Consider the following 72,089-nt stretch of genomic DNA (forward strand, 5'->3'; position numbering starts at 1 on the left):
GCTGACCCAATGTGTAAACATGCTGCAATGTCATTCATTGTCACTCGGCGGTTTTCCTTCACTGTGGCTTCAACTGCTGCAATGTTCTGTGGAGTCACAACTCGTTGTGCCTGACCTGGACGAGGAGCATCTTCCACTGAAGTCACACCATTTGCGACCTTCCTACTCCATTCGTAGACTTGCTGCTGTGACAAACATTCATCACTGTACTGAACCTTGAAACACGTATGTTGTGTAGCGGCGATGGTGAGGCATAGGAGGGTCTCTGACCAGAGAGCGTGCAGTCGCGAGTTAGCTTTTAGAGAGAGTACTGTTGCGAGGTAGTAGCGCGAGAGTTCAGTTGCGAGCTAGTAGTTGCGAGTAGCGCGTCGGAGATGACGCAGTCGCGGTCTAGATGCGAGAGAGTTTAGTTGTGTGTGAGCGGTCGGCGGGCGTCGACATGGCACTCTGGTCAAGATTCAGGATGAGGTATATTATTTTTAAATAAGCAGCATTGCGCTCACCTAGTAATGTAAATTGACTGTAACTAATTTATGCAAGAATCGCCCTAATAATAATTTTATTTTCAATGCATTCTGATAAAGAACCATTTAATTGAACAAACAAATTCCTTACATTTCCTTTAAAGAAAAGTTTCAGTTAGATTTCAAAAAAAAAAAGTACTTGCAATGCATTTCCTCCAAGCCGCGGCCAACAATAAGAGCAGAACTTTGACATGCAGTTATACTGAGGTAAGAAATTAATTCTGATTTCGCACAGGGCCTAAGATCGACATTTCGGTCTATTTGTTTCCATTGTCACTGAGATTTTATTATCATTGAATTGACTTTCATTTTGTGAGAAACTTATACTTGGGTCAGATAGCTAATTTTTATTTAATTGTCATTGTGTTTCAAAATTTCTCTGGGGAGCTTACACTTAGCTGAATGTCCATTCGCATTAGAGTATTATCTTTCATTTTCTGCAGGAAGGTTACACTTGGCGACCCTGAGAGGATCGTATTTCGTTGAGAATCTTTTGAAAAACAGGCAGATATCTGCTCTTATTTGCTTAGATATAATTAGAATTTGGCGCAACGCTTTTACTAATTTTGTGACTTTCTTTCCTCAGATCATCGGCAATTCGTTGCTCTGTTGTATTTGTGTGTTGTTTTTGCATTGTGCTTATTTCTTTTTGAATAATTGTGACTATTGTGAAAATGCCGCGAAAGACTGTGAATAGTGTATCGCGAGGTATTATGAATGAATTTACCGACTTAAACACTGTGACTGATAGTAATTGTGACAATCCTGCGTTCACTGACAATCAGTGCGTTCCAACCACTAGTGATAATTATTATCTTAATGATGAACAAACGAACTCGGTTATGTCCTCTGTTGATTTGACGACAATTGATGACGCGGGGCGCTCTATTGTAATGAGCGCTGCCCAGCTTAACACAACAGGTTTACTAAATTCACGTGACGAACACACAAATTTGGCTAATGAAAATGAACAGGATACACAAAGTACGACGGATTTATTTAATTCCGAAATAGTGTCTGACAATGTACATCCGACAGATAAACGTTTTTGTAAGTTACAGAATGACCAAATGGTCACACAAAACGAGACAATTCCAGATCCAGCATTAATTAGCACAGAGAATAGAAATGCTAATTTTGTATCGGATCCAATTATGGCATTTTTGCTACAGAATTTCAAACAACTTAGTGAACAGAACGAACAGTTAAATAAAAAACTAGACAACACTTACAAACAACAGAATGAAAAACAAGACAAACTTAGTGAACAGGTCAGACAACAGAGTGAAGATTTCAGACAACTTAGTGAGCAGAACAAACAGTTTAATGAAAAATTAGACGACAATTCCAGACAGTTAAATGAAAAATTAGACAACAATTCCAGGGAACTTAGTGAACAAATTAGAGCCGTTGCCGCGCAGTGTCATGACACTAAGGAACAGTTACGCGAGGAGATTGAGGCTTGTTCAAAGAAGAGTAGCGAAGAAATTAGATCTATTGCGCAAGAATTAAGGGAAATGCAAACAGCTACAACAGAAACACTTAGAAACGAAATTAGCGGAGTCGCTAAACAATGCTCCGAAAAGGCTACACAATTACGCGACGAGTTTAAAGCAATGACAGCAGAACTTTCGCGCACAATGGATGAAAAGATTGACGCGAAATTCGAACAACAGAACACTCAAATTAACGAACGTCTTATTCTTCACATACAAAACAGTGATACGCGTTTCCGCAAATTTATTGATGATCAAAATAAAGTAAAACGTCAAGTAATGGAAACAATCACCGCTCAGAGACAGGAAGACAAACGTAAAATGTTTGCGAAGGCAAAAACGTATGTAGACAACAATATTGCTACAGTGTCCGACGAAATTAATTCCATCAAACAGTCGAATACAGAATTACGTGACGAAATTTCCGATCTTAAATTGAAAACAGACACATACACAGTAGATATTCAAACAGTGACCGACAGAATCGAACAATTAGAACTAACACAGGATTCAGATGTCGTCAAAGCTGACGTTAAAAAACTGAACGAAACTACACGTAAATTGCAAAACCAGATTAATGCGTCAGACACTAAAAACGATGATCAGGTAAAAATACTGACTGAAAAATGTGATGAATTGGCCAGTCGTATTGACGTTATTGAAAGTACTAATGACAATAAATCAGACGATACTTCACCGGTTTCATTTAATCAAACACCTGAATTTCAAAATTTGCAGCAGACTATTAATGAAATCGATTCGTCTAATAACATGTTGCGTAGAAAGTTGTCAAGTTTACAACAGGAAGTAACAGAGATAAAAAATATTTCAGTTAATAACACTTCACAACAGACGCCACTCTGTGAACATTTGTCAGACTCACGCAGCGCGTGTAATTTGAGTAATCTACAGAGAGTACGGGACTTAGATTCCGAACAACCACAGTTCAACAGATTCTCTTACAATCCTGAACCTGTTCCATCACACAGAGACGATAATTTCGATTACAAACATTTTCTGTCAGTAAGAAAATTTAAAGTGTTTAAGAATGACAGAACACAGATTCACCCACTGGATTGGATTCAACAATTTAGCTTTGCTTTTCCACCGACATTGCCTGTAACACAAAAACTAAAATTTATTTGCAGTGCGTAAAAGACCTCAGGGGATTCATTACGCTTTAATGAATATGTGCCGTAGGGAGCATAGGGCCCCGAGCTGTAGTAGTGCTGTTTCATCTTTAGTTTTCTGCACTGCTGCCTTCTCTTCTACTATCCTTTATATCTATCAAAACAGCTCTTTAACTTTTGCTCTACTTAGAATTAAGAAATAGGTAAAGAAAACCCGATAAGACAAATTTTTTACCGAATGTGACAATTTTCAGTAGGCACTCCCGTAATGACAATTACCGCCGTAATTTTAATAACAGAAAAAATCGTAATCATCAGTATGTGTAAAATTAGCAGCAACAGCAACCACATTTTTGGTAACAATAGACGTTTTTCACCGTAACAGCATGAAAGTCAGCCGCTTAGCATACGTAACCAACAATGGAATGCACAAGGTCAACCAGGCTTTAATGTTTCGCCGCGTGCACGTATAGTCCCTGATACAACAAATAGTAACGCACGGCAGCAAAGAAATAACTACCTATAGAAACACACTATTTCGACTCGTATCGTAATGCGCCGTATAGAAGTGACTATTATGACAGACGTAAAATTAACGAGCACAATTTTCAGCGTACATTTCATTACAGTCGATCTTTTCAGCAGCTAGAATGTCAGCAACAACGTATAATCATGAATGAAACAGACAATAGGTGTCATCTATAGCGTAACACGTCAGTAAGAAATAACAGAACAGTTCAAATAGTCAAAATACCACAGCATCATCCCGTAAATAACAACACGTACGACAGAATTTAACCGGATACAGCACAGATTGCATATTCCAGTAACGTAAGCAATACTTTTGACACGCAGAATTTTGTTCATGAGAATGTTATTTGAAATATGCTTTGTTGAATGCACCACTTTTATCGCACCCAGATCTTACTCGAAATTTTTCCATTGCCACCGACAGTTCCAACACAGCTTTAGGCGTACACATTTTTCAGGAAATTGAAGAAGATGGTTCAACAGTAATTAAAAAAATCGCATTTGCAAGTCGCATATTGTCACCTGCTGAACGAAATTATTCCGTCACAGAATTGGAAACGTTATGTGTTGTATGGGCTTTCACAAGATTTCGACACTTTCTTTATGGCAGACACACGACCGTTTACACAGATCACAGAGCTATACAATTTTTACTTTCGGCTAAATTCACTCACGACAGATTAAGCAGATGGAAACTTTATTTACAGGAATTTAATTTTACGATTGTTCACATTCCCGGCACACAAAATGTTATAGCAGACGCACTATCGCGTTCTCTCAGCAACAATCAGCAAGACGTAGCAAACAACTTCTGCAAAGCAATTTCGGCATTATGTACATTCAGCAAGTTGCATTTGAAAATTTTATTTCATCGTCATTACAGGACATAGCACGAGAGCAAAGCGAAGACAATGTATGGAAAGAAATTAAACACCTTTGGGAAGATAAGAATAATGTTACGATTAGGAACCACTACACTGTACGCAATGACATTCTGTTTCGCCGCTCTCATCCTGACAGCAACAATTGGTTATTATGCATTCCTGACGAACTGGTTAATAAATTAATTTGGTACACGCATTTAAGCTACGCACATTACGGAGCCAGAAAATGTTTTCTTATACTGAGACAGAACTGTTATTTTACAAACATGGAAAAACGTATACGACGAGTTTTAGCGTCATGTAAAATTTGCCAGAAAGCTAAGTCTGACACCACTTCACATATTCCTCCATTATACCCCATTGTACCTGTTAAATTACGACATATGGCCGCAGTAGACATTTTTGGTCCAATTCCGAGAACTAATAGAGGTTTTTGCTACATCTTTGTCGCTGTTGAACTCACTTCAAAATTTGTTACTTTTACTCCGTTACGCAAAGCTACTGCTAAAACTGTTTCGAAAGCATTTGTAAAACATTTTCTATTTCATGTAGGGCATGTGATGAAAGTAATTTCTGACAATGGACCACAATTTCGTTCTGCTATATGGACACACATGTTACGAGCTAGAAACATTTCTCCGATCTATATATCCAAGTACCACGCTTCTTCGAACCCTTGTGAACGATTAATGAAAGAAATTGGTAAACTGTGTAGAATATACTGCCACAAAAGACATGTTAATTGGGACACACACATACACTCATTCCAAGATGTAATTAATTCCATTCCAAATGAATCCACTATGCTATCTCCGTCTGTAATACTGAAAAACGTTGAACCACCAAACAAAATTAAAGAATTAGTAACATTTCCTACATCTCGTCGATTACGACACCACGAAATAATTGACATTGCGCTGAACAACATCAAACGTGCCGCAGAGCGCCGGAGAAGACAGCAAAAACAGGTTTGTAGACGCCGAGACTTTCACGTTGGACAGAAGATATTAGTACGTACACACTATTTATCGAGCAAATCAAAAGGTAAGTGCAGTAAATTTGAACTTCTATACGCAGGTCCATATCGGATTCGCAGCATTCCTCACCCCAATGTTGTACACGTCGAAACTCTGAGAACCAGGAAATCGAAAGGCAACCACCATTGGTCAAACATAAAACCCTTTATTGAGTGAACATACTTTATGATTTATCACGCCGTAATGCTATTTACTAATTTTTATGAACATTTCTGCAATTATATTCACATGACTACCATGACTACTTATTGATGATTATCGTATTTTTTCTTGGCAAGTGCCCGGCAAGGTAAGGTTAGCAGGTCGCTCTTCTTGTCGTTACACACTAGACCGTGCATATTTTCCAGATGAACTTACGCATTTTATGGATAATTATGCAATTCTCTGTAGTGACGCATTAATTTTATCAAATTCTCTCTCCATTAAAGTCTTTAATTATCGCCTCTATTAACTACACTACATACAAGCTGAACACAACGAATGTCACATTTTGTCTTTTCTTATATATGTACGATTGTTTTCATGTTTTGTTTGTATGCACTGTGAACTAGTTAAGGTATAACACACACCAGTTGACTTTGACATTTTTTGCCCTATGATATCTCAACATCGTGACTGTTTTACATTTTCCTTTTTTTTTTTTTTTGCTGCTGCATTATGATATTCTCTGTACACTTTTTGCCTTTGAACACTGTCTATGCTTTTGACATATTACGTTTTCTGTAATGTTATGCTGTATTCTTAATTGTGTCACCATTAATCAGTCATTATCTAATGGGTATATGATTTAAATACAAGACATTAATCTTTGTTCATCAGTTTCAGAAAGAAATGATGCGTAAAGGAAATAAATTAAACAGAATGGGAATTTCACCTACGGAATAGATGAAAGAAAATACAAAACCTTATGAGGACGAGTAAATGGATCAGAATTAACAAGCATTAACAAGAATATACTATACACATCGCAGAATAGCAGTCTTAACTAATCTTTTCTTTCAGAATACAAGGCGATTGATGCAAGCTGTCAGACAGAACTACACATCTTAGTTTTAAGTGATGAAATATGCTAGAGATAAGGAATAGTTGTGTAATGAATAATGAAGTGATTTTTTGCAGATGATTATGAATGCCGATGAAGAGTAATGATGAAGAATATACTAATATGGATAATGAGGTTTTTCTTTACAGGTGATGATAATAATGAAGTTATGATAATATGGATAATGAAGTGATGGATAATGAAGTTTTTTCTTTACAAAAAAAATGGTTCAAATGGTTCTGAGCACTATGGGACTTAACTGCTGCGGTCATTAGTCCCCTAGAACTTAGAACTAGTCAAACCTAACTAACCTAAGGACATCACAAACATCCATGCCCGAGGCAGGATTCGAACCTGCGACCGTAGCGGTCTCGCGGTTCCAGACTGCAGCGCCTTTAACCGCACGGCCACTTCGGCCGGCTTTTCTTTACAGATGAGGATAATGTTGAAGTTATGTATTTATGCTATGTAGTTATTTAAGTATTTGTTGCAGTTTGCTTTGACAGCAGGTGTTATATTGCATAGTAGGATGACTGAAAGTTTTGGAAAGGACAGCTATGGAACACATTTTTTATACACATTTCACTTCCTGTTAATTCGAAGTTCACTACTTTTCAGCATAGTCTGCGTTTCTTCTTTCAGCTCAATAATCCATTTTGTATTTTTTCCAGGAGAAGCTTTTCATGATACTTACTAAACTTGTTACTTATTATACCTGTTCTAGTACTTGCATTTTATTTTTTTTTACCCATTTGTGTCTATCATTTATAAATGTGATCACATATACTGCCTTGTTGCATAACCTTGCTACAGCTGACTCATGACGAATGACGTTACACATTTTTCATTTATAGGAACAACCTTTTTTCTTCTTGCTTTCCCTTATAATGACCCAAAGCAATGTATTGCTAGCACAAAAACAAAATGTATTACCAGTCTCATATAATGTCACTAGTTTATGATAATTCTGAATAATACTGATCAGCTCTGAATAGTATGTCACTTGAATAATGACTTCTTAATGATACAAATATATATATATATATATATATATATATATATAAATATTTTGTAACTGGCTAATAACTGCCACTGTTTATTGTAATAAGACTACTTATAATGCCCATGATTATTAATGCTATGATTGTAATTTTGTAACTGGCTAATAACTGCCACTGTTTATTGTAATGAGACTACTTATAATGCCCATGATTATTAATGCTATGATTGTAATTAACTGAATTTTTTATAATGACTTCTTAATGATCTGAATAATACTGAATGATGAACAATGTTTTATACTATTCAATACTTTCTGGCCACTGAGTGCCAATAATTAATGTAACTATATAAATTATGTTATTAATTATGCCATTAATTAGCTCTTGTTTTCAATAATGATTTTAGTAAATGGCTACTGAGTGCCAATAATTAATGTAATTAAGACTTCTGATGAACATTATTCTGTCATACTAAACATGGTTTGTAACTGGACAAAGATTGCCGCTGTTTATTGTAATACGACTACCCATGATGGCAATAATTTAATTTTATGAACATTATTCTGTAATATGGTTTGTAACTGGCCCAAAGATTGCCGCTGTTTATTGTAATACGACTATCCATGATGGCAATAATTTAATTTTATGAACATTATTCTGTAATACTAAAATACATGGTACAGAAATGTTCAATAACTAGACTATGGATGCCGCAAACTACTTATGTAATCACTAATCAAGACTTGTGTGTTAGTTAATGTCCTTCACCTTCTGACCTAACTACCTGAAATTATTGTAACATCCATTGTCTTGTCCATCCTCATTATCATGGAGCACTATATTTGGTTTTTGCACTAATTCTACGTTGGTGTGCCTCTTAAGAGCGTGGTGTTGACACGACATGCTGTCCACCACCGTAAGCGATGAAGACGTTATTATGGTCCAACTGTTTGGTGTACCTGGTGTACTGCCAAATGATAGCATGGAATATTACTACGACGTTTCGGTGTCTTGATACGTTGATAAATGCTTCTGAACTGCAGATTGTATCACTTGGTGTTGTGATTCTGTGGAAAGATATGGACTTTCAGAGCAAGCTATGTGCAATCTAAAGTGCTACAACCATGATGCAATCCTTCCCATTCCTATCCTAACAGTGAAAATTATTTTTTGCTAAAATCATTTATGTTCATAGCCTATGCATTTTTTTTCGATTTGCTGAATTCTAGTGCAAGAACACTTATGTCTCTTGTCGACATGATTTTTTGCCATTATGTTTATTTGTTGTGTAAATGCTAAAGACATTTTTTTCAATTTGTTCTGAAGTGCAGTATATGTGCACTCTTGTCATTTATATTGTATATACCTTTTATGATTTGATGATTTTTTGTAAAAACTTGAAGCATTCTTCAGTGCATGTGCACTTATATGTTAATATGTTTTCTACTGAACTTCAGTGCCTGTGCACTTTTCTCATTTTTCAATATGATTTGTGCTTATTCTGTATACCTTTTATGATTTCGTGATATGTTTAATACTTCAGTGCGTATGCACTTATGTCATCTGTTACTCATTGTATATACATTTCGTCATATGCTGATATGTTCTGAACTGCAGTGCATGTGCACTCATGTCACTTGTCAACATGATTTTTTTTTTGCCATTCTATTTATTTGTTCTGAAAATGCTACAGAATCTTACAGTGCGTGTGCACTTTGTTATCTATCAAATAATTTGTATATACATTTTTCTGATTTACTACTATTTTTGTACTTATATTTTGTCTTTGTCTGAAATGTTTTGTACTCGGTGCATGTGCACCACATTTAACTCATGTACTACATATGAATATTTTGTAATTTGTAAAAGTTAATTAATTAAAGAAAAAATTTTGCCGCGCTTGGCAAGTCCAAATGACTCACCATCGCTGCCAAATTTTTGCCCCCCCAGTGGAGGGTTATGAAACACGTATGTTGTGTAGCGGCGATGGTGAGGCATAGGAGGGTCTCTGACCAGAGAGCGTGCAGTCGCGAGTTAGCTTTTAGAGAGAGTACTGTTGCGAGGTAGTAGCGCGAGAGTTCAGTTGCGAGCTAGTAGTTGCGAGTAGCGCGTCGGAGATGACGCAGTCGCGGTCTAGATGCGAGAGAGTTTAGTTGTGTGTGAGCGGTCGGCGGGCGTCGACATGGCACTCTGGTCAAGATTCAGGATGAGGTATATTATTTTTAAATAAGCAGCATTGCGCTCACCTAGTAATGTAAATTGACTGTAACTAATTTATGCAAGAATCGCCCTAATAATAATTTTATTTTCAATGCATTCTGATAAAGAACCATTTAATTGAACAAACAAATTCCTTACATTTCCTTTAAAGAAAAGTTTCAGTTAGATTTCAAAAAAAAAAAAAGTACTTGCAATGCATTTCCTCCAAGCCGCGGCCAACAATAAGAGCAGAACTTTGACATGCAGTTATACTGAGGTAAGAAATTAATTCTGATTTCGCACAGGGCCTAAGATCGACATTTCGGTCTATTTGTTTCCATTGTCACTGAGATTTTATTATCATTGAATTGACTTTCATTTTGTGAGAAACTTATACTTGGGTCAGATAGCTAATTTTTATTTAATTGTCATTGTGTTTCAAAATTTCTCTGGGGAGCTTACACTTAGCTGAATGTCCATTCGCATTAGAGTATTATCTTTCATTTTCTGCGGGAAGGTTACAACCTTCATTCGTCGATGAGTTTCAATAGGTTTCACACCTTCACTACGCAAAAACCGAACAACTATGGAGGTGCACGTCGCAAGTGGGGCAGCCATCTTTATACCGATACTGCGACAGTATGTGTGCATTTGCACTGTGCTGCCACCTACAGGCCATTCTGCACGCTTTTTGTAGCACACTTATCAACTTACAGGATAGCGGCGCGAAATTTCGATTTGTTATTACAAATTTAAGGTTTTCATTTGACTCACCCTCGTATTGCGAGTGGTATTTGAAGGCGTTGCAGGTTGCATAAAACGCAGCGGCAGGGGCAGCTGATTGCTTGGTTGATTTGGGGAAGGGGACCAAAGAGCGAGGGCATGGGTCGATCGGATTAGGGAAGGGTGGGGAAGGAAGTCGGCCGTACCCTTTCGAAGGAACCATCCGGCATTTGCCTCAACTGATTTAGGGAAATCACGGAAAACCTGAATCAGGATGGCCGGACGCGGGTTTGAACCGTCGTCCTCCCGAATGCGAGTCCAGCGATATAACTAGTGCGCCAACGCGCTCGTTGGGGCAGCTGGATCAGCCTGTATTTCTCCTGCTGACCGGTTTCGGTCACCAAGGATATACCAGCCATTTATTTTAGGATATTTTACTTCTATGATAGTATTCATGTCTCCGTAACTTGTTAACAGAGTAAGAAACTGATCTGATGATGGTCTTACAACATAACGAAACCGGACACCAAGTGAAATACAGGCAACTTGTTTACGATCTAGACTGTTTTCTTGAAATAATTTTTAATACGAATTACATCACTGCCCATTAAAATCGCTACACCAAGAAGAAATGCAGATGATAAATGGGTATTCATTGGACAAATATATTATACTAGAACTGACATATGATTACATTTTCACGCAATTTGCGTGCATAGATCCTGAGAAATCAGTACCCAGAACAACCACCTCTTGCCGTAATAACGGCCTTGATACGCCTGGGCATTGAGTCAAACAGAGCTTGGATGGCGTGTACAGGTACAGCTGCCCATGCAGCTTCAACACGATACCACAGTTTATCAAGAGTAGTGACTGGCGTAATCTGACGAGCCAGTTGCTCGGCCACCGTTGACCAGACGTTTTCAACTGGTGAGAGACCTGGAGAATGTGCTCGCCAGGGCAGCAATCGAACATTTTCTGTATCCAGCATGGCTGTATCGGTTACAGACGTGCGGATAAGATGCCTGTCATGTCGACTGCTAGTGATACGAGGCCGTTGGGATCCAGCACAGTGTTCCGTATTACCCTCCTGAACCCACCGATTCCATATTCTGCTAACAGTCATTGGATCTCGACCAACGCGAGCAGCTATGTCGCGATACGATAAACCGCAATCGCGATAGGCTACAACCTGACCTTTATCAAAGTCGGAAACGTGATGGTACGCATTTCTCCTCCTTACACGAGGCATCACAACAACGTTTCACCAGGCAACGCCGGTCAACTGCTGTTTTTGTATGAGAAATCGGTTGGAAACTTTCCTCATGTCAGCTCGTTGTAGGTGTCGCCACTGGCGCCAACCTCGTGCGAATGCTCTGAAAAGGTAATCATTTGCATATAACGGCATCTTCTTCCTATCCGTTAAATTTCAGGTCTGTAGCACGTCATCTTCGTGGTGTAGCAATTTTAATGGCCAGTAGTGTTGAGGCGTAGCGCCATAAAACGATCCTGCCTTGGAGGTGGTTAAGTGGGAGATGTGTCTCAGAGCTTGATAGTGACAGATGGTGACGGCGAGACTGGACGCGCACATAGTTTATGTATCAGCCGATAGAGGACAGTATTGGATAGGGAATTGATTTAGTTTCGATTGTGCCCAGTAGAGTGCACTAAAGTAATAGAATGTTTTTCATAAACTGTTCTAGTATTTTCATAAAGTGTTATTATGTCTTTTTGTGTATGTAAAATGTTATAAATGTGTTTTAGCAGCATGAATGATGCGTGAGTGTGGATTAAGGTTAATATGGAGATAATTGTTTAACGAGTTATGTAGTAGGATATAGTGTGGGAACATTTCGAAGAAGTATGGATATGGATAAAGGGGATTTTTGTAGAATAGATTTGTGAAGTAAGTTTATGGTAAAGAGAAAGTTAATTCAGGTATAAATAACAATAGTACATAACTTTACGCGTAAGCAAAACTTCAGCATATTAGATAATTACGTCGGTAAAAAGTGCAGTCGTGAGGTTTACTATTTTGCGATTGGTTATGGATGAAAAGCGCGGATTGACGCGGGAGATTGTTGTTTTGCTATTGGCTGTTGAGTAAACTTACCAATGGTAAAGCAATATTCTTAGCGCGCCTTTCTCTGCTAGCAGAGAAGACTTAAGAGTATTCTAGAGAGGAGTCGAAGCCTATCCATGAAAGAGATCGGACGTGTGCAGTAGTAGTTCCGATTGAAAAGAGAAGTTGCTGGATCTAGCAGTGTTTCATACATCAAAAGTGTTAGAAAGTGACGGCATAATTATTCCGATGTGTATGTAGAAATTTCGGAATTTTTAAGTGAATTTTGTGACAAGATAAGACATATATTCCGCGTGGCGTATTGAGCAGGTCGGTGGCTAAAAACTGTGACTGCATTAGGTACCGACAGACTTAATATTTGGCGAGCATTCTAGATAAAAAACAATCAGTATTTTTGTAGCTATTACGTTTTCGGGAAATGCAACACCATAAACTTGCTAACGTGAGTGAAAGAGATTGTGAGTGACTGTGTTAAGACTAGCACGGGCTTGGCAGTGATACTTGTTCACCTAAGTTTCAGAATATAGTAATTGTGGACAAAATTTCCAACCTTTTCATTTCATATTTCTCCCGAAACGTAGATTAGTGACTTTAATTCCAGCCTGGTTCACGTCGAAGTACAGTAGATTTCACTCGGCTTTCCTACTGATGATCTGCTGAGACAATGTTCACAGGTAGGTGCAGGTCCGTCGTAAAGGGACGGAAAGAACCGCTCCGCCGCAGTGTATGAAGCTATTTGGGTTAATTTACTTCGGTGTCTTTCTTCCGTGAATGTCTGACAACAATCTTTAACCACGATAACCAGTGTCCTTCGCCACGTATCGATTGTTCAGGACTTTAATCGAACTTTATCCGCGGTTTTGTCCCTCTTCCTCACTGTCCCCTGACCTGAATCAAGAGCAAAGTCACTAAAAAAAGCTCCGCGGGAACTGCAAATAGAGAGTATGCTTACCAGCCAGAAAGATGCTGCGTCGCTCGGTCGGCGCTGCGTGCATTACGTAAACGCCTGTTACCTTTGTAAGAAATGGAAAGCCTCGCTCTCTCAGGCTGCAGCTGCAGGAACGCTACCCTGCAATTTTGCTAGCCTCCATTTCATTTTTCCGAGACGTCTGACGCTGCGTATCGCTTTGCGCGCTGCCGCCTGCTACGTGATCGGTACGCGCGGCTGCGGCGGAGTGCCAGGAAAATGTTGCCTGCAGCGGGGGACCTAATGAGGTGCAACAGAGTAGCTAGCCGTGCGCCGTGACTGGGAGGCGGTGCCACAGCTGAGCTAGCCGGCTGCTCGCCTGCTGGGCTGCCTTCTGTTCCCACTATCCGTCACAGTCGGTTAACAGCAGGTTTCTGGCGTCCATGTTGGACTGTCGTAAGGAACGGCGACTGCCTTATGACAATAAAAGTTCAAATAAGACAATTATCTGCAACAGTCACTCTTTTTTGTTTCATCCCACGACACGTTTCGAGAGTTACCGTCACATCTTCAAGCGGAACAATGATACTGTGTTACATTTTTGCTAGCTGAATGCAGAGAGTTGTTTGTTGTAGTTTGCTACAGAAACATATACCAGGCTATTATTAGCGTAATATAGCACTAAGATCATAAATTTTAATCGGTGGCAGAGGTACTTGCAATATGTTCCAGTGTACAGAACGTCACGGATCGTCATAAATGGAGGGGAAGGCGGGGCAAGACGGGGAGTTGGGGTAAGACGGGGAAGGGCTATAAGCTACAAATGGTTCAAATGGCTCTGAGCACTATGGGACTCAACTGCTGTGGTCATCAGTCCCCTAGAACTTAGAACTACTTAAACTTAACTAACCTAAGGACATCACACACATCCATGCCCGAGGCAGGATTCGAACTTGCGACCGTAGCAGTCGCACGGTTCCGGACTGCGCGCCTAGAACCGCGAGACCACCGCGGCCGGCACTATAAGCTACAGTTAGAGTGCTTCCATCTGTGGATAGCTACGTCAACATCATCAATACATAGGTCCCAGTGTGTTGACATTGCTGAACCTTAGTTTCGCGGTGGTTTCTGTGAGCTTTGCAAGGTACGTACAATTGTTATACTGATTTGCGATGTTTTACACCTTTCGAGGTCCTAAAACATGTGTTTCGTGAACATTTGTCCAGACTGTATATATAGCACTGAATAGTACGTCTTATTAACAGTAAACTGCTGTGTCAGTAGTCAATGTTCACTAAATAGTGTTCATGTAGGAGTAACGTAACCTGACAGCATGGTAGGGGGTAAGACGGGGTGGGGCCCCTATTATTTGTCCAACCATTACGTTCTTATCGTCTCATGTGTTTACCTCGCTGCGGGTATTGAACACGTACATTATACGTTGAATACAATTGTAAATAGAATGGTATTCGTTATTCCAACGTTTCCTAATTAATTACAAAGTATGCCTTAGGCTATATGGTGAATAAAAATACACAAAACGTGCAAAGTCAGTATTCTTGCTATGCTTTAACAACTGACTATTGGAAATATGGTATTTACTATATAATATAGATTACCAGAAATGATCTGACTCAATAGTACGTTCCACGTGTTTTATTTCAGATGGTTCGCAAGTATCGGCGACAAACGTCTAGGCAAGATTGGTCATTGGAGTCAATTGTAAATGCTGTTATAGAAGGTCATATGGGTTCTTTCAGGGCTGCTCGACAGTTCAACGATTGAACGACATGTGCCAAAGAAACGTGATAATCCTGGCTATACAGTTGTGAAAAGGTTAGGACCAATCACTAGTGTGTTTACCCCAGAACAAGAGGCAGAACTTAAAGACTACTTAACACAGATGGAAGGACAGTATTTTGGTCTAACACTTAAAGAACTTTGTGAAATTGCTTTTCAGCTTGCTGAACGAAACAACATCAAACACCCATTTAATACTGCAGCCAAATCTGCTGGAAGAGATTGATTAAACGGGTTTCTTGCACGAAATCATACCTTAACAATACGAAAACCAGAGGCCACATCAATCTCCCGAGCAATGGGGTTTCATCGAGTTGCTGTAGATCGGTTTTTCGATCTGTTAGAAAGTCAATTAGACACATTAAAGTTTACGGGAGACAGAATTTTCAATTACGATGAGACTGGTTTAACAAATGGTTCAAATGGCTCTGAGCACTATGGGACTTAACATCTATGGTCATCAGTCCCCTAGAACTTAGAACTACTTAAACCTAACTAACCTAAGGGCATCGCACAACACCCAGTCATCACGACTGGTTTAACAGTCATTCCAAATGGTCACACAAAGGTGGTTGCTTTGAAAGGGCGCAGACAGGTGGGAGCAGTTACTTCAGCAGAAAGAGGCCAGACTGTGACTGCAGAAATCTGTGTTTCAGCGTCGGGGTGATACGTACCGCCTATGTTAATTTATCCTCGAAAACGAATGCAACAAGCGTTTGAGACTGGCCTGCCCCCTGGTGCCTGGGCAGAAGTCCAAGAAACTGGTTGGATGGCTAAAGAACTATTTTTGACTTGGTTTAAGAAGTTTATTGCATTTACTGGAGCATCAAAGGAAAGACCGATACTTCTCATATTGGACGGCCACAAAACGCACACCAAGAATTTAGAACTGATAGATGTCGGCCGCGAAAATGGGGTTGTCTTGCTGTGTTTGACACCACACTGCTCACACCGTCTTCAACCATTGGACGTGGCATTTATGAAACCTCTCAGTAAATTTTACGAAGATGAAAAATTGTTACGCTGCATAAGATCGCAAGTTTATTCGGCAAAGCTTTCATTCATTCAGCTACAATGTCCACAGCAGTGAACGGGTTTCGGAAAACAGGCATTTGGCCTGTAAACAGAAATGTGTTTCAAGAAAGCGATTACCTTCCCTGTTCAACTACAGACATTCAAATGGTTCAAATGGCTCTGAGCACTATGGGACAACTTCTGAGGTCATCAGTCCCCTAGAACTTAGAACCACTTAAACCTAACTAACCTAAGGACATCACACACATCCATGCCCGAGGCAGGATTCGAACCTGCGCCCGTAGTGGTCGCTCGGTTCCAGACTGTAGCGCCTAGAACCGCTCGGCCACTCCGTCCGGCTACAGACATTCATCAAGCTCACACATCTGAAGCTATAGAAACGGAAGACCAAATACCAGAGATGTTGTCAAGACGTAAAGCACCTGAACAATTAACAACTGACGATCAAGCCTCTGTTTCGTCTAACTTTCAGGTTACCAGCCCTGAAATGGTGTTAGCTATTCCAAAGGTGGATAAAAAAACCAAAAGGAAACCATCTAACAGGCGTGGAAAACCCTTTGCTTTAACCGAATCTCCTTATAGGAGTGAACTATCTGAAGAAATTAAACGAAAAGGAGTCCCCAAACGTGCTGCATGTAAACGAAAACTCTTCTCAAAGACATTTAATAAACCTGGGATACCACCAAAAGGACATAACGACAACGAAAAAGTGACGAACGTTACTGACGTCTTAACCACCCCTTAATGCTCAAGGGATAATAAACTGAGGTCGAATGACAACGAGGAAGAGAGTGAAGAATGTTTATACTGCTATGACTTCTCTGAAGGAGGCTGGATACGGTGTATTAGCTGCGGACGCTGCGCCCACGACACTTGTGCAGGGATAGAAAGTGATGATGACGAGGCTGTCCACAGTTGTGTACTATGTGAAAGTAAGAGGCCTAAATAAAACGTAATACCTGATTCTACAATTCGCAGAACCATGTTTCGAAACCTTATCGTCACATGATTTCGTAATTCCAGTCCTTATTTAAGCTTTAGAGATGAATTCATGCTAGTTCCCCATCTTAACCCGCATATGGGGCAAGACGGGAAATTGGTAGTTTATGTTTCAAATCGAGATATTTCTAACTAAATGTAACAAGTTTGCAGGTTTCCTTGTATGCTATTGTAATTCAATGGATAAGTAAACGAATGATAATCAAACCTACTTGAATTTGTTTATTTTTGTCGCTTTTGTAAGAGTTTAAAGTCAGCTTCCCCATCTTGCCCCGCCTTCCCCTACATTTTTAACTTACTTTGCCCCACAGAACATGAACTAACAACATACACAAACCAGAGATTATAGCTATGTAAAAATATCAGTGATCTCTATACTACCCCCGGACGTTGAACTTCAGCTATCTGACCGTGCCAGCCGTAGATATTTAGTTTCTTCCCAAACTACAACATGGGTGTTAGGAAATGTCACTAGAAGACGATAAGAAAATACTTTTCGATTCCGCTACCACATAAGCCTATTACATCAAGTGTTGACATAAAGTTCGAAACAAGAAATCAGTCTGCATTTCTTTGTCACGTACAGACCGATGGAAAACTGTTAGCCAAAGTAAAACATGTCGGACGATGCAAAGCACATGAAACTGCAGACACGCTGCAGTTCTATACTCGGAGTCTACGCTTCTACATCCAGGTTGTATAGATATCACTGAAGTTTTAATCTGCCAGGAAGTTTCATATCAAATGGTTCAAATGGCTCTGAGCACTATGGGACTTAACATCTATGGTCATCAGTACCCTAGAACTTAGAACTACTTAAACCTAACTAACCTATGGACATCACACAACACCCAGTCATCACGAGGCAGAGAAAATCCCTGACCCCGCCGGGAATCGTACCCGGGAACCCGGGCGTGGGAAGCGAGAACGCTACCGCACGACCACGAGCTGCGGACTGAAGTTTCATATCAGCGCACACTCCGCTGCAGAGTGAAAATCTCATTCTGGAAACATCCCCTAGGCTGTGGCTAAGCCATGTCTCCGCAATATCCTTTCTTTCAGGAGTGCTAGTTCTGCATGGTTTGCAGGAGAGCTTCTGTAAAGTTTGGAAGCTAGGAGACGAGGTACTGGCAGAAGTAAAGCTGTGAGGACGGGGCGTGAGTCGTGCTTGGATAGCTCAGTTGGTAGAGCACTTGCCCGCGATAGGCAAAGGTCCCAAGTTCGAGTCTCGGTCCGGCACACACTTTTAATCTGCCAGGATGTTTCATATCAGCGCACACTCCGCTGCAGAGTAAAAATCTCATTCTGGAGTTATAAAATAGTTTTAATCTTGACAACAACTCGTTAAAAATCTTAATGTTGAAAAGATATGACAATATGACACAAATAAAAATAGAGTGAAATACATAAACTTTGCAGGCTTAATATCAAAATAATCTAATTCCTACTGTTTCTGTACAGTGCTTTGGCAATTATCTTTTATGACGGTCACTTAGGAGGTAGAAACTGAGAAGAGTTATATACATCACTTGTCACAGTATTCAAATTTAATCCCTTACCATTGTATCTTTAACTTTCGGGTGGTTTCCCTGTTTCTCAGATGGAAAACACACTTTTGTGTCTTTGATGCGTTAGGTTGCAGCTGGTTTATTCTGTAGGACTCTGACAGATCTTCAAGCGCACTTTTTACGGTGATTTATATTTAATCGAAATTTGTGCTTTGGGTTGCCAGTGCGAGATCGTCGGCATACAGATACTCCTGCAGTTGGGGACTACGGATTGGTCGTTGCACAGAATTGGAGCCAACACACTTCCCTGGGGAAGGTCATTTTTCTGTAGCCTCCATCGGCTACGCTGTCATTGGAGATCAACGAAGAATCTTCAGTTCTGCAGAAGATTGACGATGAGCCTGGTGTCTGATAAGGTCAGAAATGAAAAAAATTCCTACCTTCGGAAAAAAACTGACAAGAAGAAGAGACAGAATGATATCAGTTTTGTTAAGACATCAGGAAATATCTTCCAATGTACAAGGGACGGCTGTAGAGGCTAAAAGTGTAGAGAAAGACAGATATCGAAATATAGCCAGAAAATGAAGACTTTCTGCAAGTGGCAGGGGGCATTAAAAAGGTGGTGTGTATGGAATCCTCTGTTCACAGTTCAGTCTCACACAGAACTAATCGGAATATTTAATGACCGTGTTCTCAGACCGAATACACATGTTTCCCTCTGAGCTTATCGTCTCTTTTCTGCAAAGTAGAATGTAATCCTCTAATTACCGTATTTAATTAGCAGCACATTCGGGTGGTAGGGGAGAGAAGCGTGCATATAATGAGGAACACAAGTATCTGGTAGAGATCCCACGTATGTTCTACCAGCAAAACACATTAATGTGAGCTACATTGTTCACAGACTTTTGGTCCCACATTAGCCACAGGTCGTAATTAGTACTTCAGTCAGAGTGGTCTATTTGCAGTACAATGAAATCTGTTGTCCTACTATTCACTCCACGCTATTCTTTTACTAGCAATTCAGTCACTCAAACATCACTTTTATACTTTTGATAGTCGGCACAGTTTCTTGTAATTAACATTAGTTTATGCTAACGATTGGCTTCACGAGCGCACGCGTGACCGTTTCACGACGCGACTGGGTGTTGATCTCTCGACACAATATACGAACGAATGTACCTCCTCTCGTGAATCTTAATTTCACAAGATTAATAGTCTCTCTGTTAGAATATTCACTGACTTATTGTCAAATCTGTGGGTGTTGGTTCTGTAACCGCCGAGGGGCGGTTGATTAGTAGCTCAACGACACGAAAATCGAATAAGGAAAGTTACATTTTTCACAATAATAAACAAATACACTGCTGGTCATTAAACTTGGTACACCACGAAGATGACGTGCTACAGACGCGAAATTTAACCGACAGGAAGAAGATGCTGTGATATGCAAATGATTAGCTTTTCAGAGCATTCACGCCAGTGGTGACGCCTACAAAGTGCTGATATGAGGAAAGTTTCCAACCGATTTCACATACACAAACAGCAGTTGACCGGTGTTGCCTTGTGAAACGTTGTTGTGATGCCTCGTGTAAGGAGGAGAAATGCGTACCATCACGTTTCCGACTTAACCAAAGGTCGCATTGTAGGCTGTCGCGATTGCGGTTTATCGCATCGCGACATTGCTGCTCGCGTTGGTCGAGATCCAATGATTGTTGGCAGAATATGGAATCGGTGGGATCAGGGGGGTAATATGGAACGCCGTACTGGATCCCAACGGCCTCGTATCACTAGCAGTCGAGATGACAGGCATCTTATCCGCATGGCTGTAACGGATCGTGCAGCCACGTCTCGATCCCTGAGTCAACAGATGGGGACGTTTGCAAGACAAAAACCATCTGCAAGAAGAGTTCGACGACGTTTGCAGCAGCATGGACTATCAGCTCGGAGACCATGACTGCGGTTACCCTCGACGCTGCATCAGACAGGATCGCCTGCGATGGTGTACTCAACGATGAACCTGGGTGCACGAATGGCAAAACGTCATTTTTTCGGATGAACCTAGGTTCTGTTTACAGCATCATGATGGTCGGATCCCTGTTTGGCGACATCGTGGTGAAGGCACATTGGAAGCGTGTATTCGTCATCGCCACACTGGCGTATCACATGGCGTGATGGTATGGGGTGCCATTGGTTACTCGTCTCGGTCACCTCTTGTTCGCATTAACGGCACTTTGAACAGTGGACGTTACATTTCAGATGTGTTACGACCCGTGGATCTACCCTTCATCCGATCCCTGCGAAACCCTACATTTCAGCGGGATAATGCACGACCGCATGTTGCAGGTCCTGTACGGGCCTTTTTGGATACAGAAAATGTTCGACTGCTACCCTGACCAGCACATTCTCCAGATCTCACCAACTGAAAACGTCTGCCCGCATCTCGTGGTCGTGCGGTAGCTTTCTCGCTTCCCACGCCCGGGTTCCCGTGTTCGATTCCCGGCGGGGTCAGGGATTTTCTCTGCCTCGTGATGGCTGGGTGTTTTGTGATGTCCTTAGGTTAGTTAGGTTTAAGTAGTTCTAAGTTCTAGGGGACTGATGACTATAGATGTTAAGTCCCATAGTGCTCAGAGCCATTTGAGCCATTTTTGAAAACGTCTGGTCAATGATGGCCGAGCAACTGGCTCGTCACAATGCGCCAGTCACTACTGTTGATGAACTGCGGTATCGTGTTGAAGCTTCATGGGCAGCTGTACCTGTACACGCCATCCAAGCTCTGCTTGACTCAATGCTCAGGAATATTAAGGCCGTTATTACCGCCAGAGGTGGCTGTTCTGGGCACTGATTTCTCAGGATCTATGCAGCCAAAGTGCGTGACAATGTAATCACATGTCAGTTCTAGTATAATATATTTGTCCAATGAATACCCGTTCATCATCTGCATTTCTTCTTGGTGTAGCAATTTTAATGGCCAGTAGTGTATGTTTGCTGAGGGGCACTGATATGCACTATCCAGTCACGTCAATGAGACATCCTGTCAAAAGCCCGAGTAACCACCTTTTACATCGCGGACCGCTGCGAGACGTACAGGAAGAGAGTGAATGTGCTCTGGAAGGTATCGACAGGGATGTGGAGCCATGCCGGCTCTGTGCTGTGGCTGGCTGTCCTAGGTCTCTTGTCTGAGGACGCACGGCGCGAACTGCCCGATCGCTGTGGTCCCTCAGGTACTCGAATGGGTTTAAATCCGGCGAGTATGATGGCCTCGACACTGGGAGCTGTATGGTATGTTGCATTGTCCTGCTGGTTGATACCCTCGTGCCGAAGAAAAACAAACTGCATGGTCCTTAAGGATAGATGTGTACTTGTGTCGATCTACTATGCCTTCCAGAATGACGAGATCAATCTGGGAATGCCACATTCCTCAGATCATAGCGCTCCCTGCTCCTGCTTGGATCCTTCCGACGATTGTTGCAGGTTGTTTGCTTTGAGGTGTTTTATGCCGTACCATCTTTCTGGCGGAGCATAAAACTAGATTCATGAGGAAAGACCAATTGTAAGTGTACCTCCAGCTGCGGCGCTGTCGTGAAAATTCCAGCCTCCGTCAGCGATGAATAGCAGTCAGCCTGGGTGCATGGACCAGGCTCCTGCTGCGGGTGGTCATACTCAGAATCGATATCTGAGCCGTCATTAAAGAGACACAGCTGGTAGCCCCTTAGATCATATGGGCGGTCAGGTGCTCAGCTTCTACACGCCAGTATACATCTCTGCAGCTGTCACCTCTGTAATCTGTGGCCCGTTGTGAACCACAGTTGCCTTGCCGTCGGTTTTGGATAGCGCCATTTTGCCATGCTCGGAATACTTTATACATAATGGCCAGCGAACAGTTTACAAACTTAGTCCTTTCGGAAATGCTTCTACCCTTGGTCCGTAAGCCAGTGATCATGGACGTAAGATAAATCACTCCGTTTCCGCCTTACGACAACGACTGCACTCTTTTTCCGCGTCCCCCCAACACAGTTAATACAGGGAGGTCGGAAATTCCCGTTTCGGACTTCTAGGACTTGTAGAGGGGAGTGAGTACATCGTATTTTGAATAGGAACCCATGTCCGGAAACGTCATCCAACGAGACTGCAGAGCGTCAAAGTTATAGGCGTCTGTTTAGATGACTCTGAGCACTGTGGGACGTAATTGCTGAGATCATCAGTCCCCTAGAATTTAGAACTACTTAAACCTAACTAACCTAAGGACATCACACACATCCATGCCCGAGGCAGGATTCGAACCTGCCACCGTAGCAGCAGAGCGGTTCTGGACTGAAGCGCCTAGAACCGCTCGGTGACAATTACCGGCACGGGCGTCTGTAAATGTACGTATACACTGGGTGATTCCGTGATGAAGTTGCAGACTTTCTAGGATGATGGAGAACGATAAATGTATTAATTTGAAGTAAGGATCCGTGTACCGGAAACGAACGAGTGGAAAGTTGTAAACGAAAACCGTTCTGATACCTCTGACAGTTAAATACATGTACCGGTTCTTGTGTTGCGAAGAGTGTGGGGTTGGTAACTTTCAGTGGTGGTAGTGTGGGCAAAACAGATAGAAAAATGTCCAATAAACGTGGGCTCTAAAGTGCGTACCTGAGGAGCTATGACCATTCGTTCATCTTCGCTAACGTGAAACACACCTCCTCTGCTGAGCAAGTGTTCATAGCTGTTAAGGTACGCACTTTAGAGCCCACGTTTATTGGACATTTTTTCTCGTTTTCGTCCACACTACCACCACCGAAAGTTACCAACCCTACACTCTTCGCAACAAAAGAACCGGTACATGTATTCAAATGTCAGAGGTATCAGAACGGTTTTCGTTTACAACTTTCCACTCGTTCGTTTCCGGTATAGGGATCCTTACTTCAAATTAATACATGTATCGTTCTCCATCATCCTAGAAAGTCTGCAACTTCATCACGGAATCACCCAGTGTATACGTACATTTACAGACGCCCGCGCCCATAACTTCGACGCTCTGCAGTCTAGTTGGATGACGTTTCCAGACACGGGTTCCTATTCAAAATACGATCTACTCACTCCCCTCTATAAATCCTAGAAGTCTGTAACGGGAATTTCCGACCTCCCTGTATATGTTACCGGCCAAACCCGATTTTAGGATGAAGTACTTTCGCCTACGTCAAACTCGTTCATCCTGTTACAGATAGAAGAAAACAGTTTAGCTTAGGCAGAATCGGTTTATTCTAGTTAGAATTTACATGCTTTGGGATAAACTGGTACGTCCTAGTCTGAACTAATTTTGCCTGCACAGAGCGCATGTCGCTGCCTGTACGAACGGGGAATCCCCGAATCATCTCTTGCTCGTCCCTCGCGCCTCTCAACCGCTCTTCGCTCGCACTGTTCTTTGTTTTGAACGGTATTTTGCATCGACGAGTGCGCATGTTAAGTTGCTGGTAGTGTTTAGAAGATTTATTATAATCCTAGTATAGTTATTGTGAGGCATTTCATCATGGATGAGTCTTCGTGTAGTAGACAGGGCAATCAAAAGCTGTGAAGAGCAAAGTTTATGGAAGAAATTTTGCAGAGCGAAAACAAAAAGCCTTCTCATTACAATGTGTTATCAGTAGACGAATATGCGGATTTGGTTAAACAAGAAGAAGACGCGGAAAAGTTGTAAAAAAGAACATCATTACAAAAAAGAACACTGAATCGATTTGCTGTTTTGGAAATTGGTGATGTGAAAAACTTATTGCACGGTATGAAGGGTATATAAAATACTCTGTTCAAGCTGACGAACTTGTGATTGACGCAGCTCATGCAGCTGTGGGTCAAGGTGGTCGCGATAGGATGCTAACCGAGACATCAAAAAAATATACCAATAGCACAAAGGAAATGATATGCCTCTATTTATCAATATGTGATGTTTGTCAACAAAAGAAGACAAAAAAGAAAAGAGGGCTAGTTTCAAAGCCAGTTCTCCATTCGGAAATGAATAGCAGATGCCAAGTCGATTTGATTGATTTCCAAACACAGCCATACGGAAATTTAAAATTCATTCTAGTTTACCAAGACCATCTCACAAAATTTGTTCTCCTTCGCGCGTTAACATCAAAGAGGGCCGAAGAAGTAGCTTATCATTTGAATGACATATTCCTAACTGTAGGGGCGCCGTGCATTCTTCAGTCTGACAATGGCAGAGAATTTGTCAATAATGTTATAAGTGAACTCGGAATGCTTTGCTCAGAACTGAAAATTGTGCATGGAAAACCAAGGCACAGCCAAAACCAAGGTTTTGTTGAACGTACCAATCAAGACATTGAAAATATGATAAGTTCTTGGTTAATGGACAACAATTCGATGAAGTGGTCGGAAGGATTAAGGTATGTCCAATTGATGAAAAATCGTGCTTACCACTCTGGCATAAAACAATCACCTTACAAAAAGCGTTATTCGGAATCGAACCTAGAATAGGACTTTTCACCTCCTCGTTGCCTCAAGAAATCATAAATGATATTCACGATGAAGATGATCTAAAGAAGGCAATCGAAGATGACAGCAGTATTGAACAGTACGAAGACAGTTGTGATGATAACGTTGTGAAAATTGACACAAACGACATTCAAAATGCTAGAAAAATTGCGACAGAAAAATAAAAAAAAAAAAAAAAACAAGCTAAAAGAATGAAAGCTTCCTCTGACAAATCCCATCCACCAGCTGACATTGGAGACAACGTAATCATACCTATTCCAGATGTAGATAAAGGCAGAGGCGACCTTCGAAACAAAATTGGAGTAATACTTCAAAAGACTGATGATCGCCTCTGCAAAGTTGGTACAGAACATGGCGTACTTCGAAAACACTATTGCAGGTATAATTTTATTAAAATTTTCCTCATTTTTTGTAATAAAATAGCCGGCCGGAGTGGCCGAGCAGTTCGAGGCGCTACCGTCTGGAAGAGCGCAACCGCTGCGGTCGCAGGTTCGAATCCTGCCTCGGTCATGAATGTGTGTGATGTCATTAGGTTAGTTAGGTTTAAGTAGTTCTAAGTTCTAGGGGACTGATGACCTCAGCAGTTAAGTCCCATAGTGCTCAGAGCCATTTGAACCATTTTTTGTAATAAAATTCTAAAAAAAAAATTTTAAACTTCTTTTTTATTTTTGTTTAGAAATGATTTCGACGTCTGCCTTGAGTAGTTTTTAGATGTGGGAAATATTAACCAGGATATTGAAATACCTTTAAGGACTGAAGCCACAAAACATTGTTGGATCAGGGCAAGGCTTCGTGAAATGCTGTTGCATGAACACTGTACAACAATAAATGCAATTGTAAGAAAAACTGCAATTCTAAGTTCCACCAAAGTAAACCTTTCAAAAATAAGTATATAAGCAAACTGCAGATAAGGTGATTTCTGTGTATGGATATATGTAAGTTAATCTAGTGAAGGATGTGTAATTACTGTTTAGTTAATAAATAACTTTAATGAATCATATTGACTATTTTATTTCTATTCCTTTATCAGGCTTACTTTGAAAAGCTTATAGAAGATACAAAATGGGTGAAATTAGTTCAGACTGGGACGTACCAGTTTATCCTAAAGCATGTAAATTCTAACTAGGATAAACCGATTCGACCTAGGCTAAACTGTTTTATCCTCTCAGTAACAGGATGAACGAGTTTGACCTAGGCGAAACTAGTTCACCCTAAAATCGGATTTGGCCGGTAAAATATACACTCCACTGCTAGTCTGCCGCTTGCCGTGATTTCTGTGTATGGATGTATGTAAGTTAATCTAGTGAAGGATGTGTAATTACTGTTTAGTTAATAAATAACTTTAATGAATCATATTGACTATTTTATTTCTATTCCTTTATCAGGCTTACTTTGAAAAGCTTATAGAAGATACAAAATGGGTGAAATTAGTTCAGACTGGGACGTACCAGTTTATCCTAAAGCATGTAAATTCTAACTAGGATAAACCGATTCGACCTAGGCTAAACTGTTTTATCCTCTCAGTAACAGGATGAACGAGTTTGACCTAGGCGAAACTAGTTCACCCTAAAATCGGATTTGGCCGGTAAAATATACACTCCACTGCTAGTCTGCCGCTTGCCGTCTGTGAGTGGTTACTGCACGTTGACTTCGAACATGGGCGGCGGTCACATTAATGTGACTTGACCGTGTAGAACGTACAGATACTATGGTGTGTGGCTTAACTATTTTTGGCAACACGACGGCGTTTTTGCAGGCCACGTGTCTGGAAAAATTGGTGGCGCATATTTATCTTACATAACGACACCCGGCGCTCTCGAAAGAGGCCATTATCGATCCTGAGGTGGGCAGCGAAACTACAGTATACTTACAGCGAGGAATAAGTGCTACTCTGAAATTAAGAGATCAGCACAGTACAAAAGACATGACCCAAAAAGTCTGATCGGTAGGTTGGAGCATCAAGTCCGATACTGCACAGTCCTCAAATTACTCCTTAGTGATGATAGGTTACCGACAACTGTACGTAATACTATCCCAAAAAATGACTGACCAACTGCCCTGCTGAGGGCATGTGATTGCATACCTTGCGCCACAGCACTAGCTATCTTCCGCAGTTCTTGCAGCCCCGGGCGGAGTAAATGAAAGGAACTCGCCCTAGTTTGCGAACGCGGTAAGTATTAACAGGCCACCGGGATTTTAAATCGATTTCCTCATCAGAGTTCGATCGTGTAAGGCGTCGGTAACGTTCCTACTAACAGAAGGCCCCTGATTTGTTCGTACACTGGGGATACATAGTAGCATTTCGTAACATAAGGAAAATATCTAGGAATAATTAAAAAGATGTATTTTTAATACAGAATGGGACAGAACAATATTAAACCGAGGACAGCTTTCACTTACGTTACACAGTGACGAAACGACACGCAGAATCCTATTGAACTAAAGAAAGAGAATGCTGAACCATCAGAAGCAGATCAGGGATAAAGTAGGGGGAGGGGGGACATTTCGGTGAATCTTACCACATGGCTGACGTTATTAGTCTGTAGTTGTATTCGGACTCACCAAGCCGTGTCGTGTTCTGTTCAACGTAAGGAACAGCTATATTGCTACTACTGCATGACAGAAAAAGTCCTGTAGCTACACGCGGCAGTGAACGGAGATGCTGGCTACAGCAGATGGTCAATCTTGGAGCGGAAACAATGGTGCCACACTCTGGTAGTCTTCCGACCGAAAAACAGCACCGTTGGGAACTACATGGGAGACCGATGCATAAAAGCTTGCTTGCTGAGATATAGAAACTGTCTGCGTCCATTTCCTCACAGGGGTTTCCTACACTGTGTCAGCCACATTCGTCGGAACGGTGGTTTCACCGTATCACTACGCCTTTCACTAGAAAAAAGACGCCCGTTTCAAATTTGCACAGTTTGCGACGTTTGCCGCCATCTTAGGTAAATTACTAATCCTTCTCAAATCACGGCAACCAAAATCTGTTTCCAGAGTTCGGTTTCTCAGTATGTTAGGAATTATTTATTATTATTATTATACACTTAGCACACACTCGTTTAAAAGAATTTAAATATTTAGGTGAATGGATTGCAGAAAATTGAGATGAAAAGAAATCTGTCAGATGAAGGGCCCAGAAAATGGAGACGGCGTTTCAGTTAACAAAACATGTTTACAACAAAACGAGTCTCTCGTGGAACTGCAAAATACGACACTACAGAACAGTAATTAAATCGGAAGCTCTCTACGCATCTGAGACACTAAACGTTCAACACAGAACACTAAAAGGGGAATTAGAAGTGAAAGAACGTAAAATAATGAGGAAAATCATAGGACCAAGAACTAAAGATGGTGTGCATTATCCAAAACGCAATGCAGAAATATATAAAAATATCTCCGAAATAACAGACACAACGCGCATGAGAAGAATCCAATTCATGGGGCATTTAGAAATAATGGACTCAAACAGGTTAACACACAAAATCCATATATTTTTAGAGAACAAAACTACAAGACCGAACTGGTACAAACGGACGGAAAAAGACCTGAGAGAATTAGAGTCTCCAAAACTACATGACAGAAATGAAATCAGAAAAATCACAAACATGCGGGGTTTTGAGGAAGAAGAGAGAAAAACTATTCGACATACGTGGTCGACGCAACGAAAGCTAGCCCATTCGTTGCTTATGAAGGAATACTGGGCGAAAAGGAAGGCCAACAAATGTTGATTACGCGTGGTTCTAAGTGACCCATCCGAGAAAAAGAAGAAGAAAACACTTAGCAGACCCTTTGTGGATCACGTGAAGCTCTTACAATTCTGCCGGCCGGTGTGGCCGTGCAGTTCTAGGCGCTTCAGTTTGGAACCGCGTGACCGCTACGGTCGCAGGTTCGAATCCTGCCTCGGCCGTGGATGTGTGTGATGTCCTTAGGTTAGTTAGGTTTAAGTAGTTCTGAGTTCTAAGGGACTGATGACCACAGATGTTAAGTCCCATAGTGCTCAGAGCCATTTGAACCATTTTTTCTTACAGTTCTTCCTGCGGTTTTTCCGTGAGACCTTCGTTTTCTCGCTCATGGCTTTCTTTCTTTCATCCATCCACTTTGTACCGGTCTTTTTGGCTCTTGTCTCTGGCTGGACTTCCCACTTGTTTATTGTGGTTGTATAGATGTTACGATATGGAGTGTCCTGAATGGTTGGTTGAGCATCAGTGAGGTCTCTTCGTACTTGTTCGGCCCATGTCATACCCTTTTCAGTGGCTGTGATTATCTGGCGTGTGAGGCTATACTCAGGGAGTCTGTGTATGTGTCCATAGAATTTAAGGCGTCTTTTTCTAATGTCCGCAGCAACATTTGAAATTACCTCTGTAGTTTACTTGGTTTGCAGTCTATATTGAGCTTCAGTTTCTCGTGGTCCAAGGATTTCCCTAATGATCTTCCGTTCTTCTTTTTGTAGAGTTTGTAGAAGCATCTTGTTGTGGAGTGACAAGATTTTTGCTGCGTATAGCACCTCGGGTTTCATGACAGTGCTGTAGTGCCTGATTTTTGCATACATGGACACGCACTTTTTGTTGTAAAGTTGGTGTGTTCGACCGTAGGCTCTCTTTAGTTTCTGTGTTCGAGTTTCTTGAAATTTTTTTTTCTAGTCCAGTGGGTTCCAAAATTTTCCCCAGGTATTTAAAATGTGGAACTCTTTTTATCCGTCCATATTTTGTGGTGAGATTCTGTATGTTTAAGAGTGTACACATAAATTCCGTTTTCTCGAAAGAAATTTGCAAACCAACCTTCTCGGCACATTCCTTGAGTAATTCTATTTGATGTATTGCATTTTGTTCCTTGTCTGTCGAAATTGCAAGGTCATCAGCATAGGCTAGGCAGGTGACTTCTTCCAATCTTCGCTGGTTTCCATAGACCAAGTTTTCTAAGCTCACTCTCCCATTCTCTTATGACATTGTCCAAAATGATATTGAACAGAACTGGAGATAGTCCGTCTCCTTGTCTTACTCCAGTTCTGATCTCAATAAATTCCCCCTTGAATTTTACTTTAGAGGTTGTGTTGGAGAGCGCCTGTTAAATGAGCTTACATGTTTTCTGGTCAAATCCGAGTTCTATTAGAGTGTTGACAAGGGATTTACGGTCGACTGAGTCGTAAGCCTTCTTGAAGTCGACGAATGTACATATGGTAGGCTTATGTCTAATAACTCTGTAGTTCAAGTTGTTTTTAGATTTAAAAATTTGTTCAGGGCAGGAACGACCGGGTCGGAAACCCGCTTGATAGTCCCCAATCTTGTGTTCAATTGGTTCCTGTGTTCTCTCCAATAGGCATGAAGAGAAGATCTTGTAGGTGACTGGTAGTAGTGAAATGCCTCGGAAATTGTTGACATCCGTTCTGTCTCCTTTTTTGTGCAGGGAGTGGATAAGTGCACACTTCCAACCGTCAGGTATGCTTCTGTTGTCCAAATTTCTTTGATAATTTCCGTGAGCGATTTAGGGCCTAAATTTTTTAGTAGTTCTGCTACTATGTTGTCATCAGCCGCTTTGCTGTTTCTTAGATGGTGGGTATGCTTGAGAATTTCTATTTTTGAGGGTGGTATTAAGTCTTGGTTGGTGTGTGCGGGTTCAATAAGTGGGAATCTTTCTGTGGGTTCTGGACAATTTAGTAAATTGGAGAAGAAAACTGCGAGTTCTTTGCAGTTTTCATCATTAGTAAGTGCTAATTTTCCATTTTGTTTTTTAAAGCAGAGATTTTGTGGTGTGTGTCCTCGTATCCTGTTTGCAAATGTCCTGTAGAAGTGTCTTATATTGTAATTCCGAAAGTCGCTCTCCAGTTGTTCCAGTTGTTCGTTTAGGTATCTTCTCTTGGTTTGTCTGATGATTCTGGCTCTTTCTTTCCCTACTTTGAAGAAATTTTGTTGTGTTTCTGGCGTTTTCTTGCTGCTGTATTTCTGGAAAGCCAATTTGCGTGCTTTAAAGACGTTTTCACAGTTGTCGTTCCACCGTGCATATTTTTTCTTTTTTCTCAGCGATAGTAGTTCCTGTGCTTTACGTATAATCTTGTTTGTGAACTCTTCCCATGTGTGTACTACTTCTTCTCCCATTCGCCCTTTTTGTTTGTTTTGTGGAGACTGTTTACATCGAATCTCTGCAGGTGCGATTTCTTGGGATTGTACTTTCGTGGAGTGAATTTTACTTTGACTTGTGTAAGGTAGTGGTCTGAGTCAATATTGACACCTCTTCTGACTTGTACATCATGAATTTCTCGTTGCTGTGTGTGGGTGATTGCTATATGGTCAATCTGGAAATCCCCAAGTTCTTGAATAGGAGAGCGTCAAATTTTTAGCTTTCTGAGGTGCTTTCGTAAATATGTCGAAATTATCTTCATGTTGAATTGTTGGCAGAGATCAACTAGTCGCCTTCCATTACCGTTGGTGAATTTGTGAGCAGAAGATCTGTCAATAGTCTTCCTGTGTTCCTTTTCTCTGCCCAGTTGTGCATTAAAGTCACCATGGAGTAAGATGGTGTCCTTCTTGGGTATCTTCACCGTAGTCTCCTCCAGTTGGTTCCAGAAATTCTCCACTTCGGTAGGGTTTTTCTTGTTGTCTCTGTTGGTTGGGGCGTGAGCGTTGACAAGTCTATAATTTCTGATGGCACACTGTATAGGTGGCGTCTTGAGTCTGTTGTTGACGGGAGTGACTTCCTTTACGGAGTTTACCATCTTCTTGTGTGCAAGTATCGCCTTCCCAGCAAGGGGGCCCCTTTGCCAATTTGTCTATCAGTTTTGCTCTTGAGTATGCTGTAGTTACCATAATCTTTGGTATCATCGTCAGTATATCGTTTTTCCTGAAGTTCTAGTAACAGGATTTTTTGTCTGTCGAGTTCTGTAATAAGACTGAGTAGCTTTCCAGGTTGTACTAGTGTATTGATATTTGATGTGCCAATGAATGTTGGTGTTTTAGTGGGTAGTTTGCCAGAGAACTCCGACTGTCTATGAGTTCGTGGTTGCCCGGGTCCCCCAGAACCCGGATGCCCGGTTGCCGCCTGCCGACGGGTGGATTGGTTACCACCTGGGGTAATGTTGTTGTTGTTGTTGTTGTCACGAGCCATAGTACTTGTTATTAAATTTTGTTCAGCTAGGCTGGTTGTGTAGAACTGGGGAGGAATTATTGTTGTAAAAACTTTATTCTCTTGGAAATTTCTTTAGTGGATTGGTTCACGATTGAAATTTCAAGTTTTTCGAAATAAAATTGATGGGTAAATAATGGATACACCAGCGGATTGTCCATCACCAAAAGGTCCTGACTCAGTCACTTCATTCGTTGATTACTAATTCCTACTAAACTTTTTCCTTTGTTTTCGGTCTTGTGCGGTTGCCTTTGGTACACACCACGGTATGCGCGATCTTTCTTCTTTATCTTTTATTTTTTAGTGTATTGGCTCTCGAGACCAGCTCATACAGCCATCTCATTAGTGGAAGGTGAATTATGACGATACGGACGTGGGGACAACAAAACACCCAGCCCCCGAGCAGAGAAAATATGCGACCTTGCCGGGAATCGAACATAGGCCCCTTCCGTTAGCAATCCACAGTGACCACGGACCTGCGGAGGTGGATCATGTGGCGATATAGGGATGGTTCGTAGCACGTAGCGCTAGAACGTAAGATGCGCTTTGTTATCCGACCGCTTCCACACCCTTCTGCGAAGATTATCAGACACGAAAAGAATCCTGCACTCTGCGGTGTAGAGAATCCGACACCATTGATCCTAGATGCATTCCAGAGGTTAGCATCCGCCATCTCCTTCGTGCAACAAGACGCTGGGGAGTTTTTATTACTGTTCATGATGGACGCCAAGAGGCCAAATTGTTTGTTTGGGGACGGCTGCGCACTGCCTGGGTACACACTGTCCTCCCAGTTGCCTCCAAGAAGGTGGCAATCATTTCTGTAACATTCTCCCGGGGGTACCTAAGAGCCGTATGTCATCAGATGCAGGTGCTGGCCGCAGACGACCACTAAAAGGTAAATTTTCTTTTGCTGAACCACGTCGGCACAGAGCGCTTCCACCTGTTTCATAAGTTTATACACTCTGCGCAAACGCGCCCAGCGCGAATCATTCGTTTGCGAAGTATTTACGTGCGTTGTGAGTCGATAGGTGAGCGGCAGCTTCGTGTTCGCCTCTTCACACCTCATGTCTTGGTCGGTTAAGAAACTTTGGCCAGCGAGAGCCACCACTATCATCTGAAAGGATAAAAGTGCACGCTTGCTTCTGGGTCGAGCTTTGGCGTAGTTTAGACATTCTGGAGGAAAATGATGATGTTTCTGCTCTTCGGCTTGCTGCATGGTGCAGCTGGACAAGAACGCTGCCTACTGTAGGTGCTAGCCGCTACGGTCGCAGGTTGGAATCCTGCCTCGGACATGGGTGTGTGTGATGTCCTTAGGGTAGTTAGTAGTGCAATCGTTACAAAAGGATTTCTATAACAGTTATAAGGGCACTATTGATGATGGGATACGCTATCTGATCAAATGTATCAACAGACCTATTTGCATCAGGACTTCGTTATTCCTTTGTGAACTGCCAGTTGCACATATGGTTGTCGATATCCTGTTATAACTTTTCAATTCGTGAATATAAATGGTCGAAATGGTTTGCACTCTCTCTCCCTCACACACACACACAGTTTGTCTCTCTCTCTGTCATAAAAAGCATAGTGAACATTTTGTAGCTTTAACTACAAATTTTATTAGCTGATTGTGCGAGTTGTGAACTTGTACTACAGTTGTACTGATGATATATGGTTGGTTTGGGGAAGGAGACCAGACAGCGAGGTCATCGGTCTCATCGGATTAGGGAAGGATGGGGAAGGAAATCGGCCGTGCCCTTTGAAAGGAACCATCCCGGCATTTGCCTGGAGCGATTTAGGGAAATCACGGAAAACCTAAATCAGGATGGCCGGACGCGGGATTGAACGGTCGTCCTCCCGGATGATATATGCTTGCTGTTCATGTGGGACTACCATTTTTGTGCTATTTTTTTAACTTTATAATAATCATTTATTTAAGTTTTGCGTATGAATTTTTGCTGCAGTAGAGAAACTGCTTTGTCCACCAAGACAGCCGTGTGGCTTTGTTCATTCACTCTCATGGGAGGTGACCTCATGACACCTAGTCCCTGTGTGGTTTGCCGGCCGGTGTGGCCGTGCGGTTCTAGGCGCTTCAGTCTGGAACCGCGTGACTGCTACGGTCGCAGGTTCGAATCCTGCCTCGGGCATGGATGTGTGTGATGTCCTTAGGTTAGTTAGGTTTAATTAGTTCTAAGTTCTAGGCGACTGATGACCTCAGAAGTTAAGTCGCATAGAGCTCAGAGCCATTTGAACCTGTGTGGTTTGTTTTGAAAGCAAAGTACCTACTCGCTTTGCAGTGCACATACCGGCTATCTTTTACAAAATTTTGCAGCGATAAGGTAAGGACAACGTGAGATGCAGATTGGAGTAGTGGTTAGATAGTTTTCAAGTCAACCACAACTCACTTTCAAGTGACATCTGCACTCCTGGAAATGGAAAAAAGAACACATTGACACCGGTGTGTCAGACCCACCATACTTGCTCCGGACACTGCGAGAGGGCTGTACAAGCAATGATCACACGCACGGCACAGCGGACACACCAGGAACCGCGGTGTTGGCCGTCGAATGGCGCTAGCTGCGCAGCATTTGTGCACCGCCGCCGTCAGTGTCAGCCAGTTTGCCGTGGCATACGGAGCTCCATCGCAGTCTTTAACACTGGTAGCATGCCGCGACAGCGTGGACGTGAACCGTATGTGCAGTTGATGGACTTTGAGCGAGGGCGTATAGTGGGCATGCGGGAGGCCGGGTGGACGTACCGCCGAATTGCTCAACACGTGGGGCGTGAGGTCTCCACAGTACATCGATGTTGTCGCCAGTGGTCGGCGAAAGGTGCACGTGCCCGTCGACCTGGGACCGGACCGCAGCGACGCACGGATGCACGCCAAGACCGTAGGATCCTACGCAGTGCCGTAGGGGACCGCACCGCCACTTCCCAGCAAATTAGGGACACTGTTGCTCCTGGGGTATCGGCGAGGACCATTCGCAACCGTCTCCATGAAGCTGGGCTACGGTCCCGCACACCGTTAGGCCGTCTTCCGCTCACGCCCCAACATCATGCAGCCCGCCTCCAGTGGTGTCGCGACAGGCGTGAATGGAGGGACGAATGGAGACGTGTCGTCTTCAGCGATGAGAGTCGCTTCTGCCTTGGTGCCAATGATGGTCGTATGCGTGTTTGGCGCCGTGCAGGTGAGCGCCACAATCAGGACTGCATACGACCGAGGCACACAGGGCCAACACCCGGCATCATGGTGTGGGGAGCGATCTCCTACACTGGCCATACACCACTGGTGATCGTCGAGGGGACACTGAATAGTGCACGGTACATCCAAACCGTCATCGAACCCATCGTTCTACCATTCCTAGACCGGCAAGGGAACGTGCTGTTCCAACAGGACAATGCACGTCCGCATGTATCCCGTGCCACCCAACGTGCTCTAGAAGGTGTAAGTCAACTACCCTGGCCAGCAAGATCTCCGGATCTGTCCCCCATTGAGCATGCTTGGGACTGGATGAAGCGTCGTCTCACGCGGTCTGCACGTCCAGCACGAACGCTGGTCCAACTGAGGCGCCAGGTGGAAATGGCATGGCAAGCCGTTCCACAGGACTACATCCAGCATCTCTACGATCGTCTCCATGGGAGAATAGCAGCCTGCATTGCTGCGAAAGGTGGATATACACTGTACTAGTGCCGACATTGTGCATGCTCTGTTGCCTGTGTCTATGTGCCTGTGGTTCTGTCAGTGTGATCATGTGATGTATCTGACCGCAGGAATGTGTCAATAAAGTTTCCCCTTCCTGGGACAATGAATTCACGGTGTTCTTATTTCAATTTCCAGGAGTGTATAACAGATGGCAACCACATTTATCCTGTGTGATTCGAGGCTATAAGGCAAGATTCATTACACACAAGATTCGTTACACATTTTGTCTGTGTTTAGATAGCGAGTACAGTGTAGCGGCAGCCGCCCGACCCGAGAGGACGCGCAGCAGAGCTGCAGCAGCAGCACTTGCGTGATAAACTGTAAATTAATTCAGTCTTTCATTTTTGTTCACGTGCTTCTGCAAAGAAGTGAACTGTGCGTCTGTATTTCACTGTGTAGACTGGTGGTTAGAAAATTAATCGTAGTTTTTTGTTTTTGCTCAAGTCTTACGAATATCGTTGTGTAGGGCGGCTTCCTAGTGTAAATTTTCCGTGTAGAGAAATTTATTTCTCTTTAATAGCACTGTGGAACCTACGTCTCAATTATTTGCTAGGTGTATTCCAATCTCTGTCTTCCTCTACAGTTTTTATGCTCTACAGCTCCCTCTAGTACCATGGAAGTCATTGCTTGATGTCTTAACAGATTCTACCATTCTGTCTCTTCTTCTTGTTAGTGTTTTCCTCACATTCCTCTCCTAGCTGTTTCTGCGGAAAACCTTCTCATTCTTTATCTTATCAGTGCATCTACTTTTCAACATTCGTAGCTGCACATCTCAAATGCTTCGATTCTCTTCTCTTCCGGTCTTCCCACAGTCCATGTTTCACTACCATACAATGCTGTGCTCCAAACGTCCATTTTCAGAAATTTCTTCCTCAAATGAAGACCTATGTTTGATACTAGAAGACTTCTCTTTGCCTGGAACGCCCTTTTTGCCAGTGCTAGTCTGCTTTCGATGTCCTCCTTGCTCCATCCGTCATGGGTTATTTTGCTGCCTAGGTAGCAGTATTCCTTAAATTCACCTATAATCATGCTCATAAATTAAGGATATTTGCAGAATGTGGTGCCACACAACGTGGCACTACACAAAACTGAAGCTAATAGCATAGGCACATGGGGAACATACAGGACACAGATATGTAAGTCCACGGTATTGGTGATAAATTGAGAAAACCGTCCCGAAACACATGTGCTACAAAACGCCACTGTTTCCTTCGCATGTTCCCCGCCATCAGTATGGGATATGATCACCATGTACACGTACACAGGCCGCGCAACGGGTTGGCATACTCTGGATCAGGTGGTCGAGCAGCTGCTGGGGTATAGCCTCCCATTCTTGCACCAGTGCCTGTCGGACCTCCTGAAGTGTCGTAGGGGTTTGAAGACGTAAAGCGATACGTCGACGGAGAGCATCCCAGACCTGCTCGATGGGGCTTAGGAGAACAGGCAGGCCACTCCATTCGCCTGATATCTTCTGTTTCAAGGTACTTCTCCATGATGGCAGCTCGGTGGGACCGTGCATTATCATCCACCAGGAAGAATGTAGGACCCACTGCATCCCTGAAGAGGCGTACATACTGGCGCAAAATGACGTCCCGATACACCTGATCTGTTACAGTTCCTCTGTCAAAGACATGAAGGGGTATACGTGCACCAACCATAAACCCACCCCACACCATCGAACCACGACCTCCATAAAGGTCCCTTTCAAGGACATTAAGGGGTTGGTGTCTGGTTCCTGGTTCACGCCAGATGAAAACCCGGCGAGAATCACTGTTCAGACTCTATCTGGACTCGTCCGTGAACATAACCTGGGACCACTGCTCCAATGACCATGTACTGTGTTCGTGACACCATGCTTTACGGGCTCTCCTGTGACCAGATGTCTGTGGAATGCACCTTGCAGGTCTCTGGGCGAATAAACCATGTTTGTTCAGTTGTCTTTAGACTGTGCGACTGGAGACAACTGTTCCAGTGGCTGCGGTAAGGTCCCGAGCAAGGCTACCTGCAGTACTCCGTGGCCGTCTGCGGGCACTGATGGTGAGATATCGGTCTTCTTGTTGTGTAGTACACTGTGGACGTCCTGTACTGTAGCGCCTGGACACGTTTCGTGTTTGCTGGAATCGTTGTCATAATCTTGAGATCACACTTTGTAGCACACAGAGGGCCCGTGCTAAGACCTGCTGTGTTTGACCAGCCTCCAGTCGCCCTAATATTCTACCCCTCATAACGCCATCAATATGTGTTCTTTGAGCCATTTTCAACACACAGTCACCATTAGCACGTCTGAAAACGTCTGCACACTTACTCCCTGCACCGTACTCTGACATGCACCAACACACCTCTACGTATGTGGACTGCTGCCAGCGCCACCGTGCGGCGACTGCAGGTCAAATGCACCGCATGGTCACACCCCGAGGTGATTTAAACCCACAAACCGCCCACCAGAGCGTTGTTTCACCATGTATCAGCATTATCCTTAATTTATGAACACGAGTGTACTTCGCGATCAGATGTTAAGGTACTGGTAGTCTCATGTCTGCTACTTCTCGTTACTTTCGTCTTTCTTCGATTTAGTCTCAATCCATATTATGTACTCACTAGACGGTTCATTCCATTCAAGAGAGCTTGTAGTTATTCTTCACTGTAGCTCAGGATAGCAATGTCATCGCCGCATCTTATTACTGTTACTCTTTCCTCTAGAAATTTAATCCCGCTCTTGAACATTTCTTTTATTTCTGTCATTGCGTCTTCGATTTATAGATTGAACAGTAGGGACGAAAGACTACATTCCTGTCTTCAGTCCTTTTTAATCCGAGGCCTTCCTTCTTGGTATCCCACTCTTATTGTTCCCTCTTCGTTCTTATGCATTCTGCGTTAGCTGTCTTTCCCTACAGGGTACCCCTATTGGTCTCAGAAGTTCGAACGTCTTGCACCAATTTACATTGTTGTACATTTTTTCCAGGTCGAAAAATCCTGTGACCGTGTCTCGATGTTTCTTTATTCTTGCTTCCATTATCAACGGCAATATCAGAACTGCCTCTCTTGTACCTTTACCTTTCCTCTTCGGAATTGTGTGGATGACGTTTTTCCGTAAGTTTGACGGTATGTCGCCATACATTTCACACACCAACTTGAATAGTCATTTTGTTGCGCTTCCCCCAATTTTCTTCTATTGACAACATTACATTCCCTTGAGACCACTACACCGCTCACGGAGTTCATGTCAACAACAACAAAAGTAGGCACGATAGAAGGCGAAGGTTTTCTGTAATGATAGTACCGAAACGGAGAGAGCTCGAACATCCTTTGATATTTCGCTAAAAGACCAACAAGCAGCGAAACATGGCTGAGCACAAGCGAATGCAAACGGAGCATCACCGTATGCTGTTTACTCATACACGTCTAGAATTTTCGCTTCGGTGTAAAGGAGGCTTAAAGGAACTTAAGTTCTTGTGCAACGCCAGAGACAGCACGTGTACGTTGAGACCCCCTGTATTCCCTTCCTCCTACGAGAAATGATGTCAGACCATAACAGACAGTGTAACCATATTACACTAAAACACCGCACACGTATCCAATGACAAGGGAAGTTCACGGTGCCTGTAACTGGTTATGGAAGCCTGTGTTCGTTATATCGTAGAAGTTCGCCTCTCTGATTATATTTCACAGTCATATGCACAGCCATCCCGGTTATGTGCAGTGAACACTGTCTCTCACATCTCTCCGCGACCTTAACGCTCTTGTCTGAACAACACAGCAGGAACACCCGTTCCCATCACAGCAAATTCCATTCTCGACATAAAAGTTTTCTGGATATGGTACCGCGTCATAATGTAAAGTCTACTGCTGATGGAGAAAAACCAACGTTTCGGCCTTCTTCTTAGACCCAGAAGAAGGCCGCTGCAATCGTGGCCGAAACGTTGGTTTTTCTCCATCAGCAGTAGTTTTTGCATTATGACGCGGTACCATACCCAGAAAACTTTTACGTCGACTGACTACGCAATTATAAAATTCCATTCTGTTCCAATCCATCGTCCAGCCACCTTCTCGAAGTCCTTCTCTGTAGCAGGAACCCGACTCTGGAACAACCTCCCGCATTATACACCACCGGAAAAAAATTAATACATCCTTCCGGAGGTTTCCAGTTCACTTAAGGGGCTCCGGAAAGGCTCAAAATCATGAAAAGTTCAATTTTTACTTTTTTGCGTTTTCTGAATCTGCAGACTATTACCTTTTAATAGATATATAATTTATTCAATCCCGAAGACTACAACTATTTTTAAATTTTTTTTGAAATGTGTTCTACATGGGCGTGACCCACTGTGGCGCTGTTAAACTGCTGTCAAATGGTGTTATTATTAACGTCCGTGTTCATCAGGTACATTTTAGTGATGTGAGATAACGTATGTGTTGTGGCTAACCTGTGATGGTTCAATATATATCGCTGGTGTGATTGTCGATTGTTTCATGTTTTTTTACTCTGTCGTTGTCTCGAAAATATTCGTAATTAATTCTGTTTCTTGAGTCTCTGTTTTGTTGAAGTATAATAATGAGTAAAAGTAAAGTTATTAGAAATCCTCTGAAGGCTTTTAAGAAAAGGAGAAATGTTGGAAAGCCAAAGGTATGTGTTATTACTGTAAACAATAAAGACGATAACCAAGTGAGTGAACCTAGCCTCTGAAGTACACCTGCCCATAGCAGTCAAAGTGGGAAAGAAAATACTTCACAGAAGAAGCTTGGTTCAATGAGTGAAAACTATGAATGTTTTATGGGCGAATCGGATGTGAATGAAATATTTGATATGTCGGTTCTCAAAGGAATTTTTTCAAACTGTGTAAGATGTATTCATTGTAGTGAAGTTGGTCTGGAACTCTCCATAATAAAGCACGTAGGACTTGCTAGTGAAATACAACTGAAATGTGATAAGTGTTCATACATGACCACCTTTTGGAACAGTGTTGCAGTAACTGCAACTGAAGAAAATGGTAGCAAAATCCACGAACACAACATTAGATTTGTTTATTCCTTGCGTTCAGTTGGTAAGGGTGCTACTGCAGGTGCAATTTTCTGTGGCATCATGAATCTTCCAAATCCCCCAACCAAGTTTACGACCTATAATAAATTAATAGGGTCTAAAGTAGAAGATGTCTGTATAGAATCTATGAAGAACGCTGTGGAAGAGGCAGTAATGGAAAATAATGGTAACAGAGATTTGACTGCAGCGTTCGATGGTACCTGGCATAAACGGGGACACACATGTCTTCATGGTGTAGTATCTGCCACCACTATGTATACAGGGAAAGTTTTAGATGTAGCAGTAATATCAAAGTGTTGTAAATGTCCAAAAAAATATAAGGGTACATGAAAATAATTGCAAAGCTAACTATAGTGGCAGTAGTGGAGGAATGGGAGTGGCTGGTGTTGCCAGTATATTCCAGCGTTCTGAGGCGTGTGATAAGGTGCGATATGTTAATTACCTTGGTGACGGTGATTCTAAAAGTTTCAAACATGTTCAAGGACTGAAGCCCTATGGTGATGATGTTGTAGTGCAGAAATTTGAGTGTATTGGACACGTACAGAAGCGAATGGGAACAAGACTTCGGCGACTGAAAGCTTCGTACAAAAAACAAAAACTCAGTGATGGTAAAGGGTTGGATGGGAAGGGAAGGTTAACTGACAGTGTAATTGACAAAATACAGAACTATTATGGGATGGCTATTAGGCAAAATACACAAAGTGTCGACGAAATGAAGAAGGCTGTTCGGGCTCTTTTTTTTCATACTTCTTCAACCGATGAAAATCCCCAACGTAGCTTGTGTCGCAAAGAAGAAGACAGTTGGTGTAAATATAACAAAGGATTGCTAACTGGTGAAGTGTACACTCATAAGAATAGTCTGCCTCATGCAATAATGGAGGTGATAAAACCTATTTTCAGAGACTCAGCAGCACCTGAACTGTTGAAAAAGTGTATTCACGGAAAAACTCAAAACCCCAATGAAAGTGTAAATAGTGTTATATGGTCGAGAATCCCCAAGACTGTATTTGTTGGATTAGAAACACTTCACTTTGGTGTGTTTTATGCTGTTGCGACTTTCAATGATGGCAACATTGTAAGGTGCAAGGTATTTAGAAATATGGGAATGAAGATAGGTTCTAACATGGTACGAGCGATGCTTGCTTTAGACAAGGAACGCCTTCGGGCTGCAGACAGGGCTGTAAAGAGTCTAGAAATACAAGCAAGAGTAAACAGGAGGAGGAACAAGAGGAAGCTGGAGGAGGAGTTTGCAGAGGATGAAGATAATCCATCCTATGGACCTGGAATGCACTAAAAAGTTAATCCAATCTTTGTCGCTCGATTCCCAAAACTTTTATTTTCTCATACTAATTACATGTTTTCTAAGGATCTTCCAAACATATTTGTTTCAAACTTTCAGTAAATGTTACACAGTACCTTCTGCATAATTTAACACAGCCTTTTTCCAAAAAACTGTATATTTTTGAATATATAAATAAAAAATTGCAAAAAAATGTTGTGAATTTTCATTACAATTGAAAAAAATCATCTTTAATAACTGAACTAAAATTTTGTAAAATCCCTGTGTTAAGGGTTAGCCCATATTCCAATAAATAATCTGTAAAAAGTTCAACTTCCTACCTCAAATACTTTGTGAGGAAAGATGTAATTTATAAGCGTTATTTTAACATTGCAAGTATAGGGCGTTCCGGAGCCCCTTAAGATTTATTTTTGGAACAGTGCATATAGAGTAAAAATCAATAGCAACACAGATCAATAGCACAAGTGGTTCCGAAGTACCAGGTATCGACCCATGCTGAAACGCTTATATTAGTACGTGGTACAGCGTACACAGGCGACATCGCAGGCGCCGACTCTGGTGTCCAGTCGACCGCACAGATGACTTTATGCTTCGCCTGCTCGATTTGCTCACGTAGTTCTGTAAGAGTTGTTGCTTGACTAGTCGCACGTTTCACTTCTCGTCCCATCATATTCCAGACGTGCTCGACTGAAGACAAGTCTAGATATCGTACTGGCCAGAAACACTGCTACACGTCTTTAAGAACATGTTGAATTTCACGGGCAGTGTGTGGGCGAGCATTATCCTGTTAGAACAACACATCATCTTCTTGTTACAAGAATGGCAAAAGAGCAAGTCTAACAACATTTTGATATTCTGCACGTACCGAGCGCTGGTTAGCGTCCCAACTGTAAACAACAAAGCTGAACGAGGGTTATGGCTTATCGCTCACCAGACCATAACGCCCTGGGTGTCTTCAATGAATCCAGAACGGCAAAAGAGCGGGTCTAACAACATTTTGATATTCTGCATGTACCGAGCGCTGGTTAACGTCCCGTCCGTAAACACCAAAGGTGAACGAGGGTTATGGCTTATCGCTCCCCAGACCGTAACGCCCTGGGTGGGCCAGTGGGTCCTGAATGAATGACCTATACGAGACTGCGCTCACCAGGTCTACGCCATACGCGCAAACGACCATGACTTGCGTACAAGCAGGATCTGCTTTCATCGCTGAAGATCATGGCGCGCAATTTCAAGTGATCCTCTGACATCACCAGTCGAGGCGTGAACGTCGATACTGTGGCATGAGTGGAAGACGGACTAGAGTTGTGCGTGCCCGTAGTCCCGTTGCCAATACTCGGTTCACAATAGTTGGGCTCACAAGCCCTCTTATCTGTGTTGTGGTACCTTCACGAAATGTCACTGCTACCCTTACAATTGGCGAATTCTTTACAGACGAATGGAAAAACTGGTAGAAGCCAACCTCGGGGAAGATGAATTTGGATTCTGTAGAAATGTTGGAACACGTGAGGCAATACCGAATCTACGCCTTATCTTAGAAGAAAGATCAAGGAAAGGCAAACCTACGTTTCTAGCATTCGTAGAATTAGAGAAAGCTTTTGACAATGTTGACTGGAATACTCTCTTTCAAATTCTGAAGGTGGCAGGGGTAAAATACAGGGAGCAAAAGGCTGTTTACAATTTCTACAGAAACCAGATGGCAGTTATAAGAGTCGAGGGACATGAAAGGGAAGCAGTGGTTGGGAAGGTAGTGAGACAGGGTTGTAGCCGCCCGCATCTCGTGGTCGTGCGGTAGCGTTCTCGCTTCCCACGCCCGGGTTCCCGGGTTCGATTCCCGGCGGGGTCAGGGATTTTCTCTGCCTCGTGATGGCTGGGTGTTGTGTGATGTCCTTAGGTTAGTTAGGTTTAAGTAGTTCTAAGTTCTAGGGGACTGATGACCATAGCTGTTAAGTCCCATAGTGCTCAGAGCCATTTGAACCAGGGTTGTAGCCTTTCCCCGATGCTATTCAATCTATATATTGAGCAAGCACTAAAGGAAACGAAAGAAAAGTTCGGAGTAGGTATTAAAATCCACGAAGAAGAAATAAAAGCTTTGAAGTTCGCCGATGACATTGTAATTCTGTCAGAGACAGCAGAGGACTTGGAAGAGCAGTTGAACGGAATTGACAGTGTCTTGAAAGTAGGGTATAAGATTAACATCAACAAAAGCAAAACGAGGATAATGGAATGTAGTCGAATTAAGGCGGGTGATGCTGAGGGAATTAGATTAGGAAATGAGACACTTGAAGTAGTAAAGGAGTTTTGCTATTTGGGGAGCAAAATAACTGATGATGGTCGAAGTAGAGGATATAAAATGTAGGCTGGCAATGGCAAGGAAAGTGTTTCTGAAGAAGAGAAATTTGTTAACATCGAGTATAGATTTAAGAGTCAGGAAGTCGTTTCCGAAAGTACGTGTATGGAGTGTAGCCATGTATGGAAGTGAAACGTGGACGATAAATAGTTTGGACAAGAAGAGAATAGAAGCTTTCGAAATGTGGTGCTACAGAAGAGTGCTGAAGATTAGATGGGTAGATCACATAACTAATGAGGAGGTATTGAATAGAATTGGGGAGAAGAGGAGTTTGTGGCACAACTTGACTAGAAGAAGGGATTGGTTGGTAGGACATGTTCTGAGGCATAAAGGGATCACCAATTTAGTACAGGAGGGCAGCGTGGAGGGTAAAAATCGTAGAGGGAGACCAAGAGATGAATACACTAAGCAGATTCAGAAGGATGTAGGCTGCAGTAGGTACTGGGAGATGAAGAGGCTTGCACGGGATAGAGTAGCATGGAGAGCTGCATCAAACCAGTCTCAGGACTGAAGACCAGAACAACAACAACACCCTTACAATGCGACGATCCTGGCAGGCGTCTGCGAAGCGTAGACGTCCAGAACCTCGTCTACGGGTGTGAGAATGTTCACGCGGCCGCTGATACCAACATCGTTGCCAAATCGACGCAGCAGTCCAACTTGCGTGGCAGTTCTCCCAAAGGACCACTCGCCACTCGCAAGGCCACAATTTGACCCCTTTCAAACTCGCTCAGGTGGCTTCAGGATGCAAGACTGCATCTCTGTAGCGTGGCTGGCTGCTTACTACACACGTTTGCACCAAACCGAGCCTTCTGGCTGTGAGAATCCCGTACTAAATGGTAGACACAGACGGCGCTCTGGTAGCTATGTCACTACGTTATATGTTGTCGGACGATGCTGAAATCATTATCACTCCATCTGTTATCTCCCAGGTAACATATGCCGTCATCGGATCAAAATCGACGTCGTCTTTCACAGTGTATTTATTGTTTTTCCGGCAGTGTGTTAGGGAACTACATAACATCTCCAGCTTCAGAAGACAGGTAATGACGTATCTACTAAAGCAACAATAGCGCTACGATTGTCCCTGTACGCACTTGTAAACTTGCACATCTCTCTCTTTCTATCCAGATCTGACTCATTTCCCAGTATTCTTAGCCGATGTGACTCATTAAATTTCCCTATCCCTGGAACTCGCTATATCAGAAAACATCTATTTTGTAGACCTATGAATTCTTCTTTTATCTGCCTTTATCATTATTGTTATTAATGTCAGAGTTATTGTCGTTATAATTATTATTATTGTTACTACTACTAGGCTCACTATCAGTAACTGCAGTTGCATTAGTACAGGCAATGCCAGTATTCAAAATGGTGCTCTGAGCACTATGGGACTTAATTTCTGAGGTCATCAGTCCCCTAGAACTTAGAACTACTTAAACCTAACTAACCTAAGGACATCAGACAAATCCATGCCCGAGGCAGGATTCGAACCTGCAACCGTAGCGGTCGCGCGGTTCCAGACTGTAGCGCCTACAACCGCTCGGGCACTTCGGCCGGCAACGCCAGTATTACCTTTGTTAGTCCCTAGTCAGTGTAACTTAGTCACAACCCCGCTTCAGACATTGAGGCATTCAGACATTTAAATACTAGTTCTCATATTAAAATTGTTATTTTCTTAAGGAACTATGTGGTTATAGATACTGTATGTGTGGAGCCCTCGTCCTATCTAAGGGAGGGTCCGATAGCCATAATCAGATCGGGCTGAATAAGTAAATAAAACAAAAGTTTCAAATTGTGAACTCTCTGTTCATACGTGGGTGTGTAACAACAGTTCGTTGTCTCGCTGTAGTGTTCCGGTATACCTTTCATCACCGCTTTGCCTTTTATTTATAAATAGCGGGATCGCGTATGAGACCTTGTTGTTATTGTTACCATTATGAGGCAGACAGAAAAATAGTATGTAGATAGGAAAACAAACGCCACAAAAGTTCTACGCTTTTAACTGCCAACTACTCTGCGGCTTCACCGTTCCGCATTGCAGTGACGTTTCACAGAAATTAAAAAAAAGAAGAAAAGAACTCAAATGAGCTGAAACAACAGGCGAGAGAGGAGAACAGACAACTACAATGCTTCGAAACACGGAACGAGGAGGGGTAGACGTATAAAACTGGCCTCGCAGTCTGGCAAAGTGGGGTTAAAATCTACGACCGGCCATCCACTTTAGGTTTTCCGTGGTTTCCACAAATAACTTTCAACGTGTACCAGATTGGTTCGCTTGAAAAGGACGCCTCAGACTTCTCTCCGCATTCGTTTTATATCTGAGCTTGTTGCTGCGTATCCAGTGTTCCTGTAGTGGGCAAAACATTGAAGCCTAAGCTTCCTTATCTGTATGTGCTACGCAAACGCGATTATTCGTACCGTTAAGAACGGGCGCTGTCCTCTGTGTCTGAAATAGATGGTCTGACACAAACCATAGCCTAAGCTAACCCTATAGATGATTAAACAAAAAACTGAGGAAAATTGTCCGACGACGTTACAGTGTTTCAGCAAGCATGGCTTCGACAGAAATAGTGCTATAATTTCAGTAACGTATTGCTTCACAATTTATAAAATGTTCCGAGTTATTATGTCGTTGTCGAAGAATTCCACATTTAAACCCAACTTCTCGTCGCCATCTGCGGAGGACATTTTCAAGGGGGATCGTAGCTGCTTCGAATGTCCGACTCACGCCCTGGCTCACTACTGACTGCAGCAGAATTCTGTTTACGCTAGCTCCCGCGTAATGAGGTGAATTCACATTTTTTGAATACGGAAGCGCAATCGGCAGCTGTCTATTATTGTCGTCCTCTGCTGCTGCCACCCCATGGTGGAAGACTGGTACACGTCTCCTTCAGCACCGACATCCGAACGTCGTTCAATTTCACGCCCTTCTCCTTCTTATCGAAATTACTGGGATGTTTCACAATGTCTATGGCCTCTCTCTACAGCCTTTCATGATGTCCACTTGTGGCTGTCAGTACTTCAGTCCTATCAAAATGAATGTGGTGGTCTCCGGACTGCAAAGCATGTTCTGCAACAGCTGATCTGTCAGTGTCCCCATTTCTACTGTTGCATTTGCGCTCCTGTAGGCATTTTCTGACTTATTTTTATAGTATCCACGCACGCCTCAGCACAACTACACGGAATCGTATACATTCCTCCTTTTTCCAGCGGTTTGCGACCGTCCTTGACCAATTTTAGGTGATCTTCCGGGTGGGTTTGAAGGTTACCACGACGTTTCTTTATTCAAGAATTTTCCTATGCCGTCAGCTGCGTCCTTAATGAGAGACAGAAAATTTTAGATTTCACAGGGGCGATTTTTATGCTGTAATCTTAACGTTCTTTTTACCTCAGCGCTCGCGGCTGTGAAATCTAAAGTTTTACCGCCTTTCATTAAGGATGTTACTGACCGCGTAGGAAAAGTCTTGAAAAAACAGAACATCGCGGTGACCCTCAAACGCACCCAGAAGATACAGGATCTCCTAAAATTGGTCAAGGACGTTCGCAAACCGCTAGAAAAAGCAAAGAAAAGCAGGAATTTATGAGTCGGTGTAGGTGTGGTGAGATGTGCGTGGTTAGTTCAAAAACAACGGTCAGAAAACAACTAGAAGAGCAAAAGGCAACATCAGAACGGGGGAAATTGACAGATCAGCTACTGCGGAACATGCTCTGATGCGAGGAGACTACCAGAATCATTTTGATAGGAATCAAGTGCATACCATGAAAAGCTATACAGAGATAGGGATTGTAAAATACCCTAGGAATTTCAGTAGAAAGGAGCGCTTAAAACTGAATTACATTTAGATCCCGGTGCTGAAGAAGCTGTGTACCAGCCTTCCACCATGGGATGACAGTAACAGCGGACGACTACAATCGACAAAGGCGAATTGCGCTCGCTTATTCAAAACATGTGACATCATGACGCTGCGCGGGAGCAAGCGTAAATGGAATTTTGCTGTAGCCAGTAGTGATCCAGGGAGTGAACCGGACATTCGTAGCAGCTACGATCCCGCTTGAAAATGTCCTCCGCAGATGAAGACGAAACGTTGGGTTCAAATGTGAATTCCATTCGCTAACGTCATAATAGTGCAGAACATATTATTAATTGCGCTGTTTACCGCAATGAAAGTTTACGTTTTACAATGTAGTGTTTGTCATCAGGTAATTTACCACCGATTTCGGTGAAACGTCATAGTTTAAAGCGGTCAAACAACTAATGACTTTAAATAGGCAGGCTTATCTTTCAGCAATTGTGAGCATTATGAGAAATCAATCCCTTTTGGCGTAAACTACAGATAACAACTTCTTTAGCAGAAACAATATTAAAATGATCTAATTCAGTACTATATTTTTCCTTTTGAAGACAAGAAATTTGCATTTTATATTTTATTTACATTCATCAACAGTATGCAACTGTACATGTTTTACTGTTCACTTATAATGCATCATAGACGTCCACGCCCTAAACACAAGAAATTAAACATCTTGAAGACTACTTTGATCGTGCACTCTCTTGAATTTCATGTACACCAAAAAGAAAAAAAAAAGAAAGAAATCACACTTTTTTCATTGGCTCTGGCTAAGCGACGCTCCCTCTGATTATGCAAAAAATCTATAATACTTCTGTGCTCAGCAAGCATCAAATTTTTCTTCTCACTAGAAAATCACTTTCTATTTGCTCACATATGAACTAAAGAAAAGGGTGAAAAATATACCTTCCTGACCTTCGTACATTACCAGAGCATAAACATCTCCCTCCAACCAGCTCTGTGCGGGCACTGAAAGAATCTGATAGCACTTTCCCGACCATTACAGTTTTAACAATAAGAAGCCATCGGTGTTAGCGAATTTTACCATGGCTGCAACGTTCGTACTACATTCTGGCAAACAGGTACAAAACTTCTATGGATTTGCTGGTCTAGTAACCGGCCATTGCTTGCGCTGCATTCTCCAGCAGTGCCGTGCGCACAAATCATTAATCTGTTAATACGTTAACAAACGTTGATTAGTGTATGATTACCTGTTGGTGCTGAAACACTACATGGTATTGCCTTCTGTTAGTATCATGCCCACAATAGAGTATCGAAGTTCGATGCAGAGAGATTTTTGGGGAAAATCTAAGTGTATATTGAAAGGATGGGCTAATGATAAATGGAAGTGATATATTGGTTGCAGTGGACAAGAAACTCCAATCCACCGAGATAGACGTTGAAACTGCATGCGAAATTGTCTGTGGAGGTCTCAGTATCGATGATGGGCGAAAACTTATAATCGGATTCGTCTATCGATCTCCATACTCACCTCCAGATGTGTAGCAGTACATAAGTTCCCCAATCGTACTGCCATAATTGGGGAAGACATTAATCATCCAACAGTCAATTGGGAACGATATACACTCCTGGAAATGGAAAAAAGAACACATTGACACCGGTGTGTCAGACCCACCATACTTGCTCCGGACACTGCGAGAGGGCTGTACAAGCAATGATCACACGCACGGCACAGCGGAAACACCAGGACCCGCGGTGTTGGCCGTCGAATGGCGCTAGCTGCGCAGCATTTGTGCACCGCCGCCGTCAGTGTCAGCCGGTTTGCCGTGGCATACGGAGCTCCATTGCAGTCTTTATCACTGGTAGCATGCCGCGACAGCCTGGACGTGAACCGTATGTGCAGTTGACGGACTTTGAGCGAGGGCGTATAGTGGGCATGCGGGAGGCCGGGTGGACGTACCGCCGAATTGCTCAACACGTGGGGCGTGAGGTCTCCACAGTACATCGATGTTGTCGCCAGTGGTCGCCGGAAGGTGCACGTGCCCGTCGACCTGGGACCGGACCGCAGCGACGCACGGATGCACGCCAAGACCGTAGGATCCTACGCAGTGCCGTAGGGGACCGCACCGCCACTTCCCAGCAAATTAGGGACACTGTTGCTCCTGGGGTATCGGCGAGGACCATTCGCAACCGTCTCCATGAAGCTGGGCTACGGTCCCACACACCGTTAGGCCGTCTTCCGCTCACGCCCCAACATCGTGCAGCCCGCCTCCAGTGGTGTCGCGACAGGCGTGAATGGAGGGACGAATGGAGACGTGTCGTCTTCAGCGATGAGAGTCGCTTCTGCCTTGGTGCCAATGATGGTCGTATGCGTGTTTGGCGCCGTGCAGGTGAGCGCCACAATCAGGACTGCATACGACCGAGGCACACAGGGCCAACACCCGGCATCATGGTGTGGGGAGCGATCTCCTACACTGGCCATACACCACTGGTGATCGTCGAGGGGACACTGAATAGTGCACGGTACATCCAAACCGTCATCGAACCCATCGTTCTACCATTCCTAGACCGGCAAGGGAACTTGCTGTTCCAACAGGACAATGCACGTCCGCATGTATCCCGTGCCACCCAACGTGCTCTAGAAGGTGTAAGTCAACTACCCTGGCCAGCAAGATCTCCGGATCTGTCCCCCATTGAGCATGTTTGGGACTGGATGAAGCGTCGTCTCACGCGGTCTGCACGTCCAGCACGAACGCTGGTCCAACTGAGGCGCCAGGTGGAAATGGCATGGCAAGCCGTTCCACAGGACTACATCCAGCATCTCTACGATCGTCTCCATGGGAGAATAGCAGCCTGCATTGCTGCGAAAGGTGGATATACACTGTACTAGTGCCGACATTGTGCATGCTCTGTTGCCTGTGTCTATGTGCCTGTGGTTCTGTCAGTGTGATCATGTGATGTATCTGACCCCAGGAATGTGTCAATAAAGTTTCCTCTTCCTGGGACAATGAATTCACGGTGTTCTTATTTCAATTTCCAGGAGTGTAGTTATGTGAGTGGTGGGCGTGACAAGACCACCTGTTAAATACTACTCTGAGAACTACCAAGAACAGATTGCTTAGAAGCCGACTTATGATGGAAATATATAGGATCTAATAGCAAAATATAGACCTTACCTTTTTGAGGATGTCCACATCGAAAATGATGTCGGTAACCATGAGGTTGTTGTAACAATAATGACTAGGAAAGTGCAAAGGGTACATAAAACAAGCAGGAGGATTTATACATTCATCAAAATAGATGAAGAGACAACAGTGTCATATCTCAACAAGGAACACGAAACATTTAACTGTGGAGATCAGCATGTAGGCGAACTGTGGTTCTGGTTAGTAAAACTGTTGACTACAGCGTAATAGGTGTAAAACAAAGCGTAGATCTATAGGTGGGGAGATGCAGAATGAAACACTTTCGACTGTTATGAGGACAATGTGTGAAGCCTTCAAGGACTGCTGTAGCAGAATATTATCTTAAAGATCTCTCACAAAACCCAAATAAATTTTGGTCTTATGTAAAGGCTGCTAATGGTACCGATGCTAATGACTAGACACTAATGAACGAGATAGAAACTGGAATTGAGAGTAGTAAAGCAAAAGAAGAGATGCCGATCTCCCACCCTAGTTTAATTCTTATACCATTAAAAGGCCACTGATATAAACATTGGGTTCGTGCAGGGTTTTTCCATACGTTTAATAAACACAAGCGATATACATAAGAGAGACTTTAGTAATCAATAAGATATTCACCTTCACTATTTACAACAGCCTGCCAATGCTGGGGTAGTTTTTCGATTCAGCGACTGTAGAAATCCCGTGGTATTGTTGCGAAGAACTCGTTGGGCCATGTTCGGAGCACATTTTCATCCGGAAAAGGAAATTCCCTCAAGCTGTTCGATAGAGGAAAAGATGAAAATCTGAGAGCGCAAGAGCAGGTGAATAAGGTGTGTGCGGAATGAATTCCCAACCCAATTCCTGTACGGTGTTTCTTGTCAGTCTAGCAGAATGCTGGGGGGGGGGGGGGGGGGCGTTATAGTGGAGTAGCACCACTTCACGCAGTCTGAATCGTGTCTGTGAAGTCGTTTCATAAGACGCTTGCCGAATTCGTTACAACGTAGTCACTTTACTACCTGATTTTAACCAAATTCATGAACTCTTCCAGAAAGACTGAGCACTCAGATAAGGCCTATTGAATATTATATGTGTGTTTTAATGTAGGGTTTCGGTTTTGTTTTGAGGGAAACGCTGAATTGGTCATCGGCGGCTAGGAGCAGACGACGTTGCTTCTCGATCGAAGGAGAGCGCAGGATGACCAACTTAGGTTTCCAATACCTGAACATAGAGGTTTACCCATCTTAGTCGAAGGCTGTGACGAAGGCTGTTCTTGTGAGGGGGTTGGTGACGGAGGGCTACCCCTCTGGTAGCTTCCGCTGCACGGGGAGCTAGGTAATCTCGAAAGAGAAAGCGGCACTCTTCGGTGGACACTTGGTGAGTACGGATCGTAGCTCTTAAGGGGGGTTTCAGGTGATAGGAAGCAGGCTGAGTTAGGACTTCGTTATGTTTAACTGTTGAAATACTTAAAAACTTCAGCTTAACTGATGCGTGTGAAGCGAGTTGTTTTTCCGAGTGTGCCATAATTATATTGCTTTAAATAGGCGATTTTTGGGTGTGCTGTTTGTCTGGTTGCTTAAAGAAATTTGCATGTTGTTGTTGTGGTCTTCAGTCCTGAGACTGGTTTGATGCAGCTCTCCATGCTACTCTATCCTGTGCAAGCTTCTTCATCTCCCAGTACCTACTGCAACCAACATCCTTCTGAATCTGCTTAGTGTATTCATCTCTTGGTCTCCCTCTACGATTTTTACCCTCCACGCTGCCCTCCAGTGCTAAATTTGTGATCCCTTGATGCCTCAAAACATGTCCTACCAACCGATCCCTTCTTCTAGTCAAGTTGTGCCACAAACTTCTCTTCTCCCCAATCCTATTCAATGCCGCCTCATTAGTAACGTGATCTACCCATCTTATCTTCAGCATTCTTCTGTAGCACCACATTTCGAAAGCTTCTATTCTCTTCTTGTCCAAACTAGTTATCGTCCATGTTTCACTTCCATACATGGCTACACTCCATACAAATACTTTCAGAAATGACTTCCTGACACTTAAATCTATACTTGATGTTAACAAATTTCTCTTCTTGAAAAACGCTTTCCTTGCCATTGCCAGTCTACATTTTATATCCTCTCTACTTCGACCATCATTAGTTATTTTACTCCCTAAATAGCAAAACTCCTTTACTACTTTAAGTGTCTCATTTCCTAGTTTAATCCCCTCAGCATCACCCGATTTAATTTGACTACATTCCATTATCCTCGTTTTGCTTTTGTTGATGTTCATCTTATATCCCCCTTTCAAGACACTGTCCATTCCGTTCAACTGTTCTTCCAAGTCCTTTGCTGTCTCTGACACAATAACAATGTCATCGGCGAACCTCAAAGTTTTTACTTCTTCTCCATGAATTTTAATACCTACTCCGAATTTTTCTTTTGTTTCCTTTACTGCTTGCTCAATATACAGATTGAATAACATCGGGGAGAGGCTACAACCCTGTCTCACTCCTTTCCCAACCACTGCTTCCCTTTCATGTCCCTCGACTCTTATAACTGCCATCTGGTTTCTGTACAAATTGTAAATAGCCTTTCGCTCCCTGTATTTTACCCCTGCCACCTTCAGAATTTGAAAGAGAGTATTCCAGTTAACGTTGTCAAAAGCTTTCTCTAAGTCTACAAATGCTAGAAACGTAGGTTTGCCTTTTCTTAATCTTTCTTCTAAGATAAGTCGTAAGGTTAGTATTGCCTCACGTGTTCCAACATTTCTACGGAATCCAAACTGATCTTCCCCGAGGTCCGCTTCTACCAGTTTTTCCATTCGTCTGTAAAGAATTCGCATTAGTATTTTGCAGCTGTGACTTATTAAACTGATAGTTCGGTAATTTTCACATCTGTCAACACCTGCTTTCTTTGGGATTGGAATTATTATATTCTTCTTGAAGTCTGTGGGTATTTCGCCTGTCTCATACATCTTGCTCACCAGATGGTAGAGTTTAGTCATGACTGGCTCTCCCGAGGCCATCAGTAGTTCTAATGGAATGTTGTCTACTCCCGGGGCCTTGTTTCGACTCAGGTCTTTCAGTGCTCTGTCAAACTCTTCACGCAGTATCTTATCTCCCATTTCATCTTCATCTACATCCTCTTCCATTTCCATAATATTGTCCTCAAGTACATCGCCCTTGTGTAAACCCTCTATATACTCCTTCCACCTTTCTGCCTTCCCTTCTTTGCTTAGAACTGGGTTGCCATCTGCGCTCTTGATATTCATACAAGTGGTTCTCTTATCTCCAAAGGTCTCTTTAATTTTCCTGTAGGCAGTATCTATCTTACCCCTAGTGAGACAATCCTCCACATCCTTACATTTGTCCTCTAGCCATCCCTGCTTAGGCATTTTGCACTTTCTGTCGATCTCATTTTTGAGACGTTTGTATTCCCTTTTGCCTGCTTCATTTACTGCATTTTTATATTTTCTCCTTTCATCAATTAAATTCAATATTTCTTCTGTTACCCAAGGATTTCTATTAGCCCTCGTCTTTTTACCTACTTGATCCTCTGCTGCCTTCACTACTTCATCCCTCAGAGCTACCCATTGTTCTTCTACTGTATTTCTTTCCCCCATTCCTGTCAATTGTTCCCTTATGCTCTCCCTGAAACTCTCTACAACCTCTGGTTCTTTCAGTTTATCCAGGTCCCATCTCCTTAAATTCCCACCTTTTTGCAGTTTCTTCAGTTTCAATCTGCAGTTCATAACCAATAGATTGTGGTCAGAATCCACATCTGCCCCTGGAAATGTCTTACAATTTAAAACCTGGCTCCTAAATCTCTGTCTTACCATTATATAATCTATCTGATACCTATTAGTATCTCCAGGATTCTTCCAGGTATACAACCTTCTTTTATGATTCTTGAACCAAGTGTTAGCTATGATTAAGTTATGCTCTGTGCAAAATTCTACTAGGCGGCTTCCTCTTTCATTTCTTCCCCCCAATCCATATTCGCCTACTATGTTTCCTTCTCTCCCTTTTCCTACTGACGAATTCCAGTCACCCATGACTATTAAATTTTCGTCTCCCTTCACTACTTGAATAATTTCTTTTATCTCGTCATACATTTCATCAATTTCTTCATCATCTGCAGAGCTAGTTGGCATATAAACTTGTACTACTGTAGTAGGCATGGGCTTTGTGTCTATCTTGGCCACAATAATGCGTTCACTATGCTGTTTGTAGTAGCTAACCCGCACTCCTATTTTTTTATTCATTATTAAACCTACTCCTGCATTACCCCTATTTGATTTTGTATTTATAACCCTGTAATCACCTGACCAAAAGTCTTGTTCCTCCTGCCACCGAACTTCCTAATTCCCACTATATCTAACTTTAACCTATCCATTTCCCTTTTTAAATTTTCTAACCTTCCTGCCCGATTAAGGGATCTGACATTCCACGCTCCGATCCGTAGAATGCCAGTTTTCTTTCTCCTGATAAGGACGTCCTCCTGAGTAGTCCCCGCCCGGCGATCCGAATGGGGGACTATTTTACCTCCGGAATATTTTACCCAAGAGGATGCCATCATCATTTAATCATACAGTAAAGCTGCATGTCCTCGGGAAAAATTACGGCTGTAGTTTCCCCTTGCTTTCAGCCGTTCGCAGTAACAGCACAGCAATGCCGTTTTGGTTAATGTTACAAGGCCAGATCAGTCAATCATCCAGACTGTTGCCCCTGCAACTACTGAAAAGGCTGCTGCCCCTCTTCAGGAACCACATGTTTGTCTGGCCTCTCAACAGATACCCCTCCGTTGTGGTTGCACCTACGGTACGGCCATCTGTATCGCTGAGGCACGCAAGCCTCCCCACCAACGGCAAGGTCCATGTTTCATGGGGGAAGAGAAATTTGCATACTTGTAATTAAATAATTAAAGTAATTAAACTAATAATTTTCCATCTCCGTTTTTCTGTAAATGGTTAGGAAGGGCTTGGGCTGGTGGCGACCCTGAATTTCTGAATTTTTATCGTTATTTGAGTGAGAGAAGCAGCTAGAAATGCGAGATAACGTACACGGCTCGATGAGAAACGTCGTAAAGATAGTGATACGTTACAAGTCTTACTGGTCGTTGTTCTTGACTGCATCTGTAAGATGTCTCAGTTGTTGACAATAAATGTTTGCAATGACGGTTACACCTCTGGGAAGCAATTCGCTGTTCCACCAGATGGATAACATTATCTTTTGTGGATACGCACAGGTCTTTGTACCGGTAGGTGCTGCTTTGTTACGGCTTAACCATTGCTTTCTTCTCCTTATGCTAGCATAAAAGCCCCATTTCTCGTCACCAGTAGCGATACGGACAGGAACGGTGAGTGTCATCAACGAGGCAATTTGTAACCTCCCCCTCAGTTATCGACCTTAATGACAGTGAAAAATGAAACCGCGTGTGGCTAATGGGAATTTTGGAAAAGCAATCGTCACCGAAGTTAATCTGTCGGTAAAGAGGGAGGAAAGGGTTACATCTAAATGAAAGGAAAAATGCAAACGAAACTGGTGGAAATTAATTTTGAAAAGGGGTAAAGTTAATAAAGAAAGTAAATGTGCGGCCGTTACGTTAACAATCGCCAGTCCTAAGGACAATTACTATAGTAACTGAAAAAGAAAGGTTATTACACATATAATTAGCACTAGAAGCGTGGCAAACTGAAGGTTGACACGTGTAGTGTGAAAACTGAAAGTTTGTCAGAAGTAATAAATTTCGCTACACTCTGACTTAATTTAGCAAAAGAATTAATAAAACCGGAAAATCGAAAGTTAATTTAGTGACTGAAGTTAATAGTGAGCTTTCTTTCTGAAGCACATCGAAATCCAGCAGAATACGGTTAGTCTTGGACTACCTCAACAATCATTTCAAAAGCAACTTGACTCTACGCAATTTAGAACAAGAGATTTAACTTTGAACTTGAATTAAATGATTCTGAATAATTAACAATAATAAAATTTAGTACGTACCAAGCTGAGCTGCAGTCACAGGTAAGCTAAAGTATGCTAACAAAACTCGCACTCTTAATTTGTGCTTGTGTAATCTAACTATTGTAGCCAGCTATGCTTTAACTGCACTTGGAAACTAAAGTAATGAAATGCAATGATAGTACTTTAATGCTGGCGTCTGAATTTCAACGACACTCGGTTTCATTTCGGAAAAGGAAGGGACCCTGCTTGGTAATGCAATTGGGACAATGAGCAACAAAGGTTCATGCTGAGTTGATGTAATTTTGCGAGGCAAATGGAACAATTTGAAAAGCTGAGGTCTGCCATACAGTTCTGAAACTTTACGTGCTTTTAGTCTTCCTTGTTGGTTGATTGAAGGTTTGAAGCCGTCGATCGAGGAGGTGGAGACAGTCACTCATTGTCGGCCGTCGCTGTTGCAGAAGCTGGATGTTGGCGGGCCTTCTTCTCGACACGGTCACCAGGCGAAACGGGCTCTTGATGTGCGCCAGCTAATGCTTCCCGTCCGCGACACCATGTCAGAAACTATCATCGCGAGTCGAGCGCAATTACATGCTGCCAAACCCCGAAAGCGCGGCAACTCGCGGGAGCGTCACACAACACACCTGCTCCACTCGCTACTCCAGCCAGACCCCGACTGCCCTGCCCGCGCTCCACGCGGCAGAGTTAACACTACCAAAGATCCTACACACTTTGATTCTTCACACGACCTATCGATGTAATCGTTCGATAGCAGTTTTCCCTAGGCAAGACCCAGCGTAAAAATACAAATAATATTTACGAAACAAACCAATTTTACATCGACATAAATGCATAAATATATATATATATATATATATATATATATATATATATATATATATATATATATATATACAAATAGTAAAACAATTACAATATATAAAGGCACAGAAATGTCATATATTCAGGTAACCAATTAAGGAAAAAACTTACAGTACAATAGATGGAAATAGGAGGATATGCATTTCCGGCGTTACACGTGCCCCACATTGTCTGAGGATGTTCGTGTAACCTAAACAGACTCAGAAAATGTCCCAAAAAATAAACAGCGGAAATGCATATGCTCAAAACATCATCAAAATTTAGCATTCGTCTAATTAAGCATAAATCAATTTTTTAGACCATAAAAATTGAGTGGAGACAGTCCTAATCTTATTCCACTCTGTCATCTTGCACAAAATAAAACAGGTTGACAACATATTAAAATTCATAGAAAGCATAGAAAATGGTTTAGCTATTCCAAAATCATTAAAATTCGTAATACTATAAGAAATGGAATACTATTTGCAAAATTAATTAGAGTACATGGTCATAAAAACAGGTAGATCAAAATACGCAAATTAATTATTAATTACATAGAATACACATTTTATATAACCTTTTCATAATTATTATCTCGTCATGAGAGTCCACTTAACGCTAAACAAGAAAATAATATTCAGTAGATCGAAAAAAACATAAATATTGACAGCAGAATTCTTTCACATCAGCTGTCCGGGAAGAAAAACAATTCCGCCTTTCGTACCCGCAAGTACAAAGAATGCCGACAGCGGCACAAGAGCCGACAGCGACCCAAGAGCCGAGAGCGGCTCCACCTTGCCAGTATTGTTGCGCCCGCCTGTGCGGCACGCTTGATCTCACTCGCCTGTGTAGCGGCATTTCCAGAACGTCCGTTTCACTGAATTCTTTACGAAAACTCACTCCCGAGTAATCTCAAGGAGTCCCTTAATATTATCACAGTGGATAACTCAACACTGTCCGTCATCACACGTATGTACTAGCCTGAAACTTAAAACAGCGTCTAAGTACATCGGCAATGACTAATAAAACACACATTCATGAAATCTGACAGCTAGTTACAAAAGCATATTTACATTCCTTAATCTACTGTGACTCAGCTGAAAACTTAAACTAGCAGCTTGGATTTTTCAATTGGTTAAAACGTCTAATCAAAAATTAATTACTTGTTAATTACAAGTTCTTTAATGACCTCTAGGTCAGGCAAAAGCATCGCAACATGGCACGTCCTTAAATCTTACACTCTATATTACATACTGTACAAATTACCCATTCTGTGGTATTAATCAATCCTAGGTTGGTACAATTTCAAGTCTACAATATTCCGTATACCTAATCGTTTTCCAGAGCTTGGATACTCTAAGCAATAAGCATTTGTGTGAGGTATACCAACGACTTTATATGGTCCATTATAAACAAACTTAAATTTAGAGATTTCATTGTCTATCTCGCTCGATTTCTCATGAGCTTTTACAAGTACTAAGTCTCCGATTGCAAACTTAGCAAAACGCGCTTTAGCGTCATGACGACGTATGCGAGCATCGGCTTTTAGCTTCATTACTTCTCGCAAACGATCTTTTTTCACACCAATATTAATGTCAATCCGTGGAGGGAATTTGATTATCTCTTCCAATTCACTTTCTACACTTTTGTCAATGCCGAGATTCCTCACGTTACGGCAGTTCAAATTCATACCTACATCAATACCATCCGGCCAGTTAACAATGTGTATAGGCTGGTATTGCCTATGCACACCGTCTCCTGCCTCGTCAAAACTAACTACTATTGTTTTATCTTGTGTCGTACATATCAAAGTTTTGCTTTCGCAATTAATCACTGCACGGTACTTTAATAGCCAATCTAACCCAATAATTACTTCCGTAGTTAAGTCTGGCACGACGACAAACTCTTGCTCAAATCGTGCCCCACATATCTCGAAGTTGACAAAAATCTGTTTTGTGACCGGTTTACTGGCCTTCCCAGTAGCACAGATAATTTTCACTTCTGTTACTGGCATAACTACGATACCAGGTCTGTCTTTCAGTAACTCAAATATTTTCCCAGATACAGCACTCAATTCTGCACCGGTGTCAATCAACACGTTTAGTTGTAGGTCGTGCATATTAACAGACACTACTATCTGTCTACACTTGTCCTCGGCTGTTTCTTTATTTTCCCACAGTAAATCCTCGTCTATATCCAGGTCATTCCAGAAAAAACCATCCGGCTTTGATCCTAAATCCGGTTTATCTGGCGGCTTTTTCAGTCTCTGTTCACATACAGTTTTAATTTCAACACGTTTGTCCTGAGGCTTAGTCTGTAGCTTCGCCTCCAATACCGAAACCTTTTCCTGTAACTCGTCAACTAGTGAGTGTCGCTTTGCTATCAATTCACTAATTGTCACCTTCGTTGATTCCTCTTTAATCAGATTGATCTCATCTGCCAATCTACCTGGAGAAATGTGCCCAGTAGTATCTGCAATTACTTCCTCTAGATCTGCGCAACCCACACTGTTATCTTCTGACCGTGTAATGTCAGCTCTAACCTCATACACTCTGTAATCTACGTGCTTTTCTACCAATCGTGTCCGGCTATCACTAAAATTTTCGTAATCTTTCTCCTTAATACTCCCGCAATGTTTAAACTGGAGGCTTGCGTCGGATGGGTCGGCTACTTCTACCACTACAACTTTCGGTAAAGTCTGCCGGTTAGGGCCAGAACTTTCCTTTACTACTTCAACATTCAACTCCTGCGGGACGAAACACGACGCATCTTGCTCGTGCTCCCGATTAACATCAACTATTTCTAGTAAAGTCTGCCGGTTAGGGCCAGAACTTTCCATCACTTCACAAACACTATCTTCCTGTGGGACGAGACGCGGCAAATTCTGCACGCGCTCCCCATAAACACTTCTCCCATACAGGCCCCTATAATCTCTTAGTTCGTCGTATAAGCGACCGAACTGCCTTAACCAGACCTCATCCCTCTCTGCATCCCCTCGCTCGATGACGGACGTTTTATCCGACATCTGATCTTGTCTCAACACTTGCGAATCATTCTTAAACTCAATCTCCAGTTCCGCTGTGGGTATTACAGCTGCCACTTTATAATCGACTTCCGGAACACTACTTAAATTGTTCTCACTGAGAGTGAATGTATTTTCTACTGCCGTGTCTACAGCTGATCTACTACTAGTGGGCGCACTCCTTTCCCCTAACACTGGCACACTCTCCCGCCGTTGATTATTCCATACGGAATTCTCATAACGACTACACCTCGGTTTTCTACTGTTATTGGGCCGCCAAAATTTCTCCACGCCCGGTCGGCCCCTCACCGGCGCGGCTAATGGTTTCCCTGGTTCGTCCCAGCAGATACGCTCCCCGGATGCTGCTGAGGCGGCTGATCACACACTCTGGCGTTATTACTATTCTGCGAAGCCCGTATCACGCTAGTATGATACTGGTTTCCGTCATTCCTGTTATTATTTGCATTGTATCGATTGTCATTACGGCCCGAGCCACTATTGTTACTGCTGCCAACATTGCGGTATGCATTATTCCCATAGTTATGATTGTTGTGGTTGCTGTGGTACCCGTTGTTGTTACCACGACCTCTACCAGTATCGCGATTATTGCGCCAATTGTCCTCGTCCTCAACTCTTCCCAGGAAATCATTGATTGTCCTGTTCAAATGGTTCAAATGGCTCTGAGCACTATGGGACTCAACTGCTGGGGTCATTAGTCCCCTAGAACTTAGAACTAGTTAAACCTAACTAACCTAAGGACATCACACACATCCATGCTCGAGGCAGGATTCGAACCTGCGACCGTAGCGGTCTCGCGGTTCCAGACTGCAGCGCCAGAACCGCGCGGCCACTTCGGCCAGCGATTGTCCTGTAATTGCTTCCTACACAGCGTTTTGTATCATCTGGAAGCTTCTTGTAGAGTTCCCAAACTATTTCGGTTTCCGTGCGGCGATCACGCAAATATTCCAACTTGCGGATCCAGCCCTCACAAAACTCCTTCATCGAGCCGCGCGAATTCGCATCGAAAGGCCTCGATACGACAAATTCGCGCCAGACACTTTGCTGTTTTTGCTCTGACCAGTATTCAGCCAGAAACAAATTTTTAAACTCGTCAAAGGTCAGGTTCGTAATGTTGAGGTTTAAGCCCCAACGCTTGGCATCACCAGCCAACACATCAATAACCGCATTAATTTTTTTCTCATTAGTCCATGATCTGGGTAAAACTCTTTCACAGTTTTTAATGAAATCCGTTGCGTGTATACCGCCTTTTTTCAAGGGGTCGAACCGCTCGTCTTTCGTCAACAATTCCGAACTATGTGCACAGATTGGCACATAGCTCTGTTTTTCGTCAAGTTTCTTTTCTAATTCCGACACTCTCGTAATTACTTGGCAAGTGGTTGTCGCAAGCGTTTCTACTTCCCTTTTTTTCTCTTCGCAGGTATTAGCCTGCTTCGTCACTTTGGTATCTACTTCGGATACTAAAGCCTTTAAAGTTTCCACCTTCTTTTGATCCTCTTTTTTCACTAATTGAATTTGTTCCGTCACCTTATTCTCGATGATCGGAGCAACTGCTTCTCCTACACATTTCTCGATTCTGCTAATTTCGGAATTAAAACGAGTATTTATGCTCGCAATTTCCGCCTGAACGCCTATCATTTCCTGTTTAAGATTACCGATTTCGGTATTAATTACAACAATATCTTCTTTGATTTTATCAACTTTTGTGTTAACAACTCCAACATTGTTGTTAACAACATTAATAGCTTCGTTCTGATTGTCTAGCTTTCGTTCAATTTTTTCAAACTGAGCTTCTTGCTTGGCAGCCTGAGCTTCTTGCTTGGCAGCCTGAGCTTCTTGCTGGGCAGCCTGAGCTTCTTGCTTGGCAGCCTGATCGTCTTGCTTGGCAGACAGAGCTTTAATTTCGTTAATCAAAACATTCAATAAATCAGTTAAATTCCCGGAAACTACCGGTTTTACTTCCGAAGCGGCTTCCTCTTTAATTGTCCCCCAGTATTCGTCATCAAGGGATTCAGATTTGATTTTCACTTCCGATTCCGAAACATTTTCTAAAGTTTGGAATTCCATTTCTGCTCTCTGTTGCGTTTCGGCGGTCGCGTCTTTCATGCTAGCCGCCTGCCCCTGAACAATGGGTACCGTGGTGCGCGTTTCCCACTGTTCGACGGATTGTTCCGTATCCAAGTCTACCAAATTTTGGCAATTGTTGCCTTCACTCATTTTAATAATTTTCAATATAAATGTCAAATCTCGAATATAATTAGGATTACTCCCACTACTTATTCTCGCTGACGTAATGGCCTGTACGTAACCAGTACTTTGTTACGAGATTTGCACCATACAAAATTCGTGTCCAGAACAACCTCAAATGTGAAGATTGTCCTGTCACCAGGTCGCCACGTGTAACCTCCCCCTCAGTTATCGACCTTAATGACAGTGAAAAATGAAACCGCGTGTGGCTAATGGCAATTTTGGAAAAGCAATCGTCACCGAAGTTAATCTGTCGGTAAAGAGGGAGGAAAGGGTTACATCTAAATGAAAGGAAAAATGCAAATGAAACTGGTGGAAATTAATTTTGAAAAGGGGTAAAGTTAATAAAGATAGTAAATGTGCGGCCGTTACGTTAACAATTAACTAGCGGTAATTAGATATTTGAGATTTGGGGGAAATCACGGTCGCCAGTCCTAAGGACAATTACTATAGTAACTGAAAAAGAAAGATTATTACACATATAATTAGCACTAGAAGCGTGGCAAACTGAAGGTTGACACGTGTAGTGTGAAAACTGAAAGTTTGTCAGAAGTAATAAATTTCGCTACACTCTGACTTAATTTAGCAAAAGAATTAATAAAACCGGAAAATCGAAAGTTAATTTAGTGACTGAAGTTAATAGTGAGCTTTCTTTCTGAAGCACATCGAAATCCAGCAGAATACGGTTAGTCTTGGACTACCTCAACAATCATTTCAAAAGCAACTTGACTCTACGCAATTTAGAACAAGAGATTTAACTTTGAACTTGAATTAAATGATTCTGAATAATTAACAATAATAAAATTTAGTACGTACCAAGCTGAGCTGCAGTCACAGGTAAGCTAAAGTATGCTAACAAAACTCGCACTCTTAATTTGTGCTTGTGTAATCTAACTATTGTAGCCAGCTATGCTTTAACTGCACTTGGAAACTAAAGTAATGAAATGCAATGATAGTACTTTAATGCTGGCGTCTGAATTTCAACGACACTCGGTTTCATTTCGGAAAAGGAAGGGACCCTGCTTGGTAATGCAATTGGGACAATGAGCAACAAAGGTTCATGCTGAGTTGATGTAATTTTGCGAGGCAAATGGAACAATTTGAAAAGCTGAGGTCTGCCATACAGTTCTGAAACTTTACGTGCTTTTAGTCTTCCTTGTTGGTTGATTGAAGGTTTGAAGCCGTCGATCGAGGAGGTGGAGACAGTCACTCATTGTCGGCCGTCGCTGTTGCAGAAGCTGGATGTTGGCGGGCCTTCTTCTCGACACGGTCACCAGGCGAAACGGGCTCTTGATGTGCGCCAGCTAATGCTTCCCGTCCGCGACACCATGTCAGAAACTATCATCGCGAGTCGAGCGCAATTACATGCTGCCAAACCCCGAAAGCGCGGCAACTCGCGGGAGCGTCACACAACACACCTGCTCCACTCGCTACTCCAGCCAGACCCCGACTGCCCTGCCCGCGCTCCACGCGGCAGAGTTAACACTACCAAAGATCCTACACACTTTGATTCTTCACACGACCTATCGATGTAATCGTTCGATAGCAGTTTTCCCTAGGCAAGACCCAGCGTAAAAATACAAATAATATTTACGAAACAAACCAGTTTTACATCGACATAAATGATAGTAAAACAATTACAATATATAAAGGCACAGAAATGTCATATATTCAGGTAACCAATTAAGGAAAAAACTTGCAGTACAATAGATGGAAATAGGAGGATATGCATTTCCGGCGTTACAAATTGATGACGAGCAAGGAGAGATGCATATACGGCCACCCGCTTATTTTTGTGACTTTGGATTAGAGCATGCGGCACCCACACGCCCGATTTCTGAACGTTACCCATTGCATGCAAATGTCGGACGATGGTGGAATGATCACAGATCGTCGCATTTGGCAGTTCTTGAGTACACTGAAGTGGATCATGATGACGTTATAGCAACTATGGTTACGAAAGTTAACAAAACAGTTAAGAAAGCTAGGAGAGCGTTACTGCTACAAAGAGCATCTCACTTGGACAGTGAATGAAATCACTTACTTCCAGTAAGATGGACGTATAGAACGGAAAAAGGCGCTGAAGACCTTGCTGTCCTGCGCCCAAAAGAACCCTCTACTACTACTACTACTACTACTACAAGGACGGAAAAGACCCACCATAGTTTAATAACGAGATTTGGAAAATGCTGAAGAAGCAGAGGCTGTTGCACTCTCGGTTAAAAAGAAGACGATCAAGATTAGGAGAGATTCGTGCGCCTGTGAAAAGACGTATACGCGAAGTATACAACTACACTACTGGCCATTAAAATTGCTACACCTAGAAGAAATGCAGATGATAAATGGGTAGTCATTGGACAAATATATTATACTAGAACTGACATGTGATTACATTTTCATGCAATTTGGGTGCATAAATCCTGAGAAATCAGTACCCAGAACAACCATCTCTGGCCGTAATAACGGCCTTGATATACGTGAGCATTAGGTCAAACAGAGCTTGGATGGCGTGTACAGGTACAGCTGCCTATGCAGCTTCAACACGATACCACAGTACATCAAGAGTAGTGACTGGCGTATTGTGACGAGCCAGTTGCTCGGCCACCGTTGACCAGACGTTTACAGTCGGTGAGAGATCTGGAGAATGTGCTGGCCAGGGCAGCAGCCGAACATTTTCTGTATCCAGAAAGAACCGCACAGGACCTGTAGCATGCGGTCGTGCATTATCCTGCTGAAATGTAGGGTTTCGCAGGGACCGAATGAAGGGCAGAGCCACGGGTCGTAACACATCTGAAATGTAACGTCCACTGTTCAGATTGCCGTCAATGCGAACAAGAGGAGACCGAGACGTGTAACCAATGGCACCCCACGCCAGAATGGCGATGACGAATACACCCTTCCAATGTGCGTTCACCGCGATGTCGCCAAACACGGATGCGACCATCATGAAGCTGTGCACAGAACCTGGATTCACCCGGAAAATGACGTTTTGCCATTCGTGCACCCAGGTTCGTCGTTGGGTACACCATCGCAGGCTCTCCTGTCTGTGATGGAGTGTCAAGGGTTAACCGCAGCCATGGTCTGCGAGCTGATAGTCCATGCTGCTGCAAACGTCGTCGAACTGTTCGTGCAGATGGTTGTTGTCTCGCAAACGCCCCCATCTCTTGACTCAGGGATCGAGATGTGGCTGCATGATCCGTTACAGCCATGCAGATAAGATGCCTGTCATCTCGACTGCTAGTGATACGACGCCATTGGGATCCAGCACGGCGTTCCGTATTACCCTCCTGAACCCCCCGATTCCATATTCTGCTAACAGTCATTGGATCTCGACCAACACGAGCAGCAATGTCGCGATACGATAAACCACAATGGCGATAGGCTACAATCCGACCTTTATTAAAGTCGGAAACGTGATGGTACGCATTTCTCCTCCTTACACGAGGCATCACAACAACGTTTCACCAGGCAACGCTGGTCAACTGCTGTTTGTGTATGAGAAATCGGTTGGAAACTTTCCTCATGTCAGCACGTTGTATTTGTCGTCACCGGTGCCAACCTTGTGTGAATGCTCTGAAAAGCTAATCATTTGCATATCACAGCATCTTCTTCCTGTCGGTGAAATTTGGAGTCTGTAGCACGACATCTTCGTGGGGTAGCAATTTGAATGGCCAGTAGTGCACTATCACCGAAATACCCTGGCAACAGGTCTGGCAGAGAACCCAGGGAAATTCTGGTTCTATGTAAAATTGCTGGCTAGGTCTAAGGCTCCCATCGAGTCATTTGTTGACCAGTCCGGTGTGGCAGTTGAAAATAGCAAAACGAAAGCTGAAGTTTTAAATCTCACCTTCAAGAAATCGTTCGCGCAGGAGAATCATACAAACATAACGTCGTTTGATCGTCGAACAGACTCCCGTACGGACGGCATAACCATAAATATATCTGCTGTAGAGGTTGAACTGAAGGAGTTGAAAACAAGTAAGTAACCACGTCCCGATGGAATCCCAGTTTGGTTTTTGGAAGAAGAGTACTCTACGGCATAGGCCTCTTCTTACATAGCTTGCATTTATCGTCAATGTCTAGCCCAGTGCAAGTCCCAAGCGACTGCAATAAGGCGCAGGTGACTCCTGAGTATAACAGGGCAAAAGAACGGACCCGCAGCAGACTAACATCCCTAAAATCGGTTTGCTGCAGAATCCTTGAACACATTCTCAGTTCGCATATAATAAATTTTCTTGAAGCCGAGAAGGTCATGTCCAAGAATCAGCATGGTTTCAGAAAGCAGCGCTCGAGCGAAACTCAGCTTACCCTTTTCTCACTTGGTATACTTCGACCTATGGTTGAAGGTCAACAGGCACATTCGATATTTCTAGATATCCGGAAAGTGTTTGACACGGTATCCCATTGCAGGCTGTTATAGAAGGTACGAGCATACAGAACAGGTTCACAGATAAGTGAGAGGCTCGAGCACTCCTCAAGTTATAAAATCAAGTATGTTGTCCTCGACGGAGAGACAAGGGTATCGTGAGGAGCGCCCCAGGGAAGCGTTGGAGGACCGCTATTGTTCTCTATATGTTCAAATGTGTGTGAAATCTTATGGTGCTTAACTGCTAAGGTCATCAGTCGCTAAGCTTACACACAGCTTAACCCTAAGCTTACACACAGCTTAACCAAAATTATCCTAAGGACAAACACACACACACGCCCGAGGGAGGACTCGAACCTCCGCCGGGAGCAGCCGCACAGACCTTTCTCTATATACATAAACGATTTGGCGGATAGCGTGCGATGAATGGCAACTAGCTGTAAATGTAGAAAAATCTAAGTTAATACAGTGAGTAGAAAAACAAACCGATAATGCTTGACACAGTCACGTCATTTTAATTATCTGGATGTAACGTTGCAAAGAGATATGGAATGGAACGAACATGTGAGGATTGTGGTAGGAAAGGCGAATGGTCGACTTTGGTTTATTGGGAGAAGTCTACGAAATTGTGGTTCATCTGTAAAGGAGACGACACGTAGGACGCTTGTGTCACTCATTCTTGAATACTGCTCGAGTTTTTGGGATCCGTACCAGGTCGGATTAAAGTAAGACGTCGAAGCAATTCAGAGGCGGGGTGCTAGATTTGTTACTCATATGCTCGAACAACACCCAACTGTTACGGAGACGCTTCGGGATCCCAAATGGGAATCCCTGGAGGGAACACGACGACCTTTTCGAGCAACACTGTTGAGAAAATTTAGAAAACATGCATTTGAAGCTGACTACAGAACGGTTCTGTTGCCTCCAACGTACATTGCGCGTAAGATAGGAGAAATTCGGGCTCATATGAAGGCTTAAGGGCAATCGTTTTTCCCTTGTTCTGTCTGCGAGTAGGACAGGAAAGAAAATGGCTAGTAGTGGTACGGGGTACCCTCCGCCATGCATCATAATGTGGAATACGGAGTATCGACGTAGATGCAGAAGATGTGGATTAATGCTTTTCAACGGTCTCCATCAAACCCCGAAAATCTTCCTGGACGTAGAGAGTCACTAATGTCAAAACAATCCTCCTTAAAACGAGAAAACCATTTTCTTGGCGTGCTGTGATCAGTGGCATTACGTCGATACACGGCACAAATGCTTCTGACTGCCTCCGCTGCTGTCACACTTCTACTGAACTCGATCAGAAGAATATGTCAGTAATATTCGGATTCGCCCAGTTGGCCGTGCGGTCTAACGCACGGCTTTCCGGGCGGGAAGGAGCGCCTGGTCCCCGGCACGAATCCGCCCGGCGGAGGTCCGGTGAGCCGGCCAGTCTGTGGATGGTTTTTAGGCGCTTTTCCATCTGCCTCGGCGAATGCAGGCTGGTTCCTCTTATTCTGCCTCAGTTATACTATGTCGGCGATTGCTGCGCAAACAAGTTCTCCACGTACGCGTATACCACCATTACTCTACCACGCAAACATAGGGGTTACACTCGTCTGGTGTGAGACGTTCCCTGGGGGGTCCACCGGGGGCCGAACCGCACAATAACCCTGGGTTCGGCGTGGGGTGGCGGAGGGGTGAAGTGGACTGCGGTAGTCGTCGTGGGGCTGTGGACCACTGCAGCTGCGGCGGGGACGGAGCCTCTCCGTCGTTTCTAGGTGCCCGCTTAACATACAATACAATATTCGGATTTCTCGTCATGGCTCTCCATTTTGTAACGTCCACAGATCCGCTCACTATCTCGGAATGACAAAACGACAGTGTGTAAACTGAAATAGCAATAGCTACCTGTCAGCTACAGTAAATAAACCAGTAGCAAGCTAATATTAGTTTCAGTGGTTTTGAGAAACTGCTGAAATCGCTAAAATATAACAAAGCACCATAGCTCCGCTGAATCCCGAGCAAATTACACACCGAATTTTCGGCAGAGTTGAACCCTCTTTTAATCATAATGTACTGTAGATCCCTGGACCATAAATCCGTTCCCAGTAGTTGGAAGAAAGAACGGGTCACAATCGCCTACAAGGAGGGCAACAGAAGCATTTCACATATTTCACATAAGCTTGGCATTCTTTTGCTGTAGAATCTTTGGCGATACTCTGGGTTCAAATTCTAAGGCGGTATCTCGAACAGGAAGGCCCCTCCATATCCATCACCAGAAAGGCATGGATGAACGTAATCAGGTAGATACAGTATTTATTGGTGCTCGAAAAGCATTTCAAACAGTTCCAAACCGACCATTATTATCGAAAGAATGATCGTATGGGGTAATTCGTGAATGGGTTAAAGATCTTTTGGTAGGGAGGACGCAGCATGCTATTGAAATCTGGATACGCAGGACAGAGCGGATCAGGTTGTGGAAAGGGGCCAACGTCAATTACTGTTAGTTATACAAGAACACACACAACTACGTAGTTGCCGCTGCCAACCGACCACATGGTGAAGAGATGTCGGAGCTGGACTTCAGTTAAGTAGTTTCAATTCGACATTGGACCACGGTACTATAGGTTTTAATTTTGACTGTGCCTTACTCTGGCATGTTTAGTAATTTTATGCTTCTGAAGAAGGCTAGATTAATTTAGCCGAAATTTGGTAAAGACCAGAAAATTTGCGCAACTGAAGCTGATGCTTCTAAATATTTACGTATTAAAGCCACTGATTCTGAAACAAACGCGGCTGAAGGCCTAAATACAGAGCAACAAGAATTTTAAATGTAACACGGCCGTAGCCCTAATCTTAGAGTTGTTATGAAGTTCGGCTGAAGGTCATATACTAAACATAAAACAGACAATATTAATACACGGCTGAAGGCCTGACACAGTACCTGCGACCAAATAAAATGACAATCACAAACAACAAACAGTGGTGCTCAGAAGTGTTGCAAGTGTCGGCCTGGGGAGGAAACTCTAAACACAGTTTAGGTGAGACAGGCAGCCAAGCGTGTAATACTAAATAATCGGGTGGCAGCACGACACAGGGACGGATGAAGAACCAACCAACAACCTAATCAATTCCCTTGCACTGGACCAAAGACACGACAACGGCGAATATCAGGGAGGCATCTAAACACAGTCAAGGCACACTCTGTCGCAACCGACCGACTGGCTACTCCATTACGCTTTCATCAGTTCAGTGGAGCCGGCCGCTGTGGACGAGAGGTTCAAGGCGCTTCAGTCCGGAACCGCGCTGCTGCTGCGGTCGCAGGTTCGAATCCTGCCTCGGGCATGGATGAGTGTGATGTCCTGAGGTTGGTTAGGTTTAAGTAGTTCTAAGTCTAGGGCACTGATGTCCTCAGATGTTAAGTCCCATGGTGCTTAGAGCCATTTGAACCATTTTGCTCAGCGGAAATCACAGAAGGTACACACAGTTCCTCGTAAATAACTTGCACCAAGAACTCCGACGATCCTGAAACCAATCACCGTGGAACAACAAGGAGAAATGACAAATCACACACACACAGAGTTTCCATAAGCGGTCGGCGACCAAATACAAGTCATCCGACAAGACGACCGACCGAACGACCAACCAAGGTCGTCCCCGCTTAAGTTATGAGTGTCGGCAACGGTCGGGCGAGTCTTGGCTGTCCGGACCTCAAGGCAGCTCCAACCCGACCCAACTCGATGTCCGTTGGGAACTCGGAGACACGGCGACC

Source organism: Schistocerca nitens, chromosome 9 (assembly GCF_023898315.1).
Source record: "Schistocerca nitens isolate TAMUIC-IGC-003100 chromosome 9, iqSchNite1.1, whole genome shotgun sequence".
NCBI lineage: Eukaryota > Metazoa > Arthropoda > Insecta > Orthoptera > Acrididae > Schistocerca > Schistocerca nitens.